At 38.6% G+C, this 72,089-nt stretch overlaps 1 long non-coding RNA gene across 1 annotated transcript; it reads right to left on the reverse strand.

Moving 5' to 3' along the window:
• Nucleotides 1-32,040: 32,040 nt before the first annotated feature.
• On the reverse strand, nucleotides 32,041-58,418 carry LOC135314797 (uncharacterized). Its single transcript, XR_010374290.1, has 5 exons — nucleotides 55,239-58,418; nucleotides 54,760-54,874; nucleotides 49,951-50,204; nucleotides 38,288-38,524; nucleotides 32,041-32,131 (listed from the first exon to the last, which is right to left on the reverse strand). It is a non-coding gene; the product is annotated as an uncharacterized LOC135314797 (long non-coding RNA).
• Between the last annotated feature and the right edge of the window lie 13,671 nt (nucleotides 58,419-72,089).

The raw sequence follows: 72,089 nt of genomic DNA on the forward strand, positions 1-72,089 counted from the left end.
AATTAATAACATGTACATCCACCACATTAACCTGCTGTAGTTGAAACAGTATGTAAAGTGATTAGTAAAGGTAAATTACAGCTGATTTCCTTCCAAGAACTGGCTGATACCAGTTGCAGTCAACTTTTAAAAGATCAAGAGCATGTCAAAACTTACTTATGGACACTAAAACACAAAGAGCAGCGTGTAGATTGCCAATGTATATGTGGTATTTGAAAGTAGCTAGATAAAAACTATTTACAAAAAGAAAACGTACTATTAATCAGTTATACTTCATTCTGTAACTAGTATGGCTGAGGCAGATGGTGTGATTTTCTACAGAAGTTAATGTACCGAGCTTTATACACTAAGGAGAGCTGATAAAAAAAAAAATAAAAAATCTTAGACCAACTAATACCAGTGAATATTGCCAGTGGCTTCAGGTAGGCCAGAGTTTATAGGTTCATTCCCGTTCTTATGTACAACAGTAGAGCGAACAGAAGGATGGACATTTCTCGGCATAGTTATAATTGCTTTTGCAAGAGTACACTATCTTTACAGTATTTGAAGACAATTTTGGTATTGAACTCACTGGGAACAGGCATGGGGTTTGTGAGCCTTGAACTGGCAGAGGAAATGAGGGTCTTCTCTCGAATTGCTTTGCTTGAGATATCTGATTTGCAAATCCCCATGAATCAATATCCCTCACATCTATCTCCTCACACACATACCAGGTTATATTAGAACATAGGGACATACTATGCTTTAAGAGGCAAGCCTTCATTAAATTCCTGGTATAAGTGAGAAGTTGAAAAAAAGATGTTTAGGGACTAAAGTGTTAACAACAAGCAAAACTATTAGAAAGCGGAGAGCACTACAAGATCCTATTCTGTTAAATAAGTTACTAGAAGAGTATTTCGTATATTACAGGATTGCAGAAGAAAAATTGGTGTATTAGCAGTAGGGACTAGAAAGAAGATACAAATAAGAAACATTTTTACCCAGAGGTAAGAAAGTGTAAGTTGTATGAGCTAATTTTATTGAGTTCCATTATTCTGCTCAAATATTAATTTGGAGAGCTACAGTGTTAGAGAAGTATTGTGTTGGAAAATGTCTGCCTACCTATTACTTTTCAAAGTTCATCCTCAAAGAGATAACTGATTTTCTGTGAATCATTCTTGGAGAAATGAAGCTGCCTAAAGCATTTTAAGTTCCCACCACTAACACCCCATATGCTTATACTGGCATGTGTTCAAACTGTCATTCTCTGTTGTGTATTCTGCTCACCCAAGCAAAATTATTAAAAAGTCATTTAACATATTTTAGCTTTTATTATAGTTTAGCAGGTGTAATAAAAATTAAGAGAAAGCTGCAGGTACCACAATGTTCCTAAAACTTAGGAAGTGCTCTGCTTAAGAACTGCTGCTTTATAATATTTCCAGGATAGCTCTGTTTTGAAAATCAACCTATAATACATGTAGTATGTCACACTGTGTATACTGACTACCCGATTGTGAGTATGGTTGTTCCAGTGCTCTTTTGGAAATATCGTAACATTTCACAGGTGAAAAATACAAAAAGAGTAGACTTTCTACTTAGAGGTCAAACATAAAACAAAATGGATTAACTTTCTTTTTTAAATTGAGAAACCAAAATGTATGGTTCTGGTTTGGGTCAAACTAATTCAAAATTTTTTCAGTCCATTTACAAACTTCTAAAGATACTTTCAAAGCAGACATTTTTCAACATTAGAAGTAATTTTTTAGAGTGTTAAGCATTTTTCTTCATGTACTTTCAAATTCTTGCCCTTATTACCATCAACATTATAATCTGAATTCAATCTACTGCCAATGTTCTTTCCTCCCAAAAAAACCCCATGAATATTTGTGTCAATTTACCCATAGCCAGTTCTAGATTCATACCAGGAAATCTTTGTTTTCTCGTGCTGTTGCAGTTTACCGTATAGCTATATAGTTCATATGTCCCATGTCTGTATCTGTGCATATAAGAAAATCTGTCATACCTGAAATAAAGTTAAAGTAAAAGTCTGCTGTAACCAAAATCCAAAGCTGTGATATTTAACTAAATGTTATAGTATTGTGTTGAAGCCTTTCCTACCTGAAGAAAAAAATGGAAGGGCTACTGCTTGCATAGTTCCACATGAAAATTCCAAGGAGAGGAAAATTAGAATAAAAGGTTCTGCCTTGGATTTCACTGAAAACACTGGGATATTCCAAAACATCTATTCCCTTCTACAAAGCCGGTGGTGTTATAACAGTTTACGTCTTCCCCACTGGTGTGTTGTCCACATGAAGCATCCAGTGATAAATTGCATTTCATTGGCCGAGTTATTTCACAAACCACAGAACTAAAGGAGTATTTCTAAACAAGATGAGTACTTATAAACAGTCTGCCTTCATGGCATTCATGTGTAAGACTCTTCTCATCACTTTGTTTATACACATTCTGTACGTGGCAATCCATCAACGAATATTAAATATGAAGACTTCAAAATAGAAACAGCAGTAGGCTGTTCATTACAGATTCAAACTTTGGCAAATGAGCCCCACCAGGCATCTCTTGGAAAAGCTATCAGAATTACTTCTGTTTTCTTGCTTGAGATGAAAAGCCCCCTATTGGCTGCCAATATTTGTATATTTTTACATTTGGATTATCCGTGCAGGATTCAGTAGGCATAGTTGGTCCAGGAGAAATAACAGATTTGTGTGCCCAGAAACACACATTTGGAGCACTGATAGCCTTTTTTACCCTACTGTGGAAACTTTACTGAGAAAGAAGGGCCTAAAAATACTGTAAAGGTCTCACAAGTATAATGCTCCCTCTGGAAAGGTAAAATCTATAAAGATTGGAAAGGTCTGCATATCTGTATACCATGGTTTGAAAGGATCCAGTCATATCCTGCTGTGTCTGAGACTACATTCATTGTCTGCCTTTCAAGATGGCATTGCAGGGGCTTTGCAGCAAACATTCTCCACAGCTTACTAGTACTGCCATCTACACTTAAATCAGCCCAGTGAGGAAAAGATTCTGCTAGAGATACATGTGCTTTACAAGAGCATTATCTCCCAGCAATGCTTTGCTAAGCCATGATCTGACAGACTATGGGGCAAACACAATGTGAAACTGGGGCTTAGTAGAAGGACATTTAGTTAATGCTCCCCTGATCTATGTTTGTTTCCTTGCTTCAGCTAAGTTTGCTTGTGTTTTCTTTTTTACTGGCAGGGTGGGCCTTGCTATATTGAGAGTCAGACAAGCTATCTGGTTTATGCTGCTAGAAAGGCCCAAGAGGAAACAGGAAAAAAAAAACACCAATAAAAATCTAGCACAAAAGCTGAATTTTCATTATGATTTGACTTTAATTAACTCTAGTCTTTCAAGATTAGACTAACCAGACAGGTGCATCAAAAACGTACCCTGTGTTCTTTTGAAGGATTGGGCCATCAAAGCCCTTGCTGAGAGAGACAGTCTTCATTTATGTAAATTGTCATACTGGCTTTGAAAGGCCAGCTCATGTCAGTAAAAATTGATAGGTCTGGTCCTAAATTGATACTCTCAGAATGCATTTACCATGAGTAAGATTTTCACATTATTACTTGATCAACTGATTGATGCATACGACATATTTTCTTTCCCAAGAGAAAATGAGATAATAAAGAATTACTGATGAATGAGTGATTACGCATCTTTTTTACACCAGGAATTTTTATCAAGTACTTAGAGCTGAATATAAGCCAATGTTAGTAATAAACAATCTTCATAAAAAATATGTTGCTGGAAATGCACTTAACTTATCAACACTACCATATCTAATTTTAGCAATGCTATTTAGATTATTGTACATACTCTGGACAACGTATTACATTAGATCAGATTCTCAGAGAGACTTTTATAATAAATGGATGGCAGTAGAATTTCCATCTTAACATAAAGACTTACTGCTTGGCATTCAGATGGATTCTGCAGTCCCAAGCTAATTGTTATACATTGATTTACTACATTTAATCATTAATGCTGCAGGGAGGCAGACATAAACAGATCATTGAAACTGCAGTATGATTGTAGATTATTCACGCTAATATCCATTTTATTTTTCTTAAAGATGGGTATTTCAGTGTTGGTACAATTATGCTATATAAATATAGTATTTTCTTTCCATGCTGCTGCAGTACAATATATTACAGAACAACAGGTTGGAAGGGACCTCAGGGATCATCTAGTCCAACCCTTCTGGGAAGAGCACAGTCTAGACAAGATGGCCCAGCTCCCTGTCCAGACGACTCTTGAAGGTGTCCAACATGGCCGAGTCAACCACTTCCCTGGGGAGATTATTCCAATGGTGACTGTCCTCACTGTGAAAAAATTTCCCTCTGGTGTCCAACTGGAATCTCCCCAAGAGCAACTTGTGTCCATTCCCCCTCGTCCTCTCCATGTGACTCCTTGTAAAAAGGGAGTCTCCATCTTCTTTGCAGCTACCCCTTAAGTACTGGTACATGGAGATGAGATCCCCTCTGAGCCTCCTTTTCTCAAGGCTGAACAAACCCAGCTCTCCCAGCCTATCCTCGTATGGCAGCTTCTCAGTCCTTTGATCATCTTGGTGGCCCTTCTCTGGACCACTTCCAGCCTGTCCTCATCCTTTTTGTACAGCGGGGACCAGAACTGCACACAGTACTCCAGGTGTGGCCTGACAAGCGCTGAGTAGAGCGGGATGATGACTTCTTTATCTGTGCTGGCGATGTCCTTTTTGATGCAACCCAGCATCCTGTTGGCCTTCTTGGCCGCAGCAGCCACTGTTTGCTCACGTTGAGCTTCCCGTCCACCAGGACCCCCAGGTCCCTTTTGACCGAGCTGCTCTCCCACCAGGTGGATCCCAGTCTGTGCTGCACTCCTGGATTATGTTCTCCCAGGTGCAAGACCTTACACTTCTCCCTGTTGAACTTCATAAGGTTCTTGCTGGCCCACTCCTCCAGCCTATCCAGATCTCCGTGCAGAGCAGCTCTCCCTTCTGGAGTGCCTACTTCCCCACTCAACTTGGTGTCATCTGCAAACTTCATCAGGCTACACTTGATCCCGTTATCCGGATCACTTATAAAGGTGTTGAATAACATTGGGTCCAGTATTGATCCCTGGGGGACTCCACTAGTGACAGGTTGCCACTTTGAAAAAGAGCTATTTACCACCACTCTTTGGGTGCGGCCTGTCAGCCAGTCCCCCCCCACTGCACAGACCACTTGTCTAGGCTATGATGCATTAATTTCTCCAGGAGGAAACTGGGGGGGAGCATATCAAAGGCCTTGGAGAAGTCCAGGTAGACAATGTCCACCACCCTCCCCATGTCAACCAGGCAAGTCACTTTGTCATAGAAGGCCAGCAGGTTTGTAAAGCACGATCTGCCCTTAGTGAAGCCATGTTGGCTTTTCCCAATCACGTGCTTAATTGACTTGTGATGGCCCCCAGGAGGATTCATTCCATAGCTTCCAGGGATTGAAGTAAGGGTGATGGGCCTATAGTTACCCAGATCCTCCCTCAAGCCCTTCTTGTAGATAGGGGTAACATTTGCCTTCCTGCAGTCCTCTGGGACATCCCCCGCTCTCCATGACTTCTCAAAGATTATGGAGAGTGGCCTTGCAATGATGTCAGCCATCTCTCTGAACACCCTCAGGTGGATGTCGTCAGGGCCCATTGATTTGTAGAGTTCAAGCTCCTGTAGTAATTCATATACTAACTCTTCCTTCACTGATGGTGGGTCGGTGTTTGGATCAATCGGCAATTTTGTTCCCAAAGCCTGGGACCCGGCAGTGCTGGTAAAGACAGAGGTGAAGAAGGTGTTGACGACCTCTGCCTTTTCTGCATCGTTGGTGATTGACTCTCCTTTTCCATTTAACCGTGGGCCTATGTTTTCCTTCTTTTTCTGCTTGTGGTTGACATGTCTGAAGAAACCTTTCTTGTTATTTTTCACGTCTACAGCCAGTTTCAATTCAAGTTGGGCTTTTGCTTTTCTAACCGCATCTCTGCACGCTCTGGCAATGCCCTTGTAGTTCTTGGCAGATAATCCTCCACTTCTCCATCTCTGGTATGCTTCCCGTTTGGATTTGAGTAGACCCAGGAGGTCATGGTTGAGCCATGGAGGCCTCTTGCTCTGCTTACTTCCCTTTCCTTTATAGGGGATAAATTGGCTTTGTGCTTCCAATAGAGAGTTCTTGAAGAATTCCCAGCACTCACTAGCTCCTTTGTCCTCCATGGAAACTTCCCATCGAATCCCTCCCAACTGAGCCCTGAGTGCACTGAAGTTTGCTCTTCTAAAATCCAATACCCTTGTCTTAGAGCTGACCTTCAGCACACTCAGCAGGATCCCGAACTCCACCATATTGTGGTCACTGCAGCCAAGGCTATCCCTAGCTGAGATATTACAAAGCAGGCTTTCTTGGTTTGTGAATAGCAAGTCCAGCAGCACCTCCTTCCTGGTTGGCACCTCTAACATTTGTATCAGGAAACAGTCCTCTATGCATTCCAGGAACTTGGTGGATGACATGTGAGCTACCGTATTGTTCTTCCAGCAGATGTCTGGGTAGTTGAAGTCCCCCAACAGGACCAGGTTCTGTTGGCCAGAAGCTTGCTCTAGTGCCCCAAATATGGCTTCGTCGGCTTCGCCACCGTGGTTAGGGGGTCGATAGCAGGTGCCCACTGTGAGGTCCTGCTTGGAGATGACCCCTTTGACTTTAACCCAGAGGCACTCGATAGAGCAGTTGCAATCACCACAGTTGACTTCGATACATTCAAGGTGTTCCTTAATGTAGAGTGCAACTCCTCCACCTCATTTGTTACATCATAGTGTCAGAGCCTGTCACAACTTTGCATTCTGAAGATGAATGGAAATGATTCTTTGGTTCTTTCAATGAAGATAAATAACCTGGTACCACTGTACTTTTACAGCATTTCAGTCACTTCCAAAATTCTAAGTATGAAAAAGCCCTTCCTCTGAAACTACAAAAAGACCCCACTCACATATATGGCTTGGTTTATGTCGTCACATGCCCAAATGCTGTAGTGAATTGCAAGTTCTTACTGTATATTTTGATAGCAAAACTACTTTGGTTTTCCAGACAATTTGATAACAAAGTTTAGCCTGCAAAAATTAGTCTGCCTTCATGAGGAGGGGTGTCTGGAGGAACTGGGATTATGGGAATGGCAGGTAGGGTATCCTACTTCTGTATTAATTAGTAAGGACCAATTAATTAGTAAAGCAGAAGAGTGACTAAGTGAGATCTCCCTCAATGCTGTACTGCAGCACTTGAAACTAGGTCCTCATGCAGCCCACAGGGAAACCTTCCAGTAACACACACAGCAGTTGTGGGGGTTTTCTTTGATAAAAACTGAGCCCCGAGCTCTGCTTACTTACATAGTGCTGTGATTCTTATAGCAGTTCTTCATTCCAGGGTAAATTTTACCTGCTGAGAGGGGTGGGTTTCTTCTCTATTGTAATGAAGTCATGTCTGAGAAGGAACAGAGGACACAGGAACTGAGAGAAACACAAGTGAAGGGAACATGTTGAGATGGAAATGTATTCTTCATCTCTCAAATCAAGAGCTATATTCCCCTCATTCCAGCAATAATGCATTAAAACATCATATGTAAAGCATATGTCTTTCTTTTAAAGAATGAGCATATTTAATGAGCTGATAATAAATTATCATTAGTACCACAAGTTTGAAAGAGGCAACCTGAGTTCTATGACATTAACTCTGGAAACATACAGCTGGTGAACATTCTTCTACATGTTTAAAATATATTGGTAATCTTTGTAGGTCAGAAAAGGAACGAAAACACAATGATCAACTCAAAGAAGGATGCCCCAAGACCATTCATGTTCTCAAGGCATGGTAAAGTTATTTATTTATGAATTACTGTTCAAGGATCTCATCCTATAAAACATCCTATATATCCTATATATCCTATAAAACATCCTATAAAACATTCCAGGGTAGATTTAGAAGAGTAATTAGGCATCAGGAAATGTGGGTAGGTTCAGTTCTCACCGAACTCAGAAAAATGTATGAGTTATTAACACAATTCTGTGTTAAATTAAACCATTTCTATGTTAAATCTGCAGACAAATTTTCCTTTTGAAAATCTATGGACTTAAAACACCTAATTCAGGTCTTCCTGTATTGAAATTTGTCCGGACCAGTTCTGTGGGCAGACAGACAGCATAGGCAGTTGACTGTGATGACAGACTTCCCCAGACAGCAAAGGAGCTGTTGTATTTCTGCCTACTCTACCTATACTTTCACCCTTGAAAGCTGAGCTTGATATGGCCTTCTTGGGGCCTCAAGAGTTGGCTACTAGTAAGAGGATAGAGAGGAGATGTGATCCCTTTCAGTGAAAGCACTTTTCTGTTCTCTCTCTGTGCTGGTCACAGCAGGAACAGCAAGCCTGGTGGTCTCAGCTTTTGTCTCTGCTTCTCTGTCTCTTACATGATTCCTGTAACCTCCTTTCCTTTCTGTGGCAGGTGGCACCTAGACCTGGTCAGGCCCCATCCCTTCATCTGTGGTAGCATCATAAATGCCAAAAGCTTTTAAAACCTCGCTACTTGTAGCGAGTCTGCATCTTTTTATGCCTAAATAACTACATACATGTGGCTGTAGGGCTTCCCATTTTATTTGTTAGATTTTAGATGATTCCCAGTTCTAGTTGATCCAAAGATTTCTTCCATTCATCTGTACACTAATAATTTTTGTTAAGATAGGATACATTTACCTGATACCTGTTCACTGGATTCAGTTGTCTGTTCAATATATTTATCTCACTGAACTTCAGCAGATTTGAGACACCTCACTCTTTTCTGAGAAAGTACTTGGCTTTTTTCATAAATCTGTAATTTTCAGCTTGAAGAAACACTTGTACCTTCAGGGAGCAATGTATTCTCTTTTCCCAGTGGCTTTTAATTTTGTTTACTTTCTCAAGTACCAGCAAGAATATGCTGTAGTACTGTAACAGTCTCTTGTCAGACCCAAAGAATATATTTTTACCAAGCAAGAGCTTTCAGTTTGCTATGGAAATGCAATATGGTATAATTGATCTAATACATGCTTCAAATCTCAGTAACATTATAGAAACAATCTCCCTCAGAAAAAAAAAAAAAAAGAAAAAGAAAGTAGAATTGCAATAAACTGTTCTCCATACATTTAAGCTCTGGGAAGCCTCTTTTAGATCACCTAATAAATCCAGGACCAACCATATCTACATTTGCTCATTAGGTACTCAGTTTCAAAGAGAAAAAAAAAAATCAATACTTGTTCCTGTCTCATTTCTGAAGAATGGCACTGAGCCATTTGAGGTCTGGAATGCCTTCAAGTGAGTGACATGCTCAGATAAAGTTCAAAACCTCAATATCACCTCAGCTCATTTTGAACATCAGTCACAGGATTCTGATTTTTGATGGAATCAGAATTAAAGCAGAGGGAAGCACATACTGTGTCGACAGAAGAATGGATACTGTTTGGAGAAGGGGAAAAAATATTCTTGCCATTCTTCAGCAAAATTCTATCACAAAACAAAAATCTTTATTGTCCTTAGAGTGTATTTTCACTCCTATAGATATTTCAAAGACATTAAGACTATAGGTATTAGGTAGATATTAAGATTGTACTTAGGTGAAATAGACAAGATCCATTAAAAATGCAAATGAGGTTAAAATATAGTAAAGTTTTAGGTATGGTATCTTACAGAAATTTCTAAAGATTTATTTTTACTGCTTGCAACTGCATGTATCTTCTTATGAGAGTGCGGAGCAAGAAGGTAATACTTCTTTTACAGAATCACTGGAATTATTCAGTGTTTGAGAAGCCCTATTATGATGTCTCAGTTAAAAAAAATAGATATTGACAAGCTGAAAGGGCATTCAGGACTGAGGCCTTGGAAAGGCTGATCAATGAGAAAAGACTTAAATAAATAAATATGTATGGCTTATCTTAAAGGTGACTTTTACAAAGGTTGAATTACATCGCTGTTAAACCTGGTTCTTTAGGATGACTCTGGGAGAAAATATAGCCAAATCAGATGTGGCTGCTTGAAGAAATGAAAACTGGGTTGACAGTTGGACTTCATGATCCTAGAGGTCTTTTCCAATCTTAATGATTCTATGATTCTGTGATTCTAAGTATATAGCTCTATATATAACAGAAAAACATTCCTTGTTCAATATTTTCATAGAAGTACAAACTCATTGTAAATAAATCATGTAATAATATTACGTAGACATTTACCAGTGGAAAAGATATGGACTGAATGACTTAGTAGGATTTCTAGTATCTGACTTTATGTAAGTACTTCTCCTTTGATACAAGTATCAAACAAACGGACTTAATCATTCACTAGATATAGTGAGTGCCAAACCTGGGTAAATTAGGGCACAATCAGGCCCAGTGCTTCTGTACTGTGAAGTCTGTTTTCCAGGTGTGACAGTTCTTATGAAGGACTTCAGAAGGGCACTTCCTAAAATTGAGCTTAATTTTTCTTAATTTTTCTCTTGGGATTTTTTGGAGGAAAGGTGTGTGTATACACGTAACCTTAGGAATATGTATTGCATCGTGAGAAATTGTGCCCTAATGCTCAGATCTTCAAATGTTCAAGAGAGGCATTACTCAAAGGGTTATGAACTTTAAGCATCAGGACATCTTCAGAAACCTGTTCTTTTTTTCCACTCATTTATAGCCAATATCCTCTCAGAAGGAGGCAGTCTAATTCCTTTAAGAGGCATCATCTGGTGGGAGAGAATCAGGTCCCTAACCCAATAGTTTCCAAGCTTTGCTATTCCTTGGGTGCAAGTATAAGGAGGTGGTGCTCTATGGACAGTATCATCCTTTGCTATGACTACCAGCATCATTTGGCATAATTTTACAATTTCCTGTATTGACAAGAAGCATCAAGAGGCTGGCAGGTGATATGTTGCCTGTGAACTACTGGTTAGGGTAAACTGGCTCAAATTATTCCCTCTCAACCCAGGCTTTTAAAAACCGGAGTTCAAATTTATGCTATCTGTGCTAACTACATTTTTTTCTATAATTTTCTTTGTTGTCTGCAGAATTTGCTTTGTTGCAAACACTGGGGGAAGAAACGGCATTTTCTATACATACATCTTTGACTAATGCCACCTTTGGTCCGTCACCACCCCATCTGCTAATGCAGGAGCAAGACACAGCTTCAACATACAGACATAGGATGCCCCTTACAGAGGATTAAAATGCCTATCTCTGAGAGACAAAAAGGGAATACTTTAATGTTTAATATTAAATCATTCTCCTAACTGGAGCAAAGCTATAAAAACAACAATAACAACAGAATCCTAGAGGAGCTGAGATTCAGTCTTTATCTGACAGAGGAGAATATGCAATTATAAAGCTATCAAAGCTTTAAAACCATAAATATAATTAAGAATAGATATGCAGAGAAAAATACTGATGTAAACTCTTCACAGCTTTATAATAATGGGATAGTATTCTAACATGAAAGAAGACACTCTGCCATAATAATAATATGAACCCACAACTCCCAGTTTGCATACAAGAGCATGCAGAACCTCAAGTGTTTCACCTCAGCTGCGTATCACTGTCTCCCGTCAACATCCATCTAGGAATACACTTCAGTAAAATTCACACGGAATTTTAGGCACCCATGTTTGCAAGAGGGGCTCAAACTCAAGGGCTGAGAAAAGGAATATTTGCAAGGCTGATGTAAGGAGGTAAAGGTAGAAATCCTCTCAGCAGTCTGATGTACCATTAATAAATCACAAGGTAAAGCACATTACTAGGTGAAAAATGCTACTGTGAAAATTGTAAAAGCAGTTATATGCAAATAATGCATTCATTTAAAGGTGCACTGTGGCATCAGTCATAAGGGCATAGGACATCAGGATGGGAGAAGGACAGCGTAAATTAGCTAATGTTGTTTTATTTACTCGGGAGCATTACCTTATTTTTCCTCACTAATTCTTTTTCTTTTAAAGAATTCTCTGTTAATTCCTTTAGGGTACAGCTTTCTTGAGTTAAAATTCATGTTCTCCTAAGTGCTGTGACACTGAATCAAGTGACTGTTCTCCAGCTATCCCTTTATTCTTTTCACAGTTGTGTATCCTGCACTGCAATGCAGTAAAGACTCAGTCTCCTGCTTTGCAATCTTTCCATATCTCTAATGACTAAGCCTTTGTTTTCTGTGTCATTTTCAGGGCCCTGTGTCTTCAGGACTAAATCTAGGAGTTCCTTTCCCTGTCAAGTCTTTTATTTATTCTCCTTTCCTCTCCCCTAATTTAACCGAGGTATTGATACACGCTGTTTTACATTAAACAGTAACATTGTCACATTTTTTCTTCTCTGTGTTTATTACTTTTAGCATTTTCAGCATCTCTTTCCAGTCTGCTAGCTTCTGTCAGAATCCTGCGCCACAACAAATGTTCTTCATCTACAAAAATGTCGCCGTGCTTTCTTTATCCATCGCTTTTACGCTCTCTGTTGGTTCATCACATCTCCTTGTTATTGATGCTCTAATTAGTTTCTTCCTTTTCCAACATACTGATAATTACCTTCTAATTTTCTTTTGGCCATATTCTGAGTTTTTGTATTTCTACTAAAGTTTGTTCCCCCAGCTCTTTTCAAAACTTTGAAAAAGAATTCTTTAAAATTTTTTCTCAGTACTCTATGTGATACGGACATTTAACAACAATAATTTCCTTTATAGGCTGCTACAGCCTCATTTAATCATACCCAAGATCCAGACTTTCAAGATTTGCTTCTCAGAAGTTCAGACCTTATACCTTTGGCCTTGACAATGCAAAACAGAAAGACTTATTTCCTTCTACTTCCAATGGGTCTAGAATTGAGCATATTTAAAATCATCAGCTATGACTCCGAGTCTATCTTTTGGAATATTTTTGAACCATTTCAAGTTTTGCTAGTTTTAAATATAGCAGTTATTTACTTTCAAAGGTGGTGTACTGCAAATGTTAGATGTTGAGATTTTCCTATAGCACTGCTATTTCTCAGTAAGGTAAGACACCTGTCCGTTTTTAAGGAAAAAGTATTTTCAACCAGTTGTGGCTAGCTACTTTATGTTGAATATTAGACATATGTCTCAACATAAGGTAGACTCCTCATGTTGATAATGTAAAAGTTATAGCTTTAGGATACAAGCCTCCTATCTGAGGTCTTCACAATCCTGGGGTAAGTGCCCTATTGTCAGAACTCACTAATGTCAGTTGGCTTATCTCCATTACACACAGTTTGAATGAGAAGCAAGTAAGGCATAGCTGAGAAGTGTTTTGGAAACTGGAGCATGTACGAATAAATTCTTGCCTTTTCCCCACTTTGGTTTAAGCCATCTGTTTAACTCAGCTCAGAAGCTTGGAAAGGAATTAAAAAAGAAAGACCCTTCAGTCAGATACTGGGCTCAGGTTTGCAGCATATTTGAAGAGTTTAATTACCTGACCCATAGGAAAAAAGATCAGTTGATTCTTCAGACTGCTCCTGTGGAAAGCCCTTGCTCTTACTGGCAGAAATTGCAACAGGAAAGGCATCTGTACTATAGTAGCCAGGTAGCTATTCAGTTTGGGCCAGAAAAAGAGTTTGGGGCTGTACTTGAATGCAAAGTTGATACCTGTGAAAATGACCTAAAGACCTTAGTCCTCACAGGGTTGGGGAGATGAGACCTTGAGTCCTTGAGAGGGTAGAATTTTAGTAGGTCTAAAAGAAAACCTATTTCCAAATATGTGAAAAGCTCATCCTTAATTATTCATATCAGATAATTTTATGGGCTTGCATTTATTATCTTCAGGTTTTTTCACTTCCAGGCTGGTAAGGCATCACATGATACCTATTCATTGTGTATGAAGTAATTTTATACCTCCATCGGTTTTTTGAAAACCAAGTATTAATATCATTATTATAATCTTGGCTGATGCTGCCAGCACAAGTTTATTTCTCTAATTATTTGAAGTTATCTGGAAGTATTCTTTGATTTATTTTAATAGTCATCTTGGTATACAATACTGGATATACTAACAGTAATATATTTACCAGGGTTTGTGAATAAAGGTTATTTAAATATCATTTTCATTGAACAAAAACAGAGTGAAAGATTGTATGCTGCCAGCTTTCCGTATGAGAGAAATAGATAGCAGCTGAATGGGCAGTATGAGAGTTTTCCATACTCAAAAACTTCAGAGATTCTAAGAAGGAAGCATATTAATATTTTGGGGGAAGAAAATACAATGGAGGGAGACAAAGACTCAAGATTATTTTATGCCAAAGGCTTTCACTTTCATTATTTGTAGGACAGAATAGCTGGTCTACCTCCCCTTCCTTCTTCACTCTTCAAACAATACTTTTCAAGCAAAATGCTGGTTCAGAATGGTACCAAATGCACTTTTTCAGTAAAATTCCAACTGACAAGGTTTCAGAAGGGCAACAGCAAGCTGTCAGTAAAAGGATAGGACAATTAGGTGGAAATGCTACTTCATGTCAGCTTCTGGTACAACTAATGACATTTTGCACTTAAAAAAGATGCAACTGAATTCTGAGTGACACTGGCTGTGGATACAAGCTGGCATAATTCCACAGACTTCAGAAGAGCTGCAGCACCTAAAACCAGCAGGCAATCAGGCAACTGGTCATAAATTGTCCATGAGATTTTTTCATAGCTTTTTAAAAAAAAAAAAAGGTTATACTGCTTGAACTAATATTTAGTCAAGCACTCTATGAGGGCAGTATTAGAAATTCAGTTCAGATCTTGCTAGCACTCAAACTCAGGGGTTTGACCAGGCTTATGATTAAGGTGCTTGCATATCAGTTGTGATTTTCCTAGGAAGAACATTAAGTATAAAATACAAAACAGTAGCTGGGTCTAAAATTGCTGTCCAGAAATCTCTGCTGGGCTGTCACTTAAACTACAGAAACCTGAACTTCAGGAGGGGTCTTACTGTTTGACCTTGAAGCTTTACAGTCGCTGCTGAATAAGCCCCCCAAAGGCTGATAGCTCAGCTCAGTTGAGATCCATAGTCTAGATGCTACTCCATATATCTTCCTTCCCCAGGAGATTTTTTGTTAACTTGCCTACGACTCCCAAACAGAAAACTGCTTCTAACCAACGGCTGTTTCCACTTCCCTTGAAAACCCAGCTGCTGTTCTTCAAGCCACTTAGTATGGATTAGTTTAATTATTAGCCTATTTAGATAGGTATGAGCCCTGTGTGGAGGGCTGGGGAGTTCCTTCACCCAGGAGTTAAAGTATTCATTTAGAAGTAGGTCTGTACTTACCTTCTTCCTCTACAGAAAATATAACTGAATTTTACATTATACAGAAATAGCATTAAAAAACAGAAAGGAGAAACAGGCCTTGGAGCAGGGACCAAACGTAATGAGCACCTTAAACAGTGAACTGCCAAGTTATCCATCCTTTCTGACCTAGTGAATCTTGAGCTTTTTTTCTGCACAAAGGTACTGCTCTAAAAGAACAACATTCCCCACCTCCTGAGTAGCCTTGTGTCCCTCAAGCCTTGTGTTTTGGGCACTCATCTGGAAGATGAAAGATTAGGTTTGAAGTTCAGACAAGAGGGAATTGAATCTCTGCTTGCCTTTTACAGGGCAAACATTCTTACCACTTGGCTATTGTACGGAAAATAAAGACTCAGTATCTCTTTCTTCAGCTGTGTTTTAAAAGAAAAAATTCGAATACTGCTCAAAGGGACTAGGTCCCTGCTTTCAGAAAGGGGTGCTTGCTAACAATCTGAAGTTCTCAGAGAGGACTAAGACCCAGAGTAGATTAATATTTAGTGGTCTAACTTACTGTTGGGTACCTGTTGATTGACAAAAAAGAGGATCCCTATTCAGCCTGTTGCTACTTCAGTCCCGGTGTGCAAGAGTTAACCCTCCCTTAGGCTGCACAGAGTACCTGATAAAGAAGGTAGGAACCCTCTTCCATAAGATACTGAATTCCACTCAGTGGCCTAGGAGCTTGGAGGACAGCCACTGCAGCACTGAGCCCTCAGACCCCACATGGCATCTGGACTGTCACTTCTCATGTTCATGAGAGTATGTTTCAGAGTTGGGGCTTCCTGCGTTTTTTGTTTGGTTTTGGATTAGTGGTGTTTTTTGGAGTTTTTTTAAAGTCCTTTCAATATAATTTTGAATTTATTTTTCTTTCCCAAAATAGTATGATCCAGGTTTTCAAAACAGCAGATGTGTTATCTTCTGTAGTTCAGCATAAGAGCTACAAAATTTTCATATAAAAAACCCCTCAGTTTGTCTAGAGATCTAGAAAATGGTATAGGCACCAAGGAGAAAAGCAACAGTTATTCTTAGAAAATCTGACACAGTATGTTTACTGAAAAGCACCTCTTCCTCTTGAATATTCCAGGAAGCTTTGACCCTTTCAAAATTTCCTGTAGTGATGAAAAACACCACTTTTCCATGGGCTATTTTGTTTTGATTTATGTGATGATTAGATGACAGTTAGAGAAGCATAGCAACACACAGAGTATTAACTACTGATGCCATTAACTACTGATGCCATAAATAGGCAAATACCTGCCTTATTCATTTATTTTCCAACTTTTTTTCTATTCTAAGGTATCCAAACATATTCAGATGTTCTCAGCACATCTGAAATAGGGCATAGAGATAGTATGAAATAAAGGCTGCTGCCTAAAAAGCTGACAAATGTGATCCTTCTTTTAACTGCAGGAAAGGTTTGGATTATGCTGTTAGGCTGGAAAATATCTTATTTGGACAATCATGCAGAATTGACATTTAAAATAAATGTTTGGATCAAGTGAAGAAACTTTGTAAGGTAGAATGGCATGAAGGAGACTATGCATTTGAGAATGGCTGAGATCCCAGACAAAGGAGGAAAAATACTTGCTCAGTTTCCCAAGAATCTTACAATACAAATACAAATATACTGGCAAGATGGAACTTATCTTTTGCTTTTAGTCTTCAAAAAAAGAAAAAAAATAGTGTCTTCCTTGCAGTGGGGATAACAACATGCAAAAATACCTGAACACTCAGTTCAGGCATAGACTCTTGGTACTTTCTATAAAATCCTGGCCAGACTTTGTAATATATAAGCACCAGTTCCAAAAGAACATCAGAAAAGCAAAAGCTTTATGTGCTGTTCTAGAATCCAGGAAAAAATGTGTAGCCTTAGGCATTGTATTTAAATGAGCCTTCCAAGATCCTCATGAATGTTAGCTCAGACACAGTTTATCTACCAGGGGGAAACCAGAGATTCAGTTTCACTGCCAACTTTCATAATAAACATGAGCCACTGGCATTGTCCAAAATAGAGTAGATAAGCAGAAGTTGCACATCCCACTCATTACTATGCTATATTAAAGCTTAGCACAGTTGAGAGAACAACATTTCAGAAATTATTTACAGTGATGTGAACAATTTAGTCTATAAACAAATAAGCAATAAATATCCTCATCCAGGAGATTAAAAAAAATAATTTAGTTTTTACAAAAAAGTCAAAACACATTTTTTTCAAGCCTTGATTATCAAAGAAATGTTAGCACTTTGGGTGTGTTTAGCAGGGTTCTTTATCTGATTGATATTTAAATTAGCTAGTGCTCTGTATACATGCTAGGGAAAGACCCTGATGCTCTTAGATGATACAGTACTGACATAGTCCAGCTGATGTGGACTCCTAAAAGAAATTGGATGCAATAGGAATGGTTTTTGCCCTTTTCATAGCACCAATTAACATCATCCTCAGACTGTAGCAACCCAAAGTTAGCAGTATTAATTGCAGTCTTTTCCTAAAGCAGCATTTTTTACAGTAGACACTCTAAACTCAAGAACACTCATTTTTAATATAAACTGATAACCTAAAAGTTTTGTTGGGTTCCCCAGCAAAGTGTCTGGTAGAGGTAGCCTGGGCATTTAAACAAGCTGTGAATCTTAGTGAAGATCTGCAACCAGACTTGCCAGAGACCTGCTTCCTCCCCATTTACACCAACAGGAGGAGGAGATCACTACCTGGTCCCCTTGTAAGGGGTGAGCATTTTTGTAGTTGAATACTGCTATAAAATCAAAGGCTTAGGCATGTCTTTTGCAGATTGTCTTTTTACTCCTAGGTGTCTGTGAAACACCTATGTAATTTGTGGACCTTATCTTTAGGTCAGTTATAGTCTGAATCACAGAATCACAGATTGGAAGGGACCTCAGGGATCATCTAGCCCAACCCTTCTGGGAAGAGCACAGTCTAGACAAGATGGCCCAGCTCCCTGTCCAGGCGACTCTTGAAGGTGTCCAGCATGGCCGAGTCAACCACTTCCCTGGGGAGATTATTCCAATGGTGACTGTCCTCACTGTGAAAAATTTCCCTCTGGTGTCCAGTCAGAATCTCCCCAAGAGCAACTTGTGTCCATTCCCCCTCGTCCTCTCCATGTGACTCCTTGTAAAAAGGGAGTCTTCCATCTTCTTTGCAGCTACCCCTAAAGTACTGGTACATGGTGATGAGATCCCCTCTGAGCCTCCTTTTCTCAAGGCTGAACAAACCCAGCTCTCCCAGCCTATCCTCGTATGGCAGCTTCCCAGTCCTTTGATCATCCTGGTGGCCCTTCTCTGGAGCCCTTCCAGCCTGTCCTCATCCTTTTTGTACAGCGGGGACCAGAACTGCACACAGTACTCCAGGTGTGGCCTGACAAGCGCTGAGAAGAGCGGGATGATGACTTCTTTATCTCTGCTGGCGATGTCCTTTTTGATGCAACCCAGCATCCTGTTGGCCTTCTTGGCCGCAGCAGCCACTGTTTGCTCACGTTGAGCTTCCCGTCCACCAGGACCCCCAGGTCCCTTTTGACCGAGCTGCTCTCCCACCAGGTGGATCCCAGTCTGTGCTGCACTCCTGGATTATGTTCTCCCAGGTGCATGACCTTACACTTCTCCCTGTTGAACTTCATAATGTTCTTGCTGGCCCACTCCTCCAGCCTATCCAGATCTCCGTGCAGAGCAGCTCTCCCTTCTGGAGTGCCTACTTCCCCACTCAACTTGGTGTCATCTGCAAACTTCATCAGGCTACACTTGATCCCGTTATCCAGATCACTTATAAAGGTGTTGAAGATCGCCTTTGTCCTCTCTCGATATCCTGAGAGTACAACCAGAAGAAGTGCTAGGGCTGAGAGGCACTGCTTGGCCTGCAGAGGGTAAATAAGGCCCTTTCCTTTACTGAGCCACAGCCGGTACTCCCACCATTTGGAAGAGAGACAGGCATACCAAACCACCCTTTATTAGCTTTATTTAGCATGATTGCATGTGCAGATATGTTAAATGTGCAAATAAATAACCTGAAAGTAGTTTCCCTCACGTGGATCCAGAAACTTAGGCTGTAATAAATATCAGCTTTAAAAAAATTCTGCTATGTGACACATTAGCTCAGCATTTGTACCTTGCCCAATCAATGACATATGCTACCAACCATGTAGTGTCCTAGATAGTTTAATGAAGTGTGTAGGTGTGAAAGTTAGGAGTCCATTTTCAAATATATTGTCTTTTCTTGTCCAAGAACACTTGCAGGAAAACAGCACTGCTTTGATTTATACATTCGTACACATCAAAATGAAACAGCAGTGTTTATTTTTGTGCCCAGAACGCTGAGTGGGTAGAGTTTCAGGAGACAGTTATTTAGCAGACCTGAAATATCTTGATGTAATGCTAAGGAAATGATATATTTTGGCAGTAAAAGCATATTTTGACTTTGTGAAAATCCTGAAAATAGTAACAGAAAGAATACTATTTTTCTGATCTTTACTCCTACAGAGTCTCTTAATTTTTCATGCAAAATATATTTGAATTCTTCAAAGTCATCAAACTATTTTTTTCTTTTCTCACAGGGGACTCTAACATGGATCCTCTGATTACTGCTAATTCTTTTTTTTTTCCTCAATGAGAAAACAAATGACAAAGGGAAATGAAACAAACCTGGAATTTTGTGAAAATTCAATAGGCATTATTATTTTCCTATTTCTTAGCTTTATTGAATATCTTTTTCATCTACCCACTAATGTAACTTCCTTTACATTTTGTTTTTACTTAAATAAACATTAAACATACTTGCCTACAGTAAGCTCTCTTGTTTTATTCTCTTTGCTCTCCTTTCCTGTACAATAAACCCATTAATTTTTCATATTATATTTTCTGAGTTTCTCTTTTGTTATTTGATTCTTAATGAATTCTCTCTTAAGCTTGCAATATCAATGCTTATTTATTATGGATGTATTGTACAGGAACATTTTTACTATGATTTCATTTTTCATCAGAAGACCTTGAATTTCACTTTATATAGAAGAAATGACAAAAAATTCATTGGGAAATAATCAATGAAAAATAAATATAGATAAATCAGGAGAGAGGAAAGAAAACCAAAACCAAAGAACAACAATGATAGTAAACTGGGAAAATCTCTTTGGAAAGAAAAAATCCATTATAGAAGGCATCCTTCATTAAGCCACACATCCTTAGGTTTTCTTGTCCTGTTGGATTCCAAGATAAGCTGCATACTTTTTTTAAGCCAAAGCTTTAGACTAGTTTTTCATGGAAATTGTGTCAATCAAAAGAAACTAATTTCCTACATTTATAGTTACACCAGTAGACCAGAAAAGACGTGTAGGTCAGAGGGACTACACAGCACCACCATAATATCTGTGCAATTTATATTCAGTTAAGTATGTGATTAATAAGAAATATAAGAAGCAGTAGACCTCCAGTCAATGATCTCTACCTGCTTAGGAAACATTAATAGGAGTGCTATTACTGAGACACAGATGGCTAAGTCAAAAGTCTAGAGTGCTCATTTGGTATCTAGTCTCGCTAATCCCCATTTTTTCCATGTTTTTCTGTCTGTGCATGGTAAGGTGGGTATGAAAGAAGATGCAAAGGCATAGTTTGCCTCCTGGTGACCAGCCAGGTATTTTGACACAAAGATTGTATTTGGGAAATGTTCATGTTCCTATATTTTTAAGCCTCTATAATTATTGCAAACTCATAAATATGAAATACAGCAGTAATTCCAGATGTTATCTGGCAGAAAGTGTTTCTTAAATAACTATTTACTCCTGTTTTTTAAATTATATTGCTTTGGTTTATGCTAGTAACAATTTCAGCCTAGGCAACGTAGGTTTGATTTTATATGATCTTGGACGAGTTGCTTAACTGTTCTTAGCTAGTGTACTTTCCCAACTAATGAGGGGATCGTAAAGATGAATTCATTGATTAGGAGCCCTAAACCAAGGCCATATACCTGGATTGTAGGCAGATTTATGTGCTATACTAGTTTTCAGAACAGGTGAGCAATGTTAAAAGATGTCAGCAGTGTTTCATGGCATATGTGGACCATGAAATAAATAAACTGAATGAGTGAAGAAAGAGTTGGAAAACACGTGAAGAAGCTTCAAGTTTTAAACCAGAGACTTATCTGCTGTTTTATAGGGAGTTATGATTACAGATTTTACAGCACTTAATAAATCAGCAAGGTTCCTCTCTTTTACACTGTCCTTCACTGTCCATCTTCCATAACTGTGGGTATAACTTGAAAAATTAATGCGTGTTTTCTGAGTAATGGGATAGAACAAACCCATACTGTAAGCAATTAATAGATTAATTTTTTCTTTTTTTGCCAGGATCATTTTTTTTTTTCGATAGAAGTATGAATAGCCACTTGCCTGATTTTGTAAAACAGTATTTGGTATTTCAGAGATGCTCTGATAGAAACAAACCTTCTACTTCTTTCTTACTAGAACTGAAGAAAGCATTGATGTTTCCATTTGGAGAGGCTGTTATTTTAACTGGAATAGATTCATATTCTCCTGACTATCAGTGTGAGTCTGGATGCAAATGGATGCAAAAAGCTCAGGTGACAACTCTGTTGGGAGTGCTTCTCCCTTCCTTTGTAGCTCTAGCCAGAAATTCACCCTGGGTCGCACTCATACCTTGCTCAGAACACAAACCAAGCCCAGTCACGCTAGAGCACATCCGCACAGTTCATACCCCTTCACCAGCCTGTCGCTGAATTTTCTGTTGCAACAAAACTCCACATGACAAAAATTCCATTTGGTTTTGAGTTTTGGTACGATAGCCTAGCTAAGCACTAGCCAATAATTAGTGAAGCAGGAGATAGCTGTGCATCCTTTGAATCTTATTTATATCACACTATTCGTGTTCTCTTACTCTGAAGAGTCTGGATAAAAATTGGATTATTTATACAAACCCAAAGGAAGAATATTTGAAGATACTGTTCCAGACCTCAGTCTCAGCAGTCATTCTTTGTCACTTCTTAATTCTTGAGAGTTAATTGTGACTATTTCAGTCTAGACGTGGGAGAGAGAGGAGAGTCTGGACTGAGTAAATAAATCTCTTCCTCTAAACTTTGGTTTCTCTTGCATATTTGGTTTTGCTGTCCCCTAAAAAGCCTCTCAAGGTGTACACTTGTGCTAAAGTGCATATAAAGACTGTGATGGATTCTTCTGCATAAATGATTTTTCACAACGTGGGTCTTGTTTGTTTTTTCATGAAGGCAGCTGAGAGGAGAAAGGATGTCCTAGAAATTAAAGAACTAGTTTGAAACTTGAGAGATCTGAGCACTAATCTCAGTCTAGCTGCAACTTTCCATGTAGCTGGAAGTCACATTGGGACTTCTGTGCCACAACTGCAGGTTTGTCAGCCTGTTCTTACTCCCCTGTGACTCACAGTGGTAATTTTTAGCTGATGACTTCCAGCTGCCTTTGCAAACCCTTTGTGCCAACTTGTGCTTTCAGTAAAAGCCTTCCTATGCCATACTTCTCATTCATACACATGCACACCCACTCTCATTTCAGATTTTTACAGTCATAGAGTAAATGCGGTAAGAAATTATCAAAATTATTCTTCATGCATTGTAAGCACTAATAAAGATGTGCTCCTTTCAGGGTCTGCTTTTTGTTAATGCCAGGCAGTATGGAATCTAATGCCTGTGTAGGCTGAGATTTTATACAATTTACGTTCAATTGCTGAAAATGTTTCTTACCTCTTGGGTAAACATTATCAGGAATATACCATGTTTTTCCTTCAGACAAGGTCATTGATGAGAAATGAACAGAAATGCTGTCAGCCCCTGAATCAATGTAACAGTTTTGACTAGTTGTTTTATAACATGCTGCTTTGCCACAAAACAAGACAACTCCTTTGCCAAATAGGAACGAGTGTAACAGTTGTTACCTTTCAACAACTCTTCAATCCTGATCAAAAGATAAGGAGGTAATTTTTTGAAATCTGTTAATCAAAAAAAGCTTAGCTGCTAATAGTTCCCAGAATCCTTTCTATGTGTATGCCATGTTCAGTTTTTGCAATGATCAAAAGTAAGGGAACTCTGCAGATCAAAAATAAAGGAACATATTATTTTGACACTTCGAGATAAACTTTGCTTTCTGCACTGACGAGAATTCAGAAATTGTACATCACCCTACAACAATTCAGTAGGTATGTTTAAGAATGCAAATCTTCAACCTTGTAAAACATCCACAGGGAGAGAGGACTTTGCATTCTCCTTCAGGTAGAGAATGGGATTTCAAATACTGTAAATTATGTATGGCCAGATAGTATGCAAGAAAAATATTTAATGTTTATGCTTAATGTAACAAAAAAACCAGAAATGTGAATCCTGCCTCAGGTAAATAGTATCTCTTGATAGAATAAATGTACTAGTCACAGGCAGAGTTCATGTTTGCCTTTTAATTTTTGGTGGGGAGTGAGGTAGATTGAAATAATCACTGAAGAATGACTACAGGTTGGCAGAAAAGAGCACTTCTCTTCAGTCATTTCGAGAAGAGCAGTAGGTCTGTGTCTACTGTAGTCAGAATTTGTTCAGTGTTATATAAGCTGGAGACATACTCAGTAACCACCTCGGCTCACATATGACTTTGTAGTAAGACGTTTCTGCATATATCTATAAAACTGTACCACAAATGCTACTCTATACTTGCATGGTTACGTTCATACACAACATAGCAGATATCAATTTTTTAAAATTCTCACAAAACCATTACAAATATCTATCAGAAAATGCCGGCATGAAAAAAGCCTGTGTCATTCTGGGCATATGAGAAACCAGACCTGACCTTTCTCTACATATTGGTCAATCAAGGTGAATAGCAGCTCCATTTATATAAGATCTCCAGTAGGATACTAAGTGGATATTATCCTATGTAGCTTCTGTGGTAAAAGACCAATTAATTATTTGGTCACATTTCTGAAGCACCAGCAGATACTGGTTTCTGTTCACCTTCAGATTTATTTAGTTGTCTTGGGGGAGAGGATAAAGGTCCCTCACAACATGATGATTACTATCATCAGCTCAATGCTGGACATCAGCTTCTAATCACTGGAGGTTTCTTCTCATTTGTTCCAACAGATAGATGGACCTGACAGAACACAGAAAGGGTTTTTTTCCTTTATAGTGTATGTTTTTTCCAGTTCAGCAAGTGAAACTGGCAAAATGTTTATGTCAGAGTTTTTATTTCTAGGAAACTGCATGTGTGGGCTGACCAGAGCTGTTCATGAAATTACATCTATTTCATACATCTATTTCTGCAAAATATTAAAAAAAATCACTTATGCCTTCTTCTCTATGCTTGAATCATCTGTCACTTACCCCATGGTGGAAACTCATGTAAATTAAAGTGTCCTCATTCCTGCTCTTAGGAATTGCTGTTGTGGATATTTTGCTAACATCCAGCAGAGCTACACTTAGGAGTGACTGCAGAGCTCTGTGTAATTTTGCCTCTAGTAGCTCAGCACTATCATGTTCCCTCCTGCCTCTTGTCCCTCTGCTCTTTCCAACCCTGTAATCACATTCTCTTGTTTTTCAGCTGTGTGTGCCTGGATCTATCCCTCTGATCTCGTATGCAGGCACCCTCTCTCTTGCTTTGAATTCCTTGCTGAAACATTTCTTCAGACAATTATTTCTACCCTTTATTTATAATCAGTGATCTCTCCTGAACTGTTGCTTCTTGTCTTGTCTTGTTTTTATCTCATATCAGATTATAAGATCTGTGAGTAAGGAACATGTCTTGCTATGTCTTTGTAAAATGCTTTATAAACCTACAGTGACAGCAACGATAATTCATGGTATATATCCACTCAGATCAAGGAATTACTACTTACTTATTCTGGGCAGCACACATTCCCGTGGGCTAGTGAATTCAGGTTAATCGGGGCACTAGGCTATTCTGATAATTAAAATTTGCTATTGTGATCATCAGAAGTGATGTGACTATTCCTTGCATTACTTCACCAAAGTTCCTCCTGACTTAAATATGTCAGTGGCACTGATTCAGCTGGTGCAGAGTACGCTGGTTTGATGCTCTGATGGGGACGGGGGAGCAGACAAGAGGAAAGAGAGGAGGCTACCGCCTCTGCACGGCTGCTAAGCATGCTTTTACTTTTCTTTTGTCTTTCATTCATTGTACTTGAAAAATAATTTCTGTCAGATGTTAAGAAAGGCAAGGCTAGCCTGTGCCTTCCATCTCCAGCTCTGTGCCAAGGGAGCCGCATGGAAGCAACTAGAACTTCCTCCTAAGGCCTCATTTTCTTTATGAAAATGCAGGAAGGCCAATTGTTCTCTGGGAAAGAAAAGCTGAAGAGAGATCCTGCTGTACAGTTTTAATGGCTGTATATGCTATTTGTATTGTACTATTTATCAGAAATTCAGAGCTCATGCCAAGACATTTCTGTGCCTCGCCAGAGTGCATTCAAGTCAGAGTTTCACTACAATTCCAAAGAGGGTGGCTAATAAATTACAATAAAACATTATATTGTACCTCCAAGTTGTCAGTGACTGAATGTTTAAATTGCAGTAACTAGCAAGTGATATTTTTCTTTGTGGAAAACAACGGAATTTTTCTCCCCAGTATTACAGTATGATGTTTATAGCAAATCATGGGATACAGTCAGTACTATAAATATAATCTGCTAGTAATACATATTACGGTCATCATTAAACTTTTACGAATAGCTACAATATTTGCCGTGGAAACAGCTCTCTTCCCTCTAACCTGTTTCATCTTTTATCCGTCAGCAGAAAGCTGAGTTGAATCTCTTCATAAAATGAATATACCCATTCCCCTCTCCCTCCTTTGCTACCGCTCTTAGCTTGCTACTCAGAAATAGAGCTGGGTCCCTAATTTAAGAAACTCTGCATACACTACTGATTTCCAAAAGGCTTTGTAAAGTGTAATAGCGACAAGGGTACCTTCTCAGCCACATTTTGTCCCAGTAGAAACCCATATCGAGTATTTCATTGCAAACCCATTAGTAGTGATTTGCAATAGTCCAATTTAGAGGTCACTTAAGCATGAAAACAGTGTACAAGAAAATGTATAATGAAACAATATCAGTAATAGCATATTTAAATGAACAATATCAGTAATAGCATATTTTAAATGTTTCATTAAGTCTGAATTGTTATATTGTAGTACTGCTGTGAAATAGCTACTACTTTCTCTAACAAGATTTCTTTTTTATATGTATTACTGAGGCTATGTATTTGCACAGAAACCAAAGGATTATAAAAGTCAAAATATTTTTATTAATCACGTGTTCTGGAACATTTGTCTACTGGATGACTTGTTTTATATGTCTTTATATAGTCAATAATCCTAGATTAGATCCAATTAATATAAATTCAGTGCCTTTTCTATGGAGGCAGTGTGAGATTGAACATTTCGTAGTCTCACATATTATATTAAAACAATTAAAATGTTTTTTTTATTACTTTCAGAAAACTATTATCACAGCAACATAGATTTTTCAGTGTCCTGATCTGATGGCATGAAATAAACAAAAATTCTGTTATAATGTATCTATTAATTTTATTCTTGCTGGATGTCCAATTTACTGGTGCTGTGCTTTCAGTATTGCTGAACAGCACCAAGCGAGTGTCACTCCCTGGAGAAAACTCCCGAGTAGGGCACGGTGAATACACATTGCTTTCCTTAACAGATACGTTGTGGTGGAAGACAAGCAAAGTATCAATTTGGGACACTCCTTCCAAACTCACTATGTAGAGGCCTTCGGTTCTTTCCAACTTTTCTTTAGCTGAAATGAGCTAGTAAGACAGAATCAAGCCCATAGTTGAAACCGAAATTTGATGAAGCGGCCTGGGTGTATATTAGCTGGATTTAAGTGTTGAACACCATAAACTGATTGAATTCCATTAATACAGAATAGATCTATAAGATTCTACTAGTTGAGGATCTGGTCTAGTAAGACTTTCATGCTGCAAATACAATCATACTATTACTCAAGAATACTGCAGTACTGAGACATGGTTAAAAATTGTGTGGTGTTTTGGGGGTTTGTTTTGGGGTTTTTTTTTCTTTTCCTCAGAGAAGTGCAGAGCAACAAAACCCCTGAAAACTGATTTGGCTTTTGGTAGCAGCAGTTTTTAATCTATGAGCTTCTGAAATGTGGAATAGTTTGGGCTGAAAACTGCTTCAAAGGAAAAAAAAAATGTCCAAAGCTCTGGACTACATCTATTTCTATTTTTGGCTTATATGTAATAAATCCAGGGTAGATGGGAAGACATGCACTTTCAGAACTAGCAGAGAGGCTGGAACTTCTTCTGGTTACCTGTGCTGTTTCTAGATGCAAAGAAATGTTTGTATGGCTCCTTACTTACAAACTTAGGTCAGTGGTGGTTTAGGCAATTCTGTACTGATGCCATTGTGTAATGACATAGCTTTATAAAGAGAACTGAAACTGATAGAAAACCTACATGAAGTGATGGAGATTTTACTATATCATCTAATAAAAATACTTGTTACTGTGTTGTCAGTTTACCCTTTGCAGCCTCCAAATTCCACATCATCAGATCAATTTTGCTTTCAGCTTCCAGGACAGAGCAATCTCGTAAGCACTGTCTCAACTGCATGACAAGTACATGCTGAGTTTTCTTGTCTTCTGATCATCTATTGCAGGCAATCAATCAATTCTGTCTGCTTGAATTGCTCTGATTTTATTTTGGTCTGGAGCTCCACATTTCCTTCCCAAGGAAACTAGGGGGATGAAATGCCAGGAGGTTTATGTGTGAAGTCAGACTGTTTCTGCTCAGCCTTTAGTCTCACCTGTTAGAGATAACTGTAGTTGCTTTTTGCTTCTTATATAGTCAGTTAAGCTATAAAATACTAGCATGGTTTCATCAAGAAAAAAAAATAAATCAGCTGATGTCTATCAATATACATTTCAATGGTCATTTCAGATTGTGAGATTCATTTTGTCCTTAAATTAGTATTTGTGTGAAATATGAGCTTTTTAGAGGGCCTAAATCAAATAGGAGTGTCACCCTCCCAGTGTCTTTCACTTTTCAAGAATTAACTTTTATGATCATGTGGCTGAAATGTAAAGTTAAAAAACATTCATATGGATATTTCTGGTGGGGTTTAGCCCATAAGACTGATTGGCATGGGAGAAAAAATAAAACTGTCCAACAGAATATAGCATTTTGGAGTTGTATGCTTTCTTCGACATGACTTTTACCATGCATCTCTGACAAGCAAAGTTAAAAAAAGGCAATACTGAAACTGAAGAACATCTCTGCTCTTAACCACACCTAATTATATCTATTATTAACTTTTCATTGTGCTAGGTATCCCAAAGGACCGTGGATATTATTGGTGATTTATCATCACCCCATTGACAGTGCTGTGGCACTACTGCAGAAAAGAAGCCAAATTCAAACTTCAGGTTATACCTCTTAAAATTGTATGCTGGTTAAAATCAGTCTAATGGACCAGTTTATGATATAATAATTCCTCTCCATTTGGGCTGCATCTGCTAGACTTAACAAATATTTTTTGAGGACTTAGTGCTTTATGTGTTTTAGTCCCCAGGAGCAGAAGCACACAAGAGCACTGCCAATTCAAGATTACCATAGGGATCTACTCAAAAAATAGGATGTTTTTCTCTTCCAAGGGTGAAAGGAAATAATGACAGTGACAGGCTGGAAGAGGATGGATATATTTGTAAACTGTGACAATAAAAGTTAACACTGTAGCAGGAACAAATCAAGCATTCAAGCAGCAACCTGGCAAATACACACTCTAGCAATACTGTACTAGAAGAATGTGCTTTCATATGACAATACCCAGTGCCAAATTTGCAGGCCAAGCATCCTTTTGTTCCACCTGCCTGTACAAGACCAAAATATAATATTTATTGCCTGTATCAAACTGCTTCCACATATCTTCCACCATTGTGCGGGTGCCAAAGCAGGGGCACAGGCTGCCCAGGGAGGCTGTGGGGTCCCTTCCCTGGAGACATTCACACCCCGCCTGGATGCGTTCCTGTGCCCCCTGCTCTGGGTGTGCCTGCTCAGGCAGGGGGGTTGGATGAGATGATCTCCAGAGGTCCCTTCCAGCCCCTGCCATTCTGTGATTCTGTGATTCTGTGAACTCCAGTATGAAACTTCCAGATCCACTTTTGTAAATAATTGATTGTCTAAATAGGCACAACAGAGGTATACTTTAGAGATGGATAAATGAAGGTAACATTTTAAGGAAAGCTGGCACAAAATAATTGCCACATGCTGTAGCTAAAGTAAACCTTGTTTTTTCTAGAATATCTGGGTTTTGTATCCAGAAATTTTGTTTGGGTGAAGTTTGAAGATTGTGCACATTTTTCTAAGACTTCAGAGCACCTGGCCTAGCTGCTAACAGTCCAGAAATTCCAGACATATTTCCAGTGACTCTGTACAGCACAACTCTACAGCACTTACGTAGCAAGTCTGAAACTTCTGAAAGCAAGCATTGTATTTTTGTATACATGCCGCACAGATGGTCTGCATGTTTCTGCTAAATCTGATGGATTCTGAATGCATCAGACTGAGTGCGCATGCACAGGCCATCTGTGCAGTGCAACAGTAGTACATCAGACACTTTCCAGGAACATTGGACTCGATATGTATACACGTGTATAGCACAAGGGCATATTTCTGCTAGGAAAATCCTGTACAGAAAGAAGTTTTGAGTATCTAAGTGAGGTAATGAGCTTTACTGGAAGTCGGATGCTGAGAAATGAAGTCCAAGTCTCAGTCCACCACAGCCACCACAGAAACACACAACTTCTAACACAATTGCTATATGATTCCCAAGGTGAGCATGGATTTAATCTTTGCATCAGACCTTTTCCTCATCATTCTCATGCCTCCTGCTCTGCCACCGCATAGTTACAAAATCATATTGGTCTATGTGTTTCTTTTTCTTCGTCACCTGCCATGCTTTGTTCAGTCTGGTCCCTCCTGAATGATGCGTGGGTGTCCTTTCTAATCAGACCTTACAAAGTCTCATGCAACTTGGCTGCGACTTAACACTATTGCTCAAGGCCCTTCACCTCAAAATACTTGAGCAGACTAAATAGCAATGAGGCAACACATGCTAGATATGTAAGTCCTGCCACTAATGATGGTGGGTAGCTATTATATGGAGGGTATTCTTTCTGATGCCCTTGATACATATCCGGTAGGAGTCATTTTCACTGCCAGCTTATCTTTACAGTGTCAGACTTTCAGCTTTAATAGGCTCATTAATCATCTGTGTCACTCACTTTCCATTCCTTCCCTGAAGCTGCTCAGTGAAAGTTCTGCTGCTCTATTTTGCCAATACCTTGGTGTTTTGACAAGGGAATGTAAATTCCACTATCTAGCAGTTGCTGAACCAGAGAAGGGTTTAATTGGGTTCAATAAGCATCACAGACTCTGGATGCTTATGAAGAGCAATAATGTGTTTGTCTTAGAGATGAACCCAAGGGAAAGCAGGTTCTGTTTATCATCTAAACTTCCCCATTCCAAACAAGCAGTGTTGGATCAGGCCTTGCCATGGCCTGTCTGCTTGGGATGTTTCACCCTAAGCACCTTTCATTTCCTTTTGAGTTAGCTGTCTGCACTATTTCATCCCAGTTTGACTAGACTCACATGTGGTAGGGTCTGACTCTCTCAGGACTGATGTTCTTAGATTTCTACCTTTAATTTTCATTCCTGTCTTCACATTTGACCTAATAAAAATCTATTTACTGGTTCTTAGTTTTCCTTTCACATTTGTAATCAATCATACCTGATATAGTACTTATTCCCAAGTATAGTATTACTCACTCACTTTATGGTAGACCCATATACCTATGTTAGAGCAGAAATCAAATCAGCAATGTTAGCATTTCCAGTATACCTCAATCAAAATTTTTAGAAGATTTTAAGAATACCGATGCTTTTACCCCTTTGTTGAACTATTTCCGTCTCATTTATCTTGTTTTCCATCCTAGCTGTATACAATTCCACTGTTCAATTTTTTTTGGTTAACATTCTATTCCACCTTTATTTTTCACTATGTGTTTTAAACATGTGATGAATAAAAGCTACTGGAGGAGGGTTTAATCATAGGAAAAGCTACCTTCTGTGCTTAACAGTCACCTTCACAATTCTTCTTCCAACCCTTCTTCCTAACTCTTAAGCACAAAGCTTCAAAACAAAGGAAGATATTACAGTGAAAAATACCACACTAGAAGTCACCGACTGATTTTACAACATCAGGCCTCTTGAATTAGTGTCCACATATGCTGAAATCTGAATGAGGACTGAAGGTCCTTAAAGTCAGGCCTTGGAGGAATATCCACATTTTAGTTCCCAATCCTTGGACTGGAGTACAGATTTAAAAGCCTCAGTTCACAGGAGTATCCTCACATAGGACACAGGATGACAGAAAACTTAGGGTACTATCCAAGAGAGCCAGAACAAACTTCAGATACCCAGAGAAACCTACAGGATAACCCTGAGCACAAGGAGTTTATTAAAGGCTTTAGGGAGTTGCCTTAATCTATCTAGGACCTAAAGCCCAGAAATTGCTCCTGAATAAAGGTACCTGCAACTCTTTCCTTCCCTCTATTCCTCCTCCCTCCCCCAAGAGCTAATAGCAGGAGGAGCCTTCCCACACACTTCCTTAATTGCACAAGCAGCAAGACAAACATACTGCTTACCTGAGAGAAGTCACTCAAAGCTCTTGCCCTTAGAAAAGTGCCCTAGCTACCAACTCAGGCTATTCAGGGCAGTGACATCCTGTCACAAATATGTATCTGAAGAGAAAATATTTAAAAATTCATCATCTTAATGACACAGAAGAGAAATATTTGACTGTGTATCATAGCTTTTAGAGCATTTCTTCAGAAGTACAGAAATCCCCATCAAATTTCTAGTTAAGGCTAAGCCTCAGCTGAACAGGTGAAGAGAACCACAGCAGCCATAATCCATCCCAGTAGCTCTTAGATCCTTGTACTAAACAAAGATCTAGGTCTGGCAAGTTCTGCATTTCAGCTGATTGCAGTAAGATCAGCAGAAAAAAAAAACCCAAACCCTAGCTTAGCTAACTGATCTGTTCTAACTAGATATCTAGTTATTAAGCTAAATTATTACTGTTTGGAAAACAGTATCAATCTAATCCACTTGGTCTTGAGAGAAGAGCTGATTTCTACGCTATATGAGCTCATTCATCTTCCACAGGATTTTTAATTCATGGCTTCTAAAAATGTCATTTGGTTCACTGCATTTTAAGTGGGTTTGAAGTTTCTCCTGAATCTGATGAATTTTTGAAAATTTAAGAAATGTCTCGCTGTCTATACAAGCATTCAAATAAATGTTAGTAGCTGTGTAAAACTGGTGTCAAACACTTCCAAGCAGTGAATGCTTCATTTCAGCCATAAACATATGTTGTCAAAGGTCATTAACTTTCCTGTTGTAATAGATTAGGCAGTTTTTCCTGTACTCTGTGAGCTAACAGCATCTTTTTACCCTGTGCTGGACAGTGAAGTCCTCATAGGAAGATTTAAGGAACTACTGAAGGAATGAGGTGGTCCACAGTCACTTCAGTCTTTAGTCCAGTGTTTCCATACTTCATTTTAAATAAAGTGCTTTACCACCTTGAGATGGAAAAGCTGTGGACTGCTATTTTTTAGTGTTCTCCAATTTTCAAACACTTTAAAACTCCCTTCGCATTCATCTTTCTTTTTCTGCTTGTTGATAAGTTTAAGAACTATCACTTTTCCCAAAAGTTGAAAGATAAGTGACACTGTTCAGTGCCCAGAAGTCATCTCATTGTGGATACGGGTTTGCTGAGGAAACGTATGACAGCAGAGGCTCAGGGATCCACAAGACCACTGAACAAGCATGATAAATTTAAACAGACCTGTTAAAGAAAATAGAATACATGCACAAGACACCATATTGATAATGGGTATTTGTAATAACCATGAGTTATAATGGCCTTGGTTCCAGACACAAGAAAGCAAATATAAAGTAAAAACTAATTAAAATAAAAGATAATTAAAAACAAATCATTCAGATCCAGCTTCTTCTCATCAGCCCTCAATATTTTCCCCAAACCAGCACAAATTCAAGGATTCCTTGGGGAGGGCTGGGGTTTTAAAGTATTCAAGACAAATTCCCTCTTCTAATGCCTTCCACCGTGTTCAGGAAGAATTGGGACTTTCAGGAAGTGCAGTTCACCGAATAGATTTTTCACTAGCAAGGCAATTTAGAAGCACTAAAAAAGAGACAGTGACTACTCAATGGACAGTCAGGAAAGAAAAAAAGTAGTCTGGGGAAAAAAAATCCAGACTGGGTCAGGCTTTGCATTATTGTTAACCAATTGGCAAAAAAAGCAGCAGGAAGAATAAGATTAATATCTGCTAGAATGTGTTCTAATAAATATTCTTTTGATTTAGTTTTAAATTCAAACCCACTCTTTCACAGCTGCAGGAACTATTTTGTTTGACTGAGCTTGATATATCCTGTGTGGGTAATGATCTATATTTTCATTAAAGGTATATCTTAGTATGTGCTCTGATTGAAGGAACTGAGAAAGTACCGCTTATGTTTTCACAAAGTCTTAAGTAGGAGGGATGTAAGCTTCCCCTAATTGACTCCTGATTTGTTCCATATGTTTTGCAAGCCATTTGCAGTAGCCAATAATACCTGCCTTGGTGGGAATGTAGCACTTGGCCAGTTTTTTATATTTTGCACAAAAAAGCCCCATACTATATAAATATCCTCAGTGAGGGGTAGCGAGACTGTGCAACATCAAGATGTAATAATTCACCTTTTTTAATTACACTGAAAGCATAAAGTTGATTTGAAATGAAAGCTGGTATCTTAACTTTGTCAAGACAAACTTAAAAGACAGACACTGGTGTGAGGGTAAGTTTCCAGTAAATTAAAAGCAATCCTTAGGGTAGCGGGAACTTGTTTTAGCACACACCCCCTCCTTTTTTTTATTACCATTTTAATTTCAAATGAAATGGTTAGTGAGGTAAGTGGCATACCAGTTTCCTCCCATTCTGAAATGACAAGTATTTAGTAATTTCTGTTATAGGCAGGATTAAAAAAAAACCAACCAAAACTGGCATTCTTTCAGCTGCCCATTCCTGCTAGGTTCCTCCCCTGAAAAGCAGAGCTGCGATACTAATCAGATAATCTTTGGGAATAACTGGAGCAATGTGTCAGCCATGAGAGGAAATAAAACTAAGAGCTGCAATTGGATTATGCATTCTTCTCATTATCCAGATTCAAATGCCTGATGAACACTGTATGTGCAATGAAAGGAATGTCAATGTTGCATATAAAGTAGCAACTCGAAGTGTCTGCAATTCAGATAATGCTGGGCTGTGCCTTTAGGCACAGCCCCAAGCAAGGGGTGCTCGGGGAGCTGCCCCATTCCTCAAGAAGCCTAGGGAGACTTTGTGTCTCCAAGCCACACTCCTCCCAGGCCTGCACTGCTCCTCTCCCGCTCCAGGGAAGGAAATAAATGATTGCAGCTGACATTCCTCTTCATGCCTGGCCAGCTATTCTGATCATTAGTAAGCAGTGGTGTGGAGCCAATTCTATGCCCATTCTCTGCCAATTCCTTCACAGGGGGAAGTATCTGGAAAGCAGACTCTGAATGTTACACTACTGCTGAATCCAAGATCAGGCAGGCATTAGCCAGTGGAGGAGAAACTCTGCTTGACTGAATAAAGCAATAATATCTAGAGTAGCTAATAGCAGAGGGCATGTCATTGCCATCTGATTTGTCATTTATATCTCGATAGAGTTACATATCTCACTACAGTGACAATAACATGATAGCGCTGTTGCCTAGGATGACTAGGAGAATATTATAATTTATCTACCAAGATGATCATCTTTGTATCAATGTGGGTAACCCAGACATCTGAGGAAGATTTTATTCAGTCTGCCTTCCCTTAGGGTGCAGCTGGGAACTTGAATCTGGTTGTACTTGACAGAGAGATATCATTACGACATTCTTGTCATTGAGAAGATTCTTGATGAGTATTTGCTAGGACTGAAAAGCACTCCTGAGAAAAGAACAAATTCTGTTCTTACCTTAGGAGTAATTTATTTGTAAAGGCAACCAGCTGTTGTTACAAAACTCAACTTCTCTTCTATTAAAAAAAAAATACAAAAACCCTCAGCAACAATAAGTGGGCAAGGAATCAAACCTCTTTGGTCTGCTTTGTTAGTTTAAAACAGAGAAGGACAGTATGTGCCATAAAGCAAGTTTCTGCTACAGTAGCATGTAACTTTTAGTGCTCTTTCTATCTAGCTGAATATATTGACACATATGGAAAGAAGTAGCTGCTTTCCCTCTTTTGTTCTGCAGGTAGGTGCTGAAGCTTCAGGGGTGTTCTGTCCTGAAACTAGAAGTAATACACACAAAGCTTCAACTTCGGTAACTCATCAGCCATGACAGAAATTGAACTCCAACATGCTAAAGTGCACACAAAGGCACTCTCTCAATACAGCTTAAAACGCACTGCAGCCAACAGAAGCCTTTTCTTTCATATTAGAAGACTCAAGTTGAGAGACTAATAATGTGTGTTTAGAGAAAAACAAATGCCCTAAACATTAGGGCATAAAAATTAAGTAACATTGACTGACCTTACCACAATAACATCTGAGACTTTTGCACATGTACGTGATGCAAAGGTTTACTAGGTCACATGAAAAATGTCACCTAGTTACCAAAAAACTGCCTCTCCTTCAAAAAAAGTCAGGAAAGTGATCTTGCATTATAAGCAAGAAAGAAAACAGAAATTTCCTAATAAATGCAGAAGTTTTCTTTTGTTAGATAATATGAGAATTTGGGGTAATTACTAGCTCTTACTAGCACATGTTTTTACCATTGAAGGTCACATGCTGCTGTCAGTTTACTTGTTACTAATTGCTACTGGTCATCCTTTCAAGAAATAGTAAATTTATGCATTTTCTTTGCTTTACTATCTCTAACCCTTGCGGTGGAGGAACTGCTATACTCTTGAGAGTATAGCGTGTACCATGCATAACATGGAAGCCAGCTGAAAGGGAGCTCTTTTTATGAAATACTGTAATTCTGCTCTGCCTTGTTCTCTATTTTCTGGTATTCAGTTAAAAAAGGCAGCCAGCCTGAAAATATTTATTTGTTCTTTGTCTGTCAAATGATGCCATCAGATCTTTTATATTATTCTCAATATGTAGATCAATATACAGATAATGCTGTCTTTCTGGTTTGGGCTGTTTTTTAAAGCCAAGATAAATAGTTTAAAACTTTGTTACCAGGTGACTACAATACTATACATAAACAACATGCAAGAGCAAGAAGACACACTGAGAATTGTGTAGTTTGACTAATAAGTGAGCTTATTTAGTAAGAATACCCCTCTCACAGCATTCATTTCTTGCTAAGACATACAGTATCTCTTTGCTTTAATTCTTTTCCTCAAAGGCTGTTTTCAGCTCACTGAATGATGTCTCAGACCCAATCTTTCTGCTATATACGTCATTACTGCAGTCAGTGGCATTGAGCCTACCTAAATTTTTGGACCAACTAAATATTTGGTAACTTAATAATGAAAACACTGTTCTGGATTAGAGGTTAATATCAAACATGTAGATATTTTCAGGGAGAAGTTTCTGCACAGGATGAAAGGAGGAGAAACACTTTTCTGTACTGGTGCCGGTTATAATCCTGAGGTACTTAGGAAGCGGCATAAGTGAATAAACTTTCAAAACTTCCAGAGGTTTACACAGAAAAATATACACATGCAAGAAGCATTCTCTTTATGAGGCCCAAGAGACCTACCTTTATAGGTAAGCATTCTCTAAGTAAATTGCCAGCTAGTTTATACAGGTGCACAGAGCAGCCACATAAAAAAAGAGAACTGTTTTATGGAACCAAAACAGAGATGCTGAAATCATGCCAAACAAGGAAGGGGCAGCCCCATGCAGCAGACCAAGCAAGTGACGCTGTAGATTCATAAGCAAGTAACTAAGCCACCCACACTGCCTGCATAGTCTGCCAAGAAGACAGATGGTGCTACTTGTGAAATATCTTCAGATGTTCCTCATAGTTTACAGCATACATTTTATGGTAGAAATAAATGGAGAAAGTAGTCTTTTATTCCTTACATTTTACTGGCTACAAATGTTAGGTTATGTCCTTTTAAATCAGCCTACAGAAAGATCTGCACTTAATTAAACCCTTTAAATAATTGGTAGATTTTAACTTGCCTGTGGAGATTTGATCTCCATACTTGCAATTTAATCTCAAAGGCTCAATCCACATTTAGTTTAGTTAATCGTTTTTATAGGCAAATGCCCAATTAGGAGCTCTCCATACCTTTTGGGCCTGCTCCGGCTCAAAATACCTGTGCTAAATAAATACACTTTTTAAAAAAAAAAAAAAAAAGTGGCGACTGGCCTGCTTTAATGGTGTTTAACATTCTGCCTCTAAAAGGTGATATTCTGGCAATTATTTTATAGATTTCACTGGAATAGCTACCTGTGCTCGCATTCACAGTTTCGGGATGATAGTAAATAGTGCAGTGAGGTCTGCAGATCACTTTGAGCTTGGAAGATTTAGAATATCATCTCAACTACAATGAACTGAGCTTCTCTACTTGCAATTACGTATGCTGTACACTTTTCTTTAAAATAATTTAGTTTAAATATCAGGTCACTGGCATTCTTATGATTAAGCTTTATAAGCACAAGATAAAATAAGTGACTTTTTATGTCTTCTGGGTTTTTTTTTTTTTAAGAAAATATAATACTTATTAAGTATACAATACAAAAGAGGATTTTACGCAGGCAGGCTCTCAGCTTCAACAGAAGTGATAACTTCTCGTGGAAGACAACCAGTGGAAGCTTAATGGAATCCCACAACACAACAAGTACCAAACCAAAGGTGAAACAACGCTTACCTCCTGCCTCATGGCCTTGATGCAAGTAATCAGCACACTTTCTCTCCAGTAACTGCAGGTATGAAGCTGGTAAATCAGTCCAGTGAGAAACGCAGTGTGACCCGTAGCTCAGTTACAGAATTGCTGAGTCCGCCAGCGAAGTCTTTAGGACTCCATTACCAGAACACAGAAATGGCTGTGTTGTGGCTCTGCCAGCACAGACTGGCTTTTGTAGGTGATGTGAAGGACTGGTCAGATCTGACAATAAACCAATATGGATTCAAAATGCTTTTAAATTTGTTTTCCCTGTTTTCATTCACATTTTCACATTATAATCTCTTTCCATCCCTCCTTTTGTCAGCACTGAATTCAAGTTATTAGCAGCATTCAGAAGAGGAAAAAAAAGGGCATGTGGCTCATCACAACCTTATCCTAGCATTATCATTATATATAGAAGTTATTTTGGTTTAGAAATTCATACATGTTCATCACAACCACACTCACTTTTCCACCAAAGATGAGGTATATAGGTAGCTACTATTTTTCAGCCTGGTTTTAGTCATGATTTTTAATCTCATAATTAATGGTGAACAGTTCGCAAGCTTTATGTCAACAGACTTGCCTAAAATATCTCCATGTAGAGATGCTGTTTTCCTACTTCAGTGCTTTTTGCTGCTTAAATCAGTTCAAGATCTTGTACATGCCTCACACTGAACAGTTCGATATTTAAAAGCTGAAAACTGAAATTTCAAAGCTCAGCTTAGTCAGCTTTTAAGCCATTCAAAGAACATTATTTTCTCTGATTCCCATTTTGGAGAGGTTGGGTTTTTTTTTTAAGCAGTACTTTTTTAAAAAAAGGCATTGTAATTTGAACACCAACAGTACCATGAACGTTACCCTACTCCCTGTATTTATGGGCAGATTGGCATGAAAGGAGCTATGAGACACAATCTGCTTTTGAGTTTTCGTTCCGCCAAAGCCCACTGAAGTTCCCTCCGTCAGAGTCTCCAGTGACCAGCTACCGCAGATCACACTGTCCAGGACAAGGGTATCCTAGCCTTCCTCCTCAGACACTCTTTAGTTCCACTTCTTCTGAGCAATCAGAGTTCAAAAATAAGAATAAAACAAACAAACAAAATAATTAAAAGTACAGTAATCCAGCAAATATTTTTAAAGGACTAGTCCCAAGGCCTATTTGCTATTTAATGGTTATTTAGCCTGTCTCCCCAGAGCTCAGCCATCTGATGGGAGGCTCACGTAACCATCCAGCTGTTTCCAGTCCCCAGCTACCATGGAGATTTTTTTTCTTTGTCCTCCTTTTCAGCAGGCAGCTGAGCTAAACTCTCGCTAGACTCGATGCCTGTAGCAAGACAGGGTTAATTGGCCCTTGTTAACCTGCTCTGAGGCCATACGGCATTTGTAGGACCCCATCTCTGTATGCATTTATCTGTCTCACCACCAAAAAGTGTGTGCAAGTTTCACCTTTTTAATGAAAACCTTGATACAAATCTCTTCACAGTGCTTGCACCTACCCTGTCACAATCAGCCAGCCATAAAAGCGCTAATCAGAAGTTACAAATAAGACTCATTAGAATATTGGGTGCTGGTTACATCTACCTCAAAGGAGGGAAAATTACTGGAGATTCAGGATTCACATTGAGCCCCTGCTTAATAATTTATCTTCATCAAAGACAGGTATTAGGAAGCACTTACTCTGCTGGATTATAATTCCACTGTCCTGAGCACTTGTGGGCATCCACTCCGCTATTTCACTTTTCATAAGAGAAAGTATTCAAACTGCAAGGCAGATTTAGACACATTTCAACTTACATTCTCTCCCCTCCCATTGCAATTCAGTTAGCTGAATCTTATATATCCTTGTATAACTTCTCTTCTAAATAGCATATGGAACCATATCCACCAGCCTGTGTATGATCCTACTTTGTTTGTCATGTGCTTCAGTTTAAACTAGCCTTGAATAATCCCTTACTCTCTAGGTGCAATGATTAGAACTGTGTATAAGCCCTGCCAAATAGTGTAATACAAAGGCAGAGTCCCTCTCTCCCTATGCAAGGTCACATATGTACATGCAGGGACTGACACAATTTGCCTCTGTGAATTCTTCAATATGTTAACTACCGAAACATTTCAGCTAATTAATTCAGACATAATAGCCTGGAAAAATCAAACATTCCTTATTGCAGAAGAGTGGCTCTATGGAGCTATAGATGTTGGCAAACCAAAATAATGTTATATCTTTAAATGTGACCGGAAAGTGCAAATTGACAGCCTGGAGATGAAAAACCTCACTTCATCTACAGAAAGAGATACAACAGATCCCCTATTATTTGACTTACACCAGAGGAAACGTAAATAGACTCTTAGTCATTGTTCAAGGTAGGAACAAATCAGCTGCCTTCTGCTTACATTTACTATCTATTGACACATTTTCAAGCCTTCTCAGAACTGTGCTTGCTTTTGTTCTCTATTGCCACGGCCATTAATTCATTAATTCATTTGCTCACTTATGTTGCCCCTCCCATTTGAGGATCTTCTATTTCCTTAGAAAAATTATTGGCTATTTACTGGCTAAATGACTGTATTGACTTCAGGAACTGCCTGAGTAAAAATCAAACAAGCAGCCTTAGGAACATGGAATTTCCCTGATGCTCTGATTCTCCAGACAGTACTTCCTCAGCCTTTTTCTCCTAAGACAGTCTGGATGAAACCTAACTGTTACCTCCAATTTATTTGGAGGTTTGAGTAATACTTGTTTTCAATGCAACGCCAACAATGCAAGATGATGGAAGCCGCTTCCAGTGGTAATCACTCTGATGTCACATCAGTTTAGCTGAAATGAAACACATAAATTCAGAAAAAGGAAACTGACTATTAAATGTAAACCATACCAAGGACTGCATTCTTGAGTCTACTGTACCTTCATTAGACCACAGAAATAAGTGGCATGCAGAATGGAAAGTGAGCCTTCTCCTTAGAGCAGTAAAAAACACTCAAAACTTGCAGAAGAAACAAGGCTTGTTAAAGCTTTTAAGAAGTAAAAAGTACTCCATACATTCTTAAAAGGCCAAATGCTGTTTCCGTGAAGAATCATAGTTAATTTTCACATAAAACAGCTCCAGATATTTAAAAATAGGGAAAGAATATCTGTTTCAGCAGATACATACTTTTAGCAGATTAATTCTATCTGTCGCAGAGATATAACGTTTATTTTGCCAAAGCCTTGGAATGCATGGTGATGAAAAATAATTTCACCTTTCAGTTTTAGTCACAGATTATTATAACTGCGTCTTACGATAATTTTGAAACATAATGTCTTTTTCCAGGCCTTTGGTAACACAAGCAACAAAGATTCGTATTTGGAATTTATTTTATTATATTTTCTAATTATGCAAATGAGGTTGTACATCAGCATTAATCACACTAAAAGAAGCTATCTGCTTCAGTTTGAAATACTGAATAATTATTCATTAACAATGACTGGCAAAGAAGCTTAAATCAAATAAACTTGCATTTTAGAGAAGCATCTTGCAAAAAAAAAATTCTTTGGGAGGGCTGATTTTATTTATTTTGGGGACGTGTGTAGGCACAAATATTTAAAACCAGATATTATTTGTGAGAAATACTGTAACAATGTCTTTCAAATGCACTCATATATAAAAATCCAGTATCTGGGTTATGAAGAGGAAGCTAAAGTGTAAATATCACTTATTTTCTTTATATTCCAAAAAAGAAGATGAATTGGCATCTGTCTCCTTTCCTAGTAAATAAGCTATTTCTAATTAATTAATCTATGAAGAAAGTTTCTAAACAAGCATTCTCAAAAGCAGACATGTTACAAAATGAGGTTGCTTCCTGCCACTGAAGCTCTAAGTGTATTGCAGCCTCAGAGCTACACTCTCGCAGAGTACAGCTCATCAGGTCACTCTGATCTGAGGCACTAGCTGTGCAAGCTTTGGTTTGTGTGTCTTTCTCAAAATGAACTCTGTCGCTCAGTTCAAATGGTTCAGCAGCAAATTGATCTCTCCAAGTTCATACAAACCCAAACTCCTAGAAGAATTTCCTCCTTTCCTTAGACCCTGTGCCTTCTTCATTAACTTTGATATAGGCTCCCTGCCTCACTTCTGCTGTTTCTTGTCCTTATCTTTTTACAGGGTAGTCGGCAGCTTCACCCTTTTAGCAGGCTTATCCAAGCTCACACTGTAAAAGCTGTTCTCATCCCCAGCCAGGAAGAATCGCTCTGTATCAAAGGTGAGGCACGATGCAGTCAACTTCCACTGGCCAGTCAAGCACAGGGAGCTGGCAACTAGCGCTGTTAATGGTGATGCTGACCTTGTCTAGGCTAGAAAGAATTAGTCTCTGCAAGCTATCCCTTCCAGTCAACACGTATTTCGTGTTGGCAAATGAAGAATTTTTTTGGCAATAAGGCCTCTAAACGTTACCTTGTTCCCTGAATAAAAGAAGCTGCATCATCAGTAGGACAGAGTCTTTTTGCCCTTTAGAGTTCATTTGCTTTAAGGAGGAATTCCTTGCTTTGCTAGGTTGTGTTAGTCACTTTGGCTAACAGTTACAGGTCTTACAGAAGGATTCTTTTGTAGTCAGTAACAAAAGAAAGGACCCTCCAAAATGTGGTTCGTCACATTCAAACACAGATGGCCAGCACTGGAGTGAGGGAATTGCTATCTAGAATGCCATTCCCTTTCCCCTGACTTAAGGGCACAGATGTCTTAACTTTGGTTAGATAGGTTAGGTTAGCTCAGGCAATTTGTATCCAATTATTTTGCCTGTATTGTGAGAGGCCTAACAGCCATGCTCACACCCTTAGTGTACCATCGTCTCTGAATAAACTTCAGGTAGGCTGCTTCACGTGCCTCTCAGCATGGTAGCTAGCAGAGCTCAAACATAAGCCATGGTTAGATCTACATCAAAAACACTCTCTGTGATTTAAGCTAGCTTCTTCGGCTTTACACTGAAATGGAGCAGAGGAGACAGGTTGAAACTGCTATGAATAGGAAAGCAGCAAGCAGCAGAATAGCCTTTGTGCTGCACACAGGAGCTAGCTCTTCTCTGGGATATTGTTCCTGTCGTTTTCCAGGCTTAGTGAGGGCAGCTGGAGTAAACTTCTGAATCCCATTATTTTATACCTGTATTACAAATTGTGGGCCAGGGCCAAATTCTCATACATGTTGTACAAACACACCACAAAAAGTGTCACTAAACAGCTGGGACTTTGATGAGTCCAGGGGTCCTGCGAGGGAAACTAAGCAAGGGGAATGTCACGGTGGCAGAGAAATATAAGACAGATGAAAGTTGGAGGGGAAAGAAAGCAACAGAGCTGAAAAAATGATCAGAGTCCTAGGTAACAAACATCCTGTGAACTCTCTGTTTCTGTTCTAATCATCTGGCTTGTGGCTGTCTCGTTTTTTTTTTTTTTTCTCTTTTCCCTCTGCCCACATTAACCTTTTCTTGTGGGCAAGATGCTGCTTCTGGTTTATTTTCCTGGTTTTGTTTTGGGTTTTTAATTATTATTTGACAGAAACTGGGTTTTCTGTTTGTAAACTTTGGGGACCCTGCACCATTTACTATGCTAAGTGATTCAGGACACTACAGGATCCTGTTTTGGTTATCTGACTTCTATTTTAATATTAGAAATAAATGTTATTAAATAACAAATTTGATTGACTACTTAGGAGTGTTTGCCTCCTCAAATCTAATGTTTATTTCTTGCTTTCTTAAATGTTTCTTGCTAATAATATGACATGTATCATGGGAAATTGCTCACTACACCAGAAGCAGATTTAATAAAAATCTTTCCGCACACTCAACAAAAACTGCTTTAAAACTATGCAAGCAAAAATTAAGAGCTATCATTCAGAGTTACGTCTTCAAATATGTATGGGAGTTTTCTTAAGAAAGTTTCCTGATTTTAAACATACGCTGAATGTAGTTCTCTGTTTCACTACCTGGGTTTCAGAAGTAATAGAATTTCAATAGAGCTAAGTTAGTAGAAGGATTACAGAAACATTTTCAGTGATAAGACAAGGGGTTTACTTCTGGTATTTTGTGGAAAAAAATGGGATCAATAAAAGCCTTTACAATGCATTACTGTGAGGGAAAAATAATTTGTATAGAAGTTACTGTGAGCTTTAGACTAATGGTCATAACTGTAAATGATATTGAAAAACAGATAAAATTAAATAAAGACTTGTGAAGTATAAATTTGCTGCTGGCAATCTAAAAAGGATTTTCTTGTTACTCACCCATGGGATTTGGGGTTCTATCAAGGAAGCTTTCCTACTTGTCATACATCATTTCAAAGAGACATATATAGCCTGGAAACTGCTTTAAGGCAGCTGCAAGCAAGTGTCACTTTGAGTTAAATGCATTATTAAACTGTTGGGAAATTTCACATCATGGGTCATTTATCTATGCTAAATGGGTCAAAAGCCTCTACACATGCCTAGATAAATGAGAGAGAAGAGCAAAATTCTCCCTTGGGAAGTAATACGTTGACAACCTCTTAGAGTTCATGTTATTTTTAGTAGATAGGAGTAAAAATGACTTGCTAAGTATACTAATTCATAAAACCAGGTGCCAAATACCCATAAGAAAAGGTTACCAAGTATCCCCATATTTTGACGTTGCTTCATGCAAGTTGTCAGCAAAATGAAGTATAATATGCTTTGACTCTCTGTCTTTAATGGCCGAGTACCTGGTCCCAAAAGATGCATGCTGAATAATGCGTATCTTACTAGCTTAGCTGCTTTGGGAAGAAATAGTGTGTGCGCTTTGAACAGGGCATACAGCTAACAAAAACAGAGCAATACAAAGTTTCTAAAACTTTGTGTTTGAGGTATTGTTGATATGTGATTTAATTCAGTTGCAGAAAAGTCTTTGGTTTAGTAAATCCTGTAACGCCTCTGGCATGTTGCTGGGCGTTCCCAGATACCATGACATGCATCATCAAACAAATTAGAAGCTAACCTAGTAGCCAATTTTAGGAAATTAGCAGCAATGTGAATCCACATGAGAGGAGCGAGCTAGAAACAGTTCTTCACAGAGCAATGGTATTCTTTCATGTTGAAAGATTAAGTTTTCCATCTCCGTGCACATTTGCCCATGGAACAGACCAGTCAGAAAAATAGTTGAGCAAGAAATTGCAAAGGGAGGGCCGTCCTTTTGATTAGAAGCAATTTCACTTTCTTGGTAGCTGATAGAGGGGAAAAATATTTGGTATTGGTATCAGTTCATAGCTCTCAGCTAGCTGAGTTTACATGAAACTCAGCATGTGTTTCTGGATGAGAGGCACTGAAAGCACAGACCCCTCTTCTGCCAGGCAACCTCTACAGATGGATGGTGTCACGTAAGTCTCTTTCTCAGCCAGAAGATTATGGGATATTTTATTAAATACATTCTAGATAATGGGGAAGGATTCTTCACTTTAACACAAGAAGCAGATTTACGCAAGTGCTGATGTTAATGACTGGATCTGTGAAAACAGCATAAAGCTAATTTGGTTACTCCCACCTGTGGCAGTGACATTTCCATCAGTACACTGGCCTCAGTCCCCAACATAGTCAGTCTTGAGCTCTGGCAGTTGTTTAATGTCATATCTTCTATTTTTTACTGTTATGGCCAAATCAGAGCAACCTGAGAACACCAGCAGCCCAACAAATTCAAGGGTGAAAAATTGAGATCGTGGGTGATTTTCCTGTCAAGCTCCATGAGAGAAGCACGATGATGAAGTCATCAGATTTCTTTGTTTATTAGAAGAAATAATAATACAGCATGGGGAATAATGCAAGTTGTCAATGTATTCCTGGCTTTAAAAATCTGAAAGCTTCCTTTGGCAGTACAGCACAACATTTCACAGTACACACGATCCGTACTGTAAGAATTGCTTTGTCAGCATATGTCATCAAAAAGATCTGTTTGACTGAGACACCTACAAGGTTCTTATTTGCCATAGCCCAGCACAACAGCAAAATTCAGAATGAGCTGATTCAAGAACTGAATTTAATTGTATTCTAGTTCTTTAGGATATATTCTCTAGCAAAAATTCCTGGAGGAGTAATGTCAACATTTTGAGAGGAAATCTGATGGCAGCCTTGGCAAATACGTTTCTTCTCTTAATCCACAGATCGTCACTGCGCTTCAGTCTGAATGAGCCCGTAAAACATGTTTCTGAACAGAATGTTAGAAAGAATGAGAGAACGTCTGATGCTTTTGCAGAAAACGTTTCTATGCCTCATTCTGGTAAAGACTGAGTACAATGTTCATTGTCTGTGTCCTGTTATGGGACCTTGACTGTTGCAAGCATTCATAAAAGGCTGACTGAGATTCCAACTGGTTATACTAACCTTTCTATCAGATCTAACACATGTAATACTTGTAATAGCAATGCAATAGGACTTCTGGGAAAAAAAAATGGAAAATTAAAAAAAAAATCTGAAAAACTTTAATAGAAGGATTATGACATGATCAAAATACATTTTATCCTTCATATTAGTATATGGTTCAACTCTTCACGAGCTTTGCTCTGAAACCTCCAAAGATGAAGTCTATGTCCTTAAGAGCTGCCAAAATTCATCTGACTTCATTTCAGCAGGAAGCTATCTGCTTTCATATGATTTTTTTACCATCAAGCACAATTATTTAAACTACTAGCTGTAATACCAGTCATTTTGTTAGCTTTCCCTAAATCATGGTTCATGATGAGATCATCACTGAAGTTCAACAGTGCTCAGAGGGCTGATTTTTAATCACACTTGACTAATTTAGTACCCATCAGTGTAAATGGAGTTAGTCAAGAGGTACATATATATATATATATATATAGGCACAAAGTAAAATCCTTGCACATGTGGTTGTCTAGTTACCATTAGTCCCTCCATTTTGTGTATCATTTGAAGTTTCTGCTTCAAACAATGGACGTTTCCCAGACTGTGACTTACTAACCTCAACCCTCTAACCAGCTGGGTCAGAAATTCTCCTTGAATCTCAAAATGGACTTCAAATCTGAAACCACCTCTTAGAAAGAGTCAGTTCAGATGATTCCTGAAGTTTCAAGACCCCACCCCTAAATTTCTCTAAGTATCCCAAACATGCCTTTTTTTTTAAAATTAAGCTTTTACGTTTCAGTGAAGAATGTTTTTCCTGTTTTGAAGGTTAGTTGATTTACTGTTGAAAAACTTTGAAGAAATTAAAATGGTTGAAAAATATAAAGGATCTGCATGTAGTCAAAATCACTACTCATTTTAGCTGATGCAACATGTGAAAAAGGATCTTAGCCTCACAAAAGGCACTGAGAATTTCAGCTTTTACTAATAAAGCTTGATTCAGGACAAAGATGAACTATTTTATTGCACTACTCACCTAGAAAACTTTCAGTCTACAGCATTTATTATAACTGTAAAATCAAATGCAAATTAAAGTTACATGAAAGTTCTCTCTGTAACTATTTTTCATATTTATTATTTTGTAAATTATTCTCATACAAGAAAGACCTCTTAAAACTTTAGTACGTTAAAAAGTTGATGAACCGAAGAAACCAAATGTAGCAAGATGTTTGGCTGATGAACCAAGCAAAGCAAAGCTGATCTGCTTAAGCCAGCTGACACTGCTGGCATTATACCAAAACGTACAAACATATAACCTGACCTATCACTGCATTTTATTAAGATGTCACTGAGTACAAAATTAAAACATCTCATTAAAAATTTTCTCAGACATAAAATTAATGTATATATCAAAGCCGTGACACAGGTTCTCAATTAATTAATTAACCTACTTCAAAGTACAAAATCTCTGTGCTCAGGTATTCTGTCTACTGAAAGTTTCTGACAAGGTCCCCAGCTATCCTGATAGTCTTTTAAACTAAATTGTCTTAATAATGTAAGAATAACTTAGATCACCATTAATTTCTTACTTTACTCTTCTTTATAAATTTACCAGGATGATACGAGAAATAGATACTGTAAAACACCTTCATAGATTAGAAAATATTCCTGATGGCGTTCACCACGCAATGTGAATAAGGTTTCTTTATGGAGATGATTTTAATGCATTAGTCTTCTTTCACCCATAGCTATTTTTTGTTTGTGCACAATGCTTGTTGTCATAACCTACGTCAGGCCGTTTACAGTATAAACAATGGCTCTAAATTAAATAAGCTAGATTTACTTAATTTGCTCAGTAATAACAATATTACATTATTTTAGCCAAACGTCGATGTCAAACTGAACAGAAATAAGAGGAAAGCAGTAATTAGTCTAGGTTAAAATATATCCTCAAAGGATATTAAATATGCAAGAGCTCATCCATGAAAATTAGACTGCAAGAGGTTACACCATGTATTGGCTTATTTTGTTACATATCAAATTATCTCTCATGAATAAATATATCTAATAATGTTTAACTCTATAATTTAATAGTGCCCTATTAAAAATACTTTCTGAATCAACCAAGCTGTGTATTTGATTTTCTATGATTATCAGATTTTAAGTACACAATAATTAAATGTGCAATTTGTACTGCCTTCTGCAAGCACAATTAAAAAGTCTATGCTCTTTAATCCCTTTAGTAGATAGCCTCAATAAATAGGAATACTAGGACCCAACACTGAAGTTGGATAATAATGTAAGTTAAAGAACACAACGAGGTGTGAAGTTTCCTAATAGGATAAAAGGTTAGCTTAAATCTCTTTGTTTATTTAAAGGAAAAGAAACAATTCCTGAGCTATTAAATTTAAGTTTGATTTGCTTTGCAACGTGAGCACTGCTGTGTTCTCTTTCCCACAGCCACCAAGACCACAGCTTTCCTAAAGGACTTGAAACCACATCTCATCTCCTGTGAAATCCTCACCTTGCTTGTCATTAGGCAGTGGCGCGATTTCCCTGTCAAACAGCTCTGAACTTGACTGACCCGCAGAACCTTCGAAGGGCTACCCACAGCTGAAACTGAGCTGATATGGGCAACCTCGCTGCCATTTGCTGCCACAAAGCACTAAGGGATACTTTGAAAAATGAACCTGGTTAATAGGTGCTGAGGAAGTAGAGGTGAGTTACAAGTCCCCACATGCAGCATTAACCCAGAATCATCACTGCTCCCTCGTGAGGAGAAATGATAGGAAGGACTGCTCTAGTTGCCATGGTGAACTCTACTCAAAGATTGCATCTACTCTCTCTCTTTTTCTCCGAGAGGATGAAGATCGTTGTGGAGTTTTTGTTCCCTTTTTCATTGGTCCCTACCCTAGCATCAAGCCAAGCCACAAGACTGGGCTGAACAAAGATCTGGCGCTGTTTGCTAGTTCTAAAAATTCATGAAGATAAATTAGTCTCCTTCCTACCACGTTCCCTCCACCTTAAGAGATGAAGAGTGAAGCAATCAGCTAATTAACCCTCTTTTCCAGGCACAAAGAGCTGCATTACAATGTGACATTGCTCTGCCCTTTTCTTTTTGAGATGTTTTCATGGCCTATCAGAGTCTGCTCTATAAGAAGACTCTCTGCATCTGCTCTTGCAACCTGCTAATTACAATACTGTAATTAAGTGCACATGGAAGTAATTACCTTCATATATCACCGAGTCTGATAAGCAGAGAGCAACTTTCAGTTAAGACATGCTTAGCTCTGCTCTCTGGAAGGTGGAGATTTGTTCTTGGCTCACCTGGTTTGACCACTGCTTGAGGATCCTGACAGTCCTTATTGCTGTCTGGGCTGCAGTTCTGTGAAAACTGTGTACGCTCATCCATGCACATGAAGGGGCCAAAGTCCCTATCAGCAGGTGGTAAAGCCCCACTGAAGTTACTGGAACTCGGTATGGATCATAGAGGCCGAAGTGTCTCCAGTGTAGTGGTTGCTCCACCTTCCCTTGGAAACAAATAGCTTGTTTCTCAGCTGCTGTTTCTGGTTCCTGACTCTCTGCAAAGATACAAAGTCACAACAATATCCTGGGTTTTCGTTGATTTGATTCTTCATCCCTTTTCTGGTTTCAGCATTCCCAACCTCCTTTTCTCTATGACAACAATGGCACTAAAGTTTTTTTCTAGTAGCCCTTCAGCCTCAAGGAGACCAGAGCTTAAGATTTGATTTTTGTGTGGGAAGAAACAAATAAATACTTTGGGGTTTTTTTTAATGAATGGGTCCTTTGGTTTTGATTCAGACTTTGTTGTTTGCTCTACAGTACATTTTGAGCCTGTGGCTCAGCTAGACTTGCTTAAAGTCCACACCTGGAGCATTCAGAGATGTGCTCAGCTGTGGGATCCAGAGAAAGTTCTGCAAATCGCAGGTTGGCACAGTAAGAAACCACACAAAAAAGTCCAGACAGCGAGGGGATCACTACCATTGCCAGCAGGTATATGAAGGAAAGCAAGGGGCACAGAAGAGAAATTAGAGGACTTGACAGTCACCCCCAGACACTACCACATTCTGCTTCTGTATTCTGCCTTGATGGTGTCACATCATTATCTGAGGCGGGGGGGAAAGCTGCTGTAAAACGTAGGTGCCTTTGAAGTACAGACAAAATGCAGACACATCAAAATGTATTTTCCTTTTCTATACCTTTTCTTAAATGAAATATAATGGTCAGCTTTAGGCTAGGTGCTGCCATGCGTTGCCAATGGGAAGTGAGAAACAACAGCAACAAATTCATCTTTCTTCCCGAAGTACTGCTTGCAGCGTGAGGCAGCACTAATCAAAGACAAATCATAAAGGTTTGGATTTCTTCTGTTCAGTACTAATACCTAGGGGCAAGGTGGAGAAGACAGCTGTTTGATACTGAGCAGGCATACTCCCTACACCCTTCACCAGCCAGTTTAAAGAAAGATCAATGGGTTTAATCTGTAAGAGATTAGGAATGGCATTAAATCATACCAAACCCTATTATTTGATGGCACTTGTGTAGCAGCATACAAGAGTCAGAAGACTTTAGAGCCAGTAATACCGGTATGCAGAGAAGGTGGTTTTTTCCTACCACTGAAACAAAGGGAGTTACACCTCTAAGTGTCTGCAGGACTGGGGTCTATGATGGTAAGAAAAAAATAAGAGGAAACAAACAGCAGGGATGCCATGAGAACGGAGCAGCCCACGCACAGCATTTCTTTGAAGTATAATTACAGCCCCACTGAAGCATGAATGTAGCCTAACGTATTTGCAACCACTGTAATCAGTGTAATCATGCTGCCATTTCATTTACTTTCACACATTCTGTTAAGGCATTAGGACTGCTGTGTAGACTGCTGGAATGATACAGTTAATACTGTCCATTTATTTTGTTCATGCTGATAAATCATGTTGTTATTCTGCTATATTCATACTTCTTTTCTATGACTTTAAGGCTAAAGCAACCCATTTCATAGTACTATAAGAATTCTGTTTGTAGAAAAAGAATAGAAGGTAAAACCAGATTTTGTTAGATTTGTAACACCTTTACGGGACCTTTCATATCTGCTGTTAATTAGCAGTATTGGGACCAAATAAAAATAACAGATAACTCCCTCTCGTAAAATTATTCCTTCCAGTAGTTATTATTTAGTCACAGTGAAGGGAGTGGAAACAAGGAAAAGGAAAAAGAAAAGACACCAAGAAGTCGAATCTTGCTGCCATTTTACCCTTTCCCGAGTGCCCCACTTACAGTTTTCTTTCTTTAAGCAGGTACATTATAACGTAAAATAAAATAATATAATGGGAATTGCCTTGAAGGTATAGAAGGTAATTAAAATAATACAGATAGCTAAGTGAAGCGAGGGTAGGTGAAAAGAACGTGCAAGGTTTAACAGCTGCTCTACCATATAAAGCCCTTGGAAAAGAAGACACAAACTGATTTAGAATAGATGATGTTGCTGATTTTTCATAATAATTATAAGCCTCCTTTCTTTCAGACGGTTCTTCAATGCAGTTTGCATAAACAATAGAATAAAGTACAATGACACTAGTGAAAGGGCAGTGATTTGTCTGATGAAAAGGGTACTGGTGTTGATGATGTTTTTAATTTATTTAACTGTTTATGAATGTTGTATTTGCCTAATTTTTAAGGAAACATTTTCTGTGATTATTCCTATGTCAGGCCATGTAAAGAGGTAGTAGAAAATGGTAGAGTGAGTTTTTAATGAAAATTCTGCACCTTGATGTCTATCTAGGAATTTAAACAACTATTTAATAAGCAGACTCATAAGAATGAAATCTATATAACAATTAAAATAATAATGATTTTCTAATCACTTAAGCGCCTAGAGTGTGTATCGAGGTAATCACATTCATTGTAAATTTATATGCTATGCATATCCTTGTAAGCATTTTGAAAGAAAGTAGTGCAGAAGACACAGGTGCCTAAATTAATAAACATTAGAAAATCAGCAAGAGACTTAACTACACTGGTTATTGTTTTCAATTATCAAATAATTAGTTTGAACATCTTTGTACACCTGGTCCCAAATCATGGGATTCAATTACCTTGAATGGCTCTGGGCTGCTATTTGATCACTTAATACTAAATCTGCAAAGTACTGGGCATTAGGAAGAATATCTGGTGGAGGACACTGAGATTTCCCAGAAGTTCTGTGAAAAAGTTCAGTAATCAGAACATTTTGGTTTGCCGAGTCATGACTATAATTAATAATGGAAAAGCTTTATTAAGACTTTTTTTAAGAAGAAAGAGAGCTAAGGAAACAGGTGGCAGGCAACGGGCTGAATAACATCATAGAAGTATTCTCACTTGAAGTATTTAACTTTCCAGGACAGGTATGTTTGATACCATAATTTAAGAAACGTCACATGCTCCTCCACGTTTCCTACCCTCTTGCTCTACGTTCTGACCAGCCCAACTATCCTGTCTTTTTCAGTTTCAAGAGTACTGAATTTATGTTTTACTACAGCTTTACTAGCTGCATTCTGAGATTTCTGTGCAATAGGAAATTCAGAAAAGCTTTACTTGAACTAAAGCCCTCCAACAGGCTCCTAAACAATATGCCTCAGACTACTAGTCATATATCTCTAAATTGTCTTACTCATTTAAGCAACAAACTGAAACAGTTTGGTATAAAATTTCAGATTAAAAAAAAAGGATTTAATTAAAGGTTTTAGGAAAAGTTTCACATTAAATGTCACTGTGTTTTGCATTATATTTGTGACATATTTATTTTCCTGTAGAACTTGAGGAATGAAATACTACTACTATGACATACTATTTTAATGCCCTAGTAGGATAAATAGGAACTAAATAAATCTAGGCTTAGAAGAAGCAAGAGTCCACTATGTCACTCAGTTCTTCAGAAAGAAATTGAAGACCCAAGTGCCACTTCTACGCATAAATCTAGATAATGTATAAAATTCCGTCAAAAGTTTCAGTAAGTCAAAGCATCCTTTTCCTTTCCAGTTTTTGAACATTCATTGATTGCAAAACCCTGCAATTTCACTAGCAAAATACAAGACTGTTTTTTTTACTCTGCTTAAAAACTGACTCAGAGCAAACCACTGTCAGCCTTACCAAGCATGAAAGAAAACACCATGGGTGGAGAGTGTTTTCCAAATCTTGAAAAGGCCTAATTGATGTGTAACTTATTTTCCAGGTTGAAACACAATCACGTAGCCAAGACTGACAAAGCGGTGATTTTGATCTTTGCCTGTGCCTCTCTAACTTTCTGTTTCTTGTGGCTCTCAGTGACACAAGAGCAGGGACAGTATTGGTGACAATCACTGACATTCTCAGATAATCTGATTAAGGCAAATTTCTAGAACAGCATTACACATTCTGTTATTGCACATACACACAGTGTATTTGTTGCGGCATCATTTTAAGAAATGCTACAGCAGCTAAGGATATTTCAGATCTAAAATTTCTACAGCATGTATTTCTGAATTTGACTGTTCATGTTGACTGAGAACAGTCATGTTGTTCATATTCATTAGACGTTAATTTTTGTGAATCGTATCATCTGTTTCTTGGTTAACTATTACAATTATTGTGATTTCCAAATTGATTATTTGAATAATTTAACAAAAATGCATAGGGATTATTTAAAATTAACAAGGATTATTTTTCATAAACTTCCTTGACTGGTTGTGACCATTTGATATAATGCTTGAGCTGGGATTGACAACTCAAGTCATATGGTAGTATTTTGAAAGTTTGACTTAATGCAAAGCCAGTGAAAGGTTTCATGTACTGTTTTAAAATGTCCTTTGCAGTGCATTTGGAAAACTGAGACCTAGAGCTGTGCCATGAAGATGACACAGAACCTGGGGTTTGGAAATTCATTCTCTCTGCTGTGCCTGTCAAGGGTGATGATGATAAAGCTAAAGGCATTTATAATGATAATGAGCTAAAAGGCATTTATCAAACTTGTATTAGCTGCAAATGGATGGGCCTGCTGGAAAAATTCTGAACAGTCTTAGGGCCATGCTACCAGGAGAGACTTAATGGCAGAGATCTGTGGCTCCATTCAGCCTTGTGTACTGCAGGCTTTTGTGAGATACTTACCACTTGAATGGATGTAAGTTGAGCAAGTGTAGAATACCATTTCTGTTAAGAATAGACCTTTCATGCTCTTATCGTTTGTGACGGACAAAAGGGTACATGGGTATTTCAAGAATACCTGTTTTTGGGGAAAAAAAAAAAAAAAAGCAGTCAGAATATTTGGTACAGTTGGTGCAATAAATGTATACAGAGTATTGAATTTGCACATGTGACAGCAACATAAATATTAAAGATATTAATCACAGGTAAGCTTTACCATCCCACTCCATCCTTATGATGTTAGAAATCTGCTCCCTAAAGTGAGCAGGCAGTCACTGTCTCACCAAGGCTACATCAGTGGATTATATTTGTACAAGTTCTTTTGAAACAGTACAAAATATAGGGGGGATACATCTTATTTTATTTTGGAAGGCAGTTTGAAATCAATGGAGTAATTAATTTCCCTGTTACATGCGTGGTCCAACCACATCTAATCAGTATACCTGGCAGGTGATGTGGCTAGATGGCGATGAATCGGCCTGTCTCAGCTGCAGGCCTTACTGCATCTTTTTCTCCTTCGTAGTGTCTGAGTCGTCCCTGCTGCTGTCAGATCCTACATGTTACCTTTCCTCAGATGGAATCACTCTCCTACTCAAAATAAGACATAATACCTCACTCCTCCTGAAGAAAAAATGATACTTCCCTGATGTTAAAATTTTGAACCAACACACACTCTAAAGAACTGTCTGTTCTACCAGCAGCACTAAATGATTTTAGGTAAGGGAAGTCTACGAGTGCCTAGAAATAACCTGCATGGCTGAGCCTCTTTTCACAATAAATATTGCACTGCAAAAATCATCAGAGACTGTAATTTGTATTTACATTGAGGTCTTCAGCTTTTCTCAGATTCCCAGCCTTTTGCCACTGATGTCCAAAGTCAGTCAGCCAAGCCCAGCCAACCTCTTCAGGACTCACTGGTTTATAACAACATCCAAGGAATTACTAGGGTCATTTTATACCAAAACAATGTTACTCCTACTTCCCAGCAGCGCTGGTCATTTAATGCAGAATAATTGCACAGGTAAGCATCCTGCTACAGGCACACAGTAGGGAACACAGTACTGATAAAAGTGAGATTTTGTGGGTCTGTATGGGCATTACTTAGGACAATGAAGGTGACTGTGTATTTTCTGCAGCCAGTAGACACTGTTTTTGCTACACCCCAGATTGTCGTTTGCAAGTAGAACTAAGGTGGTTTTTTTTCAAAATGCATTTGCTGGAATCTATTTTGGGACAGCACTTTTAACTGGAGGCCACGGAGATGTGCAGAGATAGGCCTTAGCGAAGAGGCATTTGACTGCTGCCAAACTGAGAAGCACATGGTAGCATGACACTTCCATTAAAATTAGGTCACACTCAGGATGGTTCAAGTTGTGTTTTTTCCTCCTGAAGTTTATTCCAAGTTTTCAAAAGCAACTTGTTTGTTTCGATAAGAATGGAAGAGGAAGGTGTAAGGACTGCTTAACCCTAATGTCTTCCATGGGGTTAATCTGAGGCTGTAGCAACCCCAGTCCTTCGAGGCTGACACCAGAAACCCACAGCTGACCTGATTTTATATTCAATTCTTCATAAGTCTAATTAAAATGTGCATGAGGAGGTGCCAGAGAAATCCCAAGCCTTAATATTTTAGTGTAGAAAATGTGATATAAAGATTAAGTGTTGGTAAGGTTAAGATGAAATACAACTATATCTAGTGATGATCCTTTTTTATTCATGACATTTTCATTTTGCAGGTTATTCCCTTTATTTCTGTTCCTTTTGTTCCTTTGCATTTAGGATACAATATCTTCTTATGCAATCTCCCAATTAAAGGGCTTCTCCTGTAGTTATAATCATCTCAAAAGTACTCTGATAAATGACTCCATCTCTTAAAATGCTTTGAGATACAATAAGTGCCTCAGAATAGGCAACCGTAACAAAATGATCAGTCAGCTACAGTGACTACATGCCATAAATTTTGTCTCAAACATGGATCTTTTGCGAAGATTTAATGGAACAGACTGGAATCCTGTCCATTTTCATGTGGAAATCCTATAAGGGAATCTGAATACCATGAAAGTTTACAGTATGTGCAAATCCGGACTGTGAGAGTCGAAAATCAAGATAAGGGTGTAAGAAGTAAATTGAGTCATTCTTGGAGGTTCCAGGCTTGGTTAATGTAGTCCTGTCTCTTCTGGGATTAATAAACCAGGTCACTTCTTTTTTTTCCATCTTCTATCACAAATTGACTTGCTGTTTTGGTTTGCTACATCAGCAGAATCAAATACAAACCAATTTTCTCAGTGCAAGGGGGGGTTGTACCAGTCAGAGAGTGGGGTTGATAAATCAGCATTCTCCCCTATCACCTGCTTCCAATATTTTCTTGAATGAGATTTTGCCTCCTCCATTTCCACAGCAACCCTCCTCATGCCAGGTTAGCAAGGAGAGCAAGGAAAGAGAGGAGCTTTAGGATTTCTCTGTGTTGATTTTGCTTCACCTGCCTCAAGCTGCACCTTAAGTATAAGAAAGGCAGATGTGACATGAGAACTGTTGTGGTAAATGCTAGAAACTGTTGGAGTAAAAGACGATACTGGTGTGTCATAATGTAGCCTAGAGGTAACAGGCTTGGGAAATTGCATCTAAAGCCAGCAGTGATTCCTTTAGTAGTAGGTTGCCGTCAGCATCCACTGGCAGAAAGTGTTGAAACTGAGATGCAGAAAGGAAACACAGTCCCTCTTCTTTTTATACAGTCCTGCTGGATGTTTGAAGTTTCAGATAGATTAAGGGAAAAAGTAAAAGTGTGGGAATCTATGGTGCTTCCTAGGACTAAAATAAACTCTTCATGTGTCTCTGTACTTGTAAAATGAGGCTAGTGGCTCTGCCACTTTGAACTTTCAAGTCAAAGAAGCAGCGACCATGGGCTAGAAAAGCAGGATATCTGCAACAAACTGGAATAAAACAAAAGGATCAAGGATCACTTGTCACCCCATCATAGGGAAAGCCACCTCACCAGGACAAAAATGCTTTTTGGTGGGAGTGAGTAGTAACAGTGGGCATTAACATCACTAGGAACGCTTGTGTAGCTTCTGACAATAACTACCTTGAAAAGATTTCCTCACTCTTTGAAGTGTCTGCCTTGCCTGTAGAGTAGACAGCTTGCTTTCTGACTACTGTCTTGCCTGTCTGCTCCCCCATGCACTTCTCTGTTGTAACACCCTGTATTATTATAGTCACTCTCAGCACCTGGCTACAGGAGTGAATCAAAGTGTTGTGGAGGCAGCATATCAATTTGGGTTTGTGCCATGGTAATAGTTACTCGACGGTTAAGTGGGATCATTTCAAAGACACTTTTTCTTCCTTTTCCCTATTTCTCTGTGCCCAGATCACTGCTTGAGCTGCCTTCGCCCTAAACACTGCGTGCTCACCTTTTGTGACTGTCTAAAATAGAAAACCTCTGCTCTTGTCAAAAGGATAAACTAAAGCAGTCACTTATCTGGCTGAGGAATTGCACACCAGAGCACTCCACCACCACTTCCCAGCTGCCTGCTGGGGGCTGCAGCCCATCGCCCAGCTGGGACAGACTCAGCCAGCAGCAGCACTACATACTTGCCCGAGACCATCACAGTGCAGAGGGTAAGATGACCTCCAAGCTGTGAGAATCCAAAAGAAGCAGGTAAACACAAATAATCAAATAATCCATTCTGAATTGTTGGTACTTACTGAATCCCTCTGAATAAAAAAAAAAAGAAGCTTGGATTATGTGTTAGTTGACTTCAGGCTGCTGTACAAAGAGCTATTTTCCTTTCTTCCTTTCTCTTACCACTGCTATTAGCTAGCCAGTAATCTGCACGCACACACACTGAGAAGTGAAATCTGCTGGTTCTCACAGTCCACGATATCTACATGGAGAATAAGCAGAACTCACAAGTACAGCTGTGCAGGTTCTCCTGGAAGTTAACAAGGTTTTACTAAATTCAGAAGATTGGAAATTCCCCAAACACAGGCCAAATTAATTCATATGTAAAAAGATTTCTGTCTACAATAACAGGAGTAAATGCCACATAAAACCTAGTCCTGCTCCCATCAGAGACAATGGGAATTAAGCCACTAACTTCAAAGAGCAGCGTTCTCCCTGTAGAGTATATTTCATGCTTCTGCAGTCTTGGCTAGATTAGTGCAAATTAAACATTGGGTTAAGTTGCCAGAGCCCATAAGCGCTCCATTAGGCTCTGGAGGATTTGGCTAATTTTAGTCAAATACTTACCTATTTTACAGAATACATGCAAAATTCATCCATGGGATAAGCCCACTGAACTCAATAGAATGCCACTAATGAATTTGGCCTTACAGCTCCGCTGTCTCTGCATTTATGCAGTGCTTAAAATGCACTGCAGGTTTATGTACCTTATCAAATCTTAAGAAACAAATGTTTTATACCAAAGCATACAAAATAATTTAATAAGAGCTGTAAACAAGTGGCTTTCACAAGTGCTAAAGGATCTAATCATCAAATCATATTCTGAGTACGCACAAGCCTTTTCTTGCCTGCAGGGCCATCATGGATAGGGCTGCCTGCAACGTTTCCTTCCAGTACTGCTCACTGTCCTATATCTTGTGAATGGCAAACTGCCCCAGGGAGCTACAAGCTACATTTTTCAATCATCTCTGCTTTATGTTAAATATACTTACAAGCAGCCAAGTAGCATCCCCAGAGGGTCTTACGATGACAGAGGGATGTTAACAATACACTCCTGCTTTTTTCTTTTTTTCTTTTTTTTTTTTTAAATATGCTTCAGTTATAGCCATTCCTGAATAATCTCCTAATTAGTGAGGAGGCCTTGAGTTTAGATTCATGGGCTGCAGAGATAGAGACCTGAGGTGTCTTTTCCCAGCCTCATGCTGCAGGATTTTGGGGCCAGCATGGACAAAGCCTTGCTTGATTTTCAAGCCTCATTTCTTCCCTGGCTGATACCAGCCTCCTGGCTGACTACAGGGAATCACATCGCTGCTGTATGCCTCAGTTCCTGTATATACAAGATGGTCCAGTACTGACAGTAAAGCGTTTTGACATCAGATGAAAAGCACTAGAGGAACTCATTACCAAGTGTTTGTACAATGTCTGGACCCACTGCCTCTGCAATCTCTGTCAGGGCTTTTGGATGTTAATGCAGATACAAACATGATACTAATTAGTCATGATTTAACTCATGACTCAGGCATTTACAAAAAGCACAGGTTCAGATATAGGTAATACAGTGCAAAAACTGATACAGCAACATCCTTTGGGAAGGCAGAAAAGGTCAAGTACAGTGCTGCTCTTCTCTGAAGAAGTAATACGCATGGAAACTTGACCACTCAAGCAGCTAATTGGCAGTGGTATGTCTTGCTGTACACATCTTCTGAGGTGCTGTAATTATACAAAGACACCTTGTTGTCACATGGATATTATAAATAATGTTTAACACTCGTGTTTGAAGTAAGTGCTATGGGGTTTTGTTTTTTTTTTCATTATGATTCCCCTTTGGAGAGAATTCCATGTTATAAACAACAGAGCACTCCAGCATAGGGTTTTGTTGCTGTTGGGTTTTCCCCTCCTCAAATTATTTTTAAAAAGCCTCTGGCTCTATTCCTGACTGTTGTTGCAAAATTGGATACTTCAGCAAATTGCTTGGTTGACAAAAGAGAAAAAAAATGTTGCTTCAAAACAAACAATTATGATGACTTTGAAGCATAACATAAAATGTGTCATTGATTTTGTCCCAGAGGACTGGTGTAAAGAATGAATAACCAAAGATGCAATGAAGCATGTAATATTAGTGCATGCAACATTACTTGTGCAGTATTGTTTTAAATCCATTTGCTCACCTTTGCCCTCTGTGATCACCTGCTATCAGTAGGGGAAATACACGCAAGTAATCTAAATACTTGATCGCTTGTAAGAAAAAAAACTTCTTCCTATTCAAAGATAATGTGGCTGAGTGCTGGCAGGAAAATGCACTATTCCTTTTCCACAGTCTCTAAGTGGAGCATTAGAGAGAGAGATTATAATTTCGGCCTGTGGTGCTTGAATTCCTGGCCACTAGAATTTGACATTTGTTTTCTTCTGGAAAATAAATTTTACATTTAAACTCTGATTACACTGTAGAACTAGCACCAAGAAGCATTTTTTCCTTTCATGCTCTCTATATTCATAATGCTAAGTACAGTCTGAAGGGGCACTGTGCAAAAGGTACTGGCAAAACCTAGTTCTGGAGACAACCATTCACTCGGATGCATTTTGTTCACAAAACCCAGTGTTCAAGGAGTAGGACATTGAGTGTTAAAGCCAGAGAAGGGTGCAATAAATGATCAATTGTAGAAAATGTTCTGCAGTCATTTCTTCAAACACAAGTGATGCAGTATTTTGTCCCTGGGCTGAAATAGATTCAATTCCCTATTAGGCTAGAAAAAACTCCGTACAGCTGTTCTGCTACCTTTCGATATGGCTCTTCTCTAACAGATCATCTTATCTTCAGCTAAGGTAGTTGCTTCTGTGATGGAGAATCTGTGCTTCCTAAGTTTCCATTCAAAGAAAATTTAAATTGCTTTTAAAAAAAAAAGACATTAATCAGATGGCAAAAAAGAGTTGGAAACAATCAAACAGTGGCTGTCAGTCTGAAAGTGTGATTCCTAATAGACTTGAAACTGAAACTTCTTTTAATCATATTTATCTCTCTAGATATGCCTGAAATCAGTTTCCATCACTGAAGTGGAACAGATTATTTATTGTCATGGGCTTCTCAGCATCTTTTTGGTGCTCAAATAATTCTACACATCTTTCCACTTAGCTTCACTGGTTCGGGATTATCATCCCTCTGTGAGCCAAGCCTCAGTCACTTGGATGTAGTGATCAGATCCATTTTTTTACTAGAAGGATTCTGTTGAGAAACTGCAGGTATTCCTTTGCAACAAAGACCTAGCCATACTGTGCTATGGCCTGTGCTAGACACAGTGAGAAATAGTATTTTTGTATTACAACACATAGGAATGTAATACAGCCAAGATGATCCTATTAGGGAATCCACCATCTAGGAGACTGTGTTGCCTAAATACTTCGGAAAATTTCAGCTTCTGTGTTTTTATGTTCCTGGATTCCTAGTTATTCTATACAACTGCATTAACTGTGCAGGGAAAATAACCATTTACAGTGGGAATGACTTGACAATTTTGTTTTCAGAGTTGTAGACTGACAGAAGATATATCTATTCAGCTCTGCTAGGCAGCAGTGCTCAGCAGTAAGCTAAATTAGCCCACAACATGTTATTCTGCCCAGACTTTCCAACAACCAAGGCAGCTTGCTTTAAGGCTAGCATACACAGTCACATAGAGCATTCAAAGGAGAAAAGTAAATTTTAGCAGGTTTTTCCTCCTGGATTGATTATTCCTCCAATACTTCCAGGTTCTGCTCTATGACGATTTAGCCCATAGCACTTCATCCCATGCTCAGATCTACCTGTTCTTGCCTCTACAGGTTTACTTTAGCTCCTATAATGAATGAGAATGAAAAAGAAATAATAAATAAGACTGCAGCTAGGGAATATGCAAGACTGATATTCAAAATAACTGTTATAAGTATTTGTAAAAATGTAGTAAGTCAAGTGTATAAATGGAGGGAATTAAATGCCATGGCAAATTTACATAAAACAATGTTTAAAGCAGAAATTGGAATAAATATAATATAGATAAATAGTAATCATCTCCCTGCTTAACTAGGCCATTAATAGCAATTTTCAAGGACAGACAGCAAAATATCTTTAAAAATGGAGGGTCATATTAGAGACTAGAAAAGACTGATCCAGGAAAAACAAAGAACTGAGCCTAGCTTTTCCTCCAGTTCTGCATCCTATGCGCAATGGTTCCTACGCAAAGTCTACCTGTACTATACACTGAGGCATAATGGTGATATCTGTTTACCCTGCTCCTTTTTCTTACAGTGTTTTAAAGTGGTTGTTTGGGGTTTGTTGTTGTTGTTGTTTTTTGTTTGTTTTGGGTATTTTTTTAAAACAAATATTCACTGTGGAACAGCAAAAAATATTTGGCCATTGTTTTTTTTTAAAAGTGTGGCAGAAAAGGATTTAGAAATAGAAATAAAACATGCTATTCAGTTTGGTCCCTTGAAATTAAGACACTTGCACTTTATAAAAAAGCTATTGGAGATGACAAACCTGACATTTTTTTGCCTTGTATAACGCTGTGAAGATAGCTGCTTTACAAAGACAATCACTCCTAAGAGTGCAAGCATTATTAGGTTTTCTCTGCTGATCTTTAAGGTGTAAATGACAGGTAACTTAAATACCCTGCCAAGTGCAAAATTTCTTTGCAAAACTCCTCAAAAATACGATTTTCTGTTTTACATAAGACTTTACAATCCATATTATGTCTAATCCTCTAAAGCGTATTCTTCTGTTTTCTCTTTACCTGCAGGATTTCTTGTGAGCAGTGCATGTGGTTTTAAGTATTAGAAAAGTAAATGGTGTCTTGAATAGCAGCATTAAAATCAGAAGCATCCTGCACTGATAGGAAATCACCTCTAAAATATACTCCTGCATGCAGTTGTTCTACTAATTCCTGGATACAGACGAATATCGATCTAATCCCAAAAGTAACAACTGTCAGTATAGCGAGTTTTCTGTGACCCATATCGTGTCTCTGTAGCTCTGACAAGATAGAAGAAGAGTTCTCCAGCTGGGAACAGAATTATGCTACTGTTTTCTGACATTCTCTTTGATTTTTTCCTGCCAGCCTAGCTGATCAGTAAGCGATGTATTAATATAAGCCACCCAGCTGAAACAGGTTCAGAATCTGAACACCATGAAGACAGGAGGGGAGAGAGTCAGATCGACCTAAATGTGCTTTTTTTTCTCATGAGAAACCCCTTCAGGCATAAATGATGACTTCATGGTCTCTCCTTGTGTAACACTGGCCACACTGACAGATTTCAGGCAACACCAAAACATACATTTGTCAAACAAACCCTTTGCCAGTGCACTCATCTGGGGTGGAATTAGAGTGATCAGGTAGAGGGAGGGCAGATAGTAAGAACTAGCACATGATACTTACATGGTACTTGGCTAAGCAGTATTTAGATCAGCTTCCCTGAGCAAACAAAGCAGTCTAGAGAGTCTCAAGATGCTGTCTCAAGATATAGTCTGAAAATAGGACTGTTTAATTAGCCAGCTGAGCTAACCCAAATCTGAATAATCAGACCTTCAGAGCCCCTGAAAGCATATCTGAATCTGTTTGAAAGGAAAAATCTTCCTGGAGGAAAATGAGATGAGGAGAAAGGAGGTTCCACACCATCTAAGTTCATCCATCTCACATAGTTGCAAAAGTTGGACCTCAAGCTTCTCTTGCATCCAGTGGAGACTCCAGAAGAAGCTACCCTGGAAGGTCAGCTAAACCTATCAAACAATCTCAGATGCTAACATAGGCATCTCCAAGCCAAAACTAAACTGCGTAAACATGTCTCTTTCCTCCAGTGTGCCTACACAACAACGGCACTGAGACATCCACTCTTGGATCAAATCCGTGAAAGTTGTCAGTGTTCTTTGAAGTTTACCAGCCCGATGGGAGTTCAAATGGAGTCAAGCACTGAACGATGTCATCTCGTTCTAGATGTAAGTATGAGGTGAAATTGAATCTTTCACATGGTAACACTTTTAATCAAACCAGGAACCTTGTCTGTGGGCTGTAGCACTGATGGGACATTAGGTCAACAGCACCAGTCGCCAGTAAGGGGTCTAGTATCTTTTCAGAGAAACCGTTAGATCCAGGCCTTGTTATTACTTTCCAGTGCTTCACTCAATGAGATGTACTGATTTACAAGGAGGTTTAGGACTTGAGGGAGAGAGATCAATAGCTTTTTAGTGAATACTAAGTGTTATTTGTGACAATTCAGAATATAAAAGAACCCCATGCTGTCCAGCTCTCATAGCTAGAGTGAGAGGATCAAAACTCACTGCATTCAAGGATGAGAAACTGATGCCAGAATTAAATGGTTTTGTACCCAGTCCTTTGATTCAATGGTTGGATTGGGTGATTATGCACCTCTGGATATAATGCGGAATAAAGGGAGACTGGGCTTTCTGCTGGAGAAGTCATAGCTTAATTTAGGTCTGACATATATGTTCCTAGGATTACCTAGGTGGATTCAGTGACTGTTGGTTGATACGCACATTAAGATATGCACAATCAGGCTGAAGTTTCTGGGAGGAAGCTTATTGCCCAAGCAAAAACTCGCTGCTTTTGCATAGCAGAGCAGGCTGTGTGTGCAAGTGAAATTTTTGAGATGTGCACATGAATAGCCTGTTACAGCCTGGGTGCACAATTGCACAGTTTCTAGATAAAAATCAGGGCTTCTGCAGCCATGCTGTATATTTCAATTATGCACTAAATCAGTCTGATGCTCTTCTGAAGTATATGACCTACTTTACAAGTACATAGCATTATATAGCAAATGCAAGGTAGTCCAACACACTTTGGACTAAGTGAATCAGACCATAGATTTGATTTATGAATGAGTTGTAGAAATGCTGTACCAAATGCCTGTTATGAATACCGTGTTATGAGTAGATCTGTTCAAAAACAATTTTGTTTGGTTCAAAAGGGCTAAATGTTCCTTACATATACAGAATTCATATTCCCCAAAGGAATAAAGGAAGGAAGCAAACTCAGGTTTTTACTTCCTGGGTACAGAGATATTAATTAAAATGGACTAATTTAATTAACAAGAGCCACATCTTCCATGGGAGAATTTGAGCAGCATTCCCAAGTAGCTTGCAATTCACTGAAAACATGTTTCGCAAATAAAAAATTGAATTGCAGTGACAGATATTAAAAAATGAAAAAAGAGCTTGTTATAAAAAAGAGAATTATTTGCACTCAAGCCCATCTGTTTCTTGTGCTCGTGTAGTTTAGATTAAAGTACTTATTTCCGTCTACTAATTAGGACTATTTATTACTGACTTCTCAGATATTTATACAAGAGCTTGAATTACAATTCGTACAATACTTATTTTAATATGGTATCAACACAAATAAAGGATGACTCTTGAGAATCTCTGGAAAACACTGCATAACATCAAATCCTAATGAGATTGGTGGCAGTTATCCTGCTTGGGAGAAACTCTCAGCAAGTTGTAGGATCAGTCTGTGTCAGCTGAGTTCTTGTTTCTCAGAAAACTGCTAAGCACAGTGCACTGGGGATAGCTAATCAAGAAATCATAACTGGGAGATCAGCTGAAAAGGAAATCTGAAAATTCTTGTAAAGTTTGTTCCAAAACTATTAACAATGAGTGCAGAGACATTTATCCCTGAAATCTAATTGGAAATTAACAGTTCAGCTAAAGACTATGTCGACATGAAAAAGATGATCAAATATTTACCAAATAACTATACTGACTTTTGGGACACAACAATAACGGACAAGTGTTTCTTTATGGTTGCTTTCAAAACCACAATATTTTATGTGTGGAAAGCAGAGAGGAGGGCAAATACATAGCTGCCATAAATCTTTTAGCAGCATTAAAGGTATTTCACCTCTGTTTCTATTGTGGTGCTTCTCACAATAGCGACATTCTAACTAATGGGTAAGGGTAATAATCTCAACAGTCCCACTTTCATCAGGAGTCTTGATATAGTGACTTAGATGGAAGTGACATCACCAGATATAAGCATACAAACAGAAGATTATAAAATATTCTCAGGCCTTTTAAGTAATTTTCCCCAACTCTTTCTGACTCTTGACGCACAACATAAAGGTATCTAGGCTCATCTAGGGAGACACACCAAGGGAAGGCAAGAAATAACACAGTTTTCAAAGTAAAGCATGAACCCTGGCCTGAGAAAAATAGAGAGTTGCAGTTAAACAAACATTAAATGAGCTGAGGCACAAAAAATCATGCACAAAAAATACATTAGAACAAAGATATTTGGGAACCTATGTGTTATTTGTAATACCATGTACTAGTTGTCCAGTTTCCAGATGAGGACCAAAGGTATGAGGTAAAGAAAAATCTTTAAGCTTTTAAAAATAAGAAAAGGGGCAGTAAATAATGTAGATTAGGAGAAGGTAAATATTAATATCTTTTGTCAATACTTGTGTTTTGTAAAAATTCTAGTTCTGTCCATTTGGCCCATTTCCATATGTGACTTTAGTGAGCCATTTACTCTTGGTAATAAGTCATTAGCATCATCCTAATCATTCTCATCTAATTCTCTAAGGATTTTTTCCTCCAGAGTGATTGCAAGTCTCATTCCACCAAGTGGAAATACTTTAAAATGAATCAGCATAGACTGTTACCCTACAGCCCTCCAAATAACTCTTGCATCATTTCTTTCTTAATTAGGCTTAACTTGAACAAATATCCCTTTTTATAGAAATGCATGTCCACAACCTAACAGAACCCTCTACAAATTATTAAAGAAGATGCTTGTTAGAGCCACAATTCCAATAATTAAAATAAACAGCTATTTTCTGTGGTGCCCCTTGAAGAGAGAGCTGAGAGCATTTGCTACCAAACCCGTTATATCCTCAAAAGTGTTTGTTTACCATTGTTTTTTGTCTCAAATAGAACCAGTAATCTGCATGTATTAATGACAATGTTAAAAAGCATCACTCTGCAATGTAAGCACTACACAGAAAAAATGGCAGAAAGCATGCATTTTGGCCAGATGGCAAGCAAGCGAAAGCACTGGGACTGCTGTTAGCCAGCTCTTGTTACCCCTTGGGTAGTACGGATTCATAACCAGCCATGCAGAGGGGCATCAGCAATTACAAATGCGGGAAAATCCCACAGAAATTCAGGGAGTAAGGAGGCCTTGGGAGCAGAGTGAGTTAGATTAAAGCCTGAAGGGAATCCCAGAGCAACCCCAAGGAAGATTCAGATCCAAAAGCTGACTTGGTAAGGGTGCCTTCAGAAAGTGCAATATCAGGCATGGGAAACATAGCAGAGTAGATATTATTTTCACATTTTCCACATAAACATTCATATACAACTATCTTACCTACCTCATGCTGAGAGTTGTTTCAGGATCCCTGAAGAAACCAAGGCATTTCAGACATAAGGCTGTAGCAATCCTCAGAACAGGTGTCATGAAACACTTACCAAAACGAGCTTCCCAATACAAGACTTCTGTATGTATTGTTTCAAACAGTAACAGCAGATGTGCCCTCACTGAGCAGTGCAGGCTAGGTGGGGAGCTGGCAGTGCAGGGCTTCATATAGAACTAGTATCTTCTGCTGAAAAGCCAGGTGCTCCCTGTTAGCAAAGTAGTAGGGGAAAAGTGTGAGCTTTTATGGTAAAAAAACCTATTCCTAACTTGCATAACTGTACGCAAGCTTTATCCAAGGACAGGCTGACACGAAAGGCATTCTTGTACAGTTTCCACACTGTACTGTCTGGGTTAATGGAAAACCGTGTTAGAATGATTTCAGTGTAACTTAAGTCAACCAAAACCAACAGTATGAGCTCCCAAACATTCACTCAACATACATCCAAGCCAGTCCGTACACAGTAGTGTTTTTCTGATTCAAGCAGTGAGCATGTTACTTTGTAGATGAAGCACAATAACAAGAAAAAAAAATTCTCTTCGGTAGAAGTCCCATATGCCTTTGAAGAGCTTCTCAACATAGTGGCTGGTTTCTCTCTCGAAGGTTGCTGGAGCTCTAATTATAAGACAGCCTTTTCCCACTGTGACACAGAGATTTCAATTGAACCTAGTGTGTGTAAATCATGGAAATGAGGTAATGAGTTTTCTGACTGCAGGTTGGCACAGTCTCCATACTGAATTTCTCCAAAATACTTCCAACTATAAAATTAGCAATCCCTTCTCTCCTGACATCCTGTTGAACATCTGTTTTCAAGTCTGGACAGAGGTGGTCAAATCCCAGTTCATTTGCTTTGGGGCTGTGCCTGTCCAGAATCTCCACATAGGATGAATAACCTTCACTCAACTACTTCAGCTATGAACACATGCCAAACTTTGATTTCACAGTATATCTGAAAATTTCCACTTTATGGATAAGAGACCTTGAATTTATAGTATAATTTTCTTGCCTCAGGAAGATCTTGTTCTGCCACGGTTTTGACTATGAGACAAGTCCTATTATCAAAGAAGATGGATTTCCCAGGTAGTTGCTGCATAAGGAGCAATGACAGCACCCTTGTGGTTAACTTGAGAGATTTGATACTTGTCCCATGCCAAGAATGCAAGGAAGGGTTAGTACGCAAAATCCTTGGCAAGTCTGCACCTGACAGCACTTTTATCCAATGCTTTAGATATTTCTATGCATGTGAGCTGATGTGGCAAAGTGGATGAAGTGTTTTAAAACGGATTTGTGTAAGCACGAATAGAGGCTTAAACTCCTCTCTCATTCAGGAACAAAACTTTCAGCTCACTCTCTTGCCAAAGACCATACACTGATTCAGCTGCAGAACCTGCTAGTCCAACAGCGAAGCCAATCTTTATCCTCTGCTCAAATTATAATGACTACATAACTGTCTTGCAACCAAAGAACCAGTCCACCTGCATGCTAACTGCAAAAACTGATACGCCCAGAGGAGACATGCAGGGAGCCTCCTTATAAAATAATCCAAGTCACATATGAATCACTCATTAGTCTTTAAAGCTATTGCCTCCTACTTCTTCAATGAATTTTTTTTACCTAGAATATGACATTCAAGATAAACAGTACCAGAATATTGGCAGTGCTCAGCATAAATACTCAAGATGTCTGAATCAAATTCCTACTGTAAATAGTATAGCAGGAAGGATGAAAAGACATAAGAATCTGATGGCACAACGGTGATACATTTTTCATATGCAGGCAGGTGTGCTGATAGTCCCACCTTTTAGTAGCTAGGAGTGGTTTTAACAACATCCTTGTCTCTACTTCTTTTAGCAAATGCATTCCAGATAGGCTGCAAGCAGCACTTCATGTTCATTTGCTTCCTAGGAACATAAGAGCAGCTGTACTGGGTCAAAAGTACATCTAACTCAGGATTCCAGCTTTAATAGATATACAAAAAACGCATACAGTGATATTCCTCCAATACACTTCCTTAGCTGTCAGAAAATGATAACTTGTATTAATAGTCCTAACAGATCTTTCATCAAGGAGTTTGTCTAGATACACTTTAAACTCACTTACAAATCTGATCTTTACACTGCCTTGCAGCAATGAGTTCCAGAGTTAACTTAACCTGCTTTTGTGACAAAAAATGCTTTATTTTTTTTATTCCTACCATTGGATAATTCCATTTGATATTGTCTTATTCTTTTATCATGAGAAAGTGAATACCAGCTTCTTGTTCCCTCCCAATACCATAGTCTTTAATGTATTCTTCTGTCAATGTGGGCTTCCTATGCTGAAAATATTAATCTATTTAATCTCTCCTCAGACGCAAGGCATTCTGTGCTTTCTCACCCATCTCTGTACCTCTAGCTCTATTTTAGCCTTTCTGAGATGGGTAAACAGTACTACAAAGCGTCCTGGAGATGGAAACGTACCTTTCCTCTTAATCAACTCGAGGGTGGTTTTTCTTAACTAAAATATTGTAAAGGTAGAACAGAAGTCAATCTGGCCATTTCATTTAAATACCTTGAAAGGAATGGATTTGATCAACATTTTGAAAAAGGTGTTTCCTAAGCCTTAAGAAAACTGCTAAGAACCCTTGAACTGCATTACCTTGAGAAAATCCAGCATCTCACAGGATCAGGCTGCAAAATGTTATCTACGTTCAGTTCAAATGACCCTTTTATTACACTGCCTTTAGATTTAGTAGAAAACAAAATAGAACCCTGGAGGGTTAATATTTTCAAAACCAGCCCTAGTTGAAGACAATCAGTGCAGCTTTTGATAAAACTGATCAAAGGGCAATTCTTGACAGCTTGGAAACATGAAATGCTATTACTTGCCCTCTTTTAGTTTTGTTCTTTCTTCTCAGAAGACCAGTGTTTGTTTTGCATAGTAGCAAACATTCCTGTGTTGTTTAACTTTTGCACATGAGCCCTCATTTCATTACACCAGAGTAAAAGTAGTCTGAGATTAGAAAGAGGTTCTTTGTCTTCTGTTATATTAAAACCTTTTTTGCAATTTATCTTTCTTTTCTTTCTCTCTCTTTTGCCTCTTGGCCACAATTTACACATCAGTGTCTTCTGCTATTGTCTTTATATTGGATGAGAATCCCCTTGAAATATTCCCAGAGTTGCTATTTCTTTTCTTTTCATTATTTAAAATTGAAACTGTTTAAGATAATGTATTTGGCATGAAACTTACAAAGAAAAGAAGAAAAGAAAGGAAAAAAAAGGCATGGGGTGAATTGCTATGATCATCTCAAGGACAGTTTGTGTTGGGGCACCAAGGCCAGGGGACGAGGGTAAATTCATGATCCCTTTCAAGTTGTGGTACTAATCAAGGGATATATAGATCCTTCACTGACATGTAACAAGGAGCACCTTAAAACTGCTTCCCTTTACACTTAGTACAAAAGCTGCAGGGCGTATATCTCAACCATGCCCTCTCACTGGAGAGGATATGTCATTTGGCCATCTAACCCTTTAGAAAGGCCCACAGGATTTTAATCTCTCTTTCATAATCTTTAATTAGTCACCTCTCTCAGCACCTTCAGTTTTCTTTCATGCCGTTTGAAATCAGGACACTTTGCAGCTACTGGCATACAGATTAAACCAAGCACGTAGTCATAGCAGTCCGCAGCCAGTTTAAAGAGCCTTTTGGGCACAGTGTCTGCTCTCTTACGCCGGTGGAAAACTACAGGAAATCTAAAGATTTCAGTGTCAAACCTTCCTCCATATTCAAGAACGCTGAAGCTGTAAAACACAATTCAGTCCTTGTAATTCTTTTGAATCAAACATTGACATAACTAATACAGAAATGCTTAACTGAGGGACCAGCTAACAGAGATAATTTCTATGCTATCAGATCCTTTTATTAGTTATCACCCTCAGTTAAGTTTAGAATTGCTTTTTAAGCTTCTCTAGTTAAGCTAGTAGCTTTAAAATGCAAGTCTCTGCATTCTCAATTCATTGCTGCTTATTGAGCATTTTGGGCATACAGAAGCAGCGTTGTCTCTTAATTTTGGTTTGGAACAGGGAGCAAAAAACCCTTACAGATTCACCATAGATGTTCATAGCGAGGACCCAAAAAAGCCATTAAGACCTTTCTGCTCTTCAGTTTCCCCATTCATATAATGGAGTTGAAAGTCTTACCTTACCTGCCTGGGGTACTGCATATAAACCAGCTGGTGTTTGGTAGG

The sequence above is a fragment of the Phalacrocorax carbo genome, chromosome 8 (genome assembly GCF_963921805.1).
Source record: "Phalacrocorax carbo chromosome 8, bPhaCar2.1, whole genome shotgun sequence".
NCBI classification, from domain to species: Eukaryota; Metazoa; Chordata; class Aves; order Suliformes; family Phalacrocoracidae; genus Phalacrocorax; species Phalacrocorax carbo.